This window comes from Pinus tabuliformis, chromosome 7 (assembly GCF_031772625.1).
Source record: "Pinus tabuliformis cultivar Carrire ecotype Pingquan chromosome 7, CPIR1, whole genome shotgun sequence".
Lineage (NCBI taxonomy): Eukaryota > Viridiplantae > Streptophyta > Pinopsida > Pinales > Pinaceae > Pinus > Pinus tabuliformis.
In genome coordinates this window covers 1,907,063,752-1,907,135,840 of record NC_142293.1, presented here as the reverse complement: position 1 = coordinate 1,907,135,840, position 72,089 = coordinate 1,907,063,752, and the positions used below count along the sequence as shown (strand labels likewise).

At 38.0% G+C, this 72,089-nt stretch overlaps 1 pseudogene; it reads right to left on the bottom strand.

Moving 5' to 3' along the window:
• Positions 1-36,385: 36,385 nt before the first annotated feature.
• On the bottom strand, positions 36,386-57,407 carry LOC149256108 (uncharacterized; annotated as a pseudogene).
• Between the last annotated feature and the right edge of the window lie 14,682 nt (positions 57,408-72,089).

Genomic DNA, 72,089 nt, shown 5'->3' with positions numbered 1-72,089 from the left:
TACTAGCTTCTTAAGAAAGAACCATTAAATAAATTACAGCCACAAAATAGTCAGTTACAATGTCCCATCCTGCTAAAGCCACCGAATTTTAGACATTGTAGAACCAGAAAAGGACCCAAGTTTTGTCACAATTCAATATAGAAACCAACGAAAGTGTTCCCATAATTAATAGGCATCATTTTCATAGGAAAGGAGGTAATATCATTCATTGCCTTGCATATTTGGGTTTGTTATCTTTTCCATCAAGAAACTATAAGCCATGTTAATCTAGAAGTTAAAATATAGAAGTTGTAAGAGTATGGAAGAGCATTATTTGTTGCTACACTTATCCTAAGCAATTGATTGCAGATTGAGGTATTAACAAAGAAGAGACTCACCTTCTTCAAATAGCAGTGCTTGGCAAGAGCCCAGTTAGTCATAATACAAGTTTCTACAGCTAGAAAGGTGTAGCCAGCAACTTTCTGTTGCGATATTGAATCCCAACAATTGGTAGATCTCAGCTAAAACAAGTTTATGGGCATGGAATTTCTCCCCACCCACATCAAAAATTACATCTGAGGTTTCTTGATTTTCTAAAAGTGCACCAAAGTGTAAACCTAACTCTGATTTTGGAATAGCTAGCGAGTGAAACCTATCATATTCACTGGCAGGCTCCACAACACCTAATTTGCAACTTAATATTAGGCAATCATCCTTGAGGTAATTGGATTTTTCAAGCGCAACCCATTTACGGAACAGTCTATAACCCTACATGCTTCCTCGATGCTTAAGAGTGTAAGGCCCTCTCTCCAACCTAGGCCCGAATGAGTGTGGAACATATTGTGCTCGCCCTTCCCACTTTGATCCACCAACGACAATTCGAAGAGAGCACGAACCTTCATGCCCTCACTGGCCAACGCGATGAAAGCCGAAACATAAAGAAAATTGTTTTGTGCACTCTTGCCATCAGGGTAGAAATAAATAGCCCACTCATAACCTCCCAACGTGAAAGTCTTGCTGGTAATATACCTGCCAATGCCCATGCCATGTTGAAATGTTAATTTCCCCTGCTGCGTACTTTTTGAAGAAAACCAGTACCAATTAAAACAACAGATCGAGACTAGATTTGTGCAGAAATATGCTTTTCGAGATCGAGGACATCAAACATTTAAGAACACAAAAATCATGGCAGAGTTGGTAAAAATAGTAAACACCAGCTTTTATTGCAGACATGGAGAATGTACCGTAACATCCAGAAATTTCAGGAATCAAACTTATTTGTCTGTCCGTCCATACCTTTTTTTAATTTCTAGTCTTGTCATAAAAATTTTAAGTAGTTTTCTATGTGTTGTTGAAATGCGTAGAAGCGCGAGCTCATATGAATGAAACTTTTATGCACAGCAGTGCAGAGATTGAAATGTAATTTTATGTTTGTTCAAGAAAATGAAAGGGAGCACGCAGCAGCATGAACATAATGTTTGTTGTTCTCCGTTGAGAAATTTAAGTGAAGCGCAGCTGAGCGCGAATGAGAAAAAGGGAAAAATGCAGCAGAGCGTGAATGTCCATTTTTTGTGAATGTATTGGAATGGGAAAAACTTGCAGCAGTGAATGTAAGAAGAATTTTTCCAGCAGGTTGAATGCAAAGAATACGCAGCAACGTAGAAGGGCGAATGTAAGTTTTTTTCTTGTAATGGAATATGCAGCAGCATAAATGTAAGAAATTTTCACACACAACAATGTAAAATTTCAAAATAGAGACATAGTAATATTTTTTTTGGAGTTGCCTCTAAAGAAGGGATTTTGTAATCCCTTTGTTAAGAGGAAGTTTTATTTTGTAACAACAGTCTTGTTAATTAATACAAGTTTTTTTCTGTGCGTTGATGAAACTCCGTATTCAGAAAATAGGTTCTCGGTGTCAAAATAGAGTGTTGCTGAAACACTGTCTTCAGCAAATTCTCCGTCACTGAAACACTGTTGCTGAAACTCTGTTGACGAAAATGTGTTGCTGAAACATTGCATTCAGCAAACAAATTTTTAGTTTATGCTGTGTTAAAATAAAGCATAATTATCAGAAATTCCCAACATGGTATTAGAGGTTTTCCAGGCTCTTTGAAGGTGTCAAATAAGCTGAAGGAAGGATTTCTTGCTGCACAAGCTTCTCGAGTAGAGTGAAGACTCAGTCAAAAAATAATCCAAGGTATACAGTCAGTTATTTTATATATACAGTCAAGTACTTTGAAGCATAGTTAATAATACACGAATGGCTGGAGCCAACACTAGCATGGGTATCTGTAATACTCAGCTCCCACAATTTAATGGGAAAAACTATGACTATTGTGCAATAAGTATGAGAGATTTGCTTGCTTCTCAAGACCTATGGGAATTTGTTGAGTATGGTTTTGAAGAACCAACAAATGAATATGAGTTTAATAATTTGACTCAGACAGAGAAAGAACTGTTAAAGATCAATAAGAAGAAGGATTCCAAATCCCTCTACTTTTTGTATCAAGCAGTGGATGAGAGTGTGTTTGAAAGGATAGCAGCAGCTGAGAGATCCAAAGAAGCATGGCAAACTCTCAAGATAGCCTATCAAGGCATGGAGAAAGTGAAGACAACAAAACCACAGTTCATTGAGGAGGAAGCTTGGGATGGAAGCATAGAGAAAAAAGTGAATGTTAAAAAATCTTTGTCTCATGATGAAGATGATGAGGAGATGGCTGAAATACATCCCGAAATAGCAGCACCAGCACAAGGGCAACAAGGGACACCCTTGAGGAGAAATGAAAGTGTTTTTTCAAGCACACCACAAGGAGGAAATTCAAGTGCTTCTTCAAGTACTTGTACACCAAATGAAAGAGGTAAGAAGTTCAGAAATTTAAATGAAGATATGAACTCTTTGTTTGCTTTATATTGTCATGTTGATGACCCTGTTCATTTCGAAGAAGCAATTAAGGATAGGAAATGGATAGAACCCATGAATGGGAGAAAGGAATTGAAGTTCCTTGAAGATCTATTTAAAGAGTATGGAGTTTGATATGTAACTCTTTTCGAGATGGCCGAGATGAGCTTCACAACCAACACCCTTGTCAATGTTACAGAGGAAGAGATTGAAGATTTGATGAAGACCCTGGTAGAACTCTATCATATGGATCTTCTTATAGGGGAGAGATATGGAATTAAATCTATCATAAGAGCAGAGAAGGAGCAGGTTGCTGATATTCTGACCAAACCATTGGGAAAGAAAAGTTTTGAGTTTTTGAGGAAATGTCTAGTTATGACTGATAACCCAGCACTTGAAATTAAAGGGGAGTGTTGAAATGTTAATTTCGCCTACTGCATATTGTTTCTAGAAAACCAGTACGCTTCCCCGCACCAATTAAAACAGTAGATTGAGACTAGATTTTTCCTTACACAGTGCAGATTTTGTTTGTCAACATCAAGGACATCAAACATTTAAGAACACAAAAATCATGGAAGAGTTGGTAAAAATAGTAAACACCAGGTTTTATTGCAGATATGGAGATTGTACCGCAACATCGATAAATTTCAGGAATTAAACTTATTTCTCTACCCCTCCATACCTTGCTCTAATTTCTAGTCTTGTCATAAAAATTTTAAGTAGTTTTCTGTCTGTTGTTGAAATGTAATGCTCATAGGAATGAAACTTTTATGCACAGCAGTGCAGAGATTGAAATGTAATGTTTCTATTTGTTGAAGAAAACGAAAGGGATCACGCAGTAGCATGAATAAAATGTTTGTTGTTGTTTGTTGAGAAATGTAAGTGAATTGCAGCTGAGCACAAATGAAAAAGAGGGCAAAATACAGCAGAGCGTGAATGTCCAGTTTTTGTGAATGTATTGGAATGGGAAAAACTCACAGCAGCGAATGTAAGAAGAATTTTTCCTGCAGGTTGAGTGCAAAGAATATGCAACAACGTAGAAGGGCGAATGTAAGTTTTTTTTTTTGTAATGGAATATGCAACAACATAAATGTAAGAAATTTTTACACAGAGCACTGTAAAATTTCAAAACAGAGACAGAGTAATATTTTTTTTGAGCTTCCTCTGAAGCCGGCATGTTGTAATCCCTCTGTTAAGAGGAAGTTTTATTTGGTAACAACAGTCTTGTTAATTAATACAAGTTTTTTTCCTGTGCGTTGCTGAAACTCCGTATTCAAAAAATAATTTCTCAACGTCAAAACAAAGTGTTGCTGAAACACTTTCTTCAAAAAATTCTGCGTTGCTGAAACAACATTGCTAAAACTCTGTTGACAAATCTACGTTGCTGAAACATTACATTCAGCAAACGATTTTTAGTTTCTTGTGTTATGTTATCACTCAGGTTGCCCCTTAGGTTGGAGTAAAGGGATACGGCAGAGGTAACCACAAACCAACTTTGGATTGCAGGTTCTAGCCCACCTGTAATCAGAGAGGGCTCTCTCTTTCTGATTTAGCTCTGTTGATGATGATTTTAGGCTAGCTATTGAGTTCTGTGGATTTGTTTGTGTTTTGGAGGGAAGATTGACGTTTTCAGGTAAAGAGGTAGGTATAGTGTGAAAGTTTCAAACCATTGGGCATGGAGTCAAGGAGTAAGAGTGCTGGTGCATTTTCTTGGTCACGGGAGGAATAAGGAGCAAGGTAGCTGCACACGGAACAATTTGCAAAGTCTAAAGGATGGAAATAATGCTAAGGAAGGAGAGGCAATTAAGAATCTCTCAGTCAACTTAACAGAGAAGGGCGAATGAGCTCTATCTAAGGGCAGTAAAGAATCCCTAGATAACTGTCAAACACATGTGAATTAGGGTAAATATGAGCCACGGGGAATTCATATTCATGTCCAATTCATTTTAGATGAAAACATAAAGAAACAGCAGAAATTGAGCCTAGAGTGCAGTTAAACAAGTTCTAAGCTAATCTTTATTTTTGCTATTTAGATGGTGGAAAATGAAAAACAGAGGTAAGAAGCACTTATTGATTCATGTTGCAGCACAACGATTCCATCATTTAGTCTCCAGAGACCATTAACAACACATCAAATAGTCATTCCTCCAATCTCTTCAGTAATCTTTCATTAAAGAAAAAGTCTCGGACATACAGTGCGAGTCTCTAATGTAAAGTTATCAATCGACCAACCCTTGAAACAATACAGAGCGTGGTATATAGAGGGAAAATTCTTCAAAATTGTTTATTACAGTTGTGATCTAAATAGGTCTAAAATTAAAAGAATACTTTAACCTAAACCTATCAGAAATAAATGCACGAAAATATCTATGGGCTCCGGTGAAGGCAGCCATATCAAAACTGAATTAATGCGTTGTCCTTGGTGGCTCGGTGCAGTGCTTCTGCAATAATTGTGCATGGACTTCTGCTCCATTGTAGTTCGGTGGATTTAAGTGCTTTAACTGTGATTTGAGAGCTAGGATGGGCTTCCACCTCCTGATTCGACTTTGTTGGAGGCCATTCAATGTTGAATTGCTTTGGGAACTGAAGATTTTCATTAAAAAATTTAACTGATACTCTTTTCCGCTTCATCCTTCCTCTGATACTCTTTGACGAACGAATCGGGCCAGTTCTCTCTTTCGTTGTGGGTCAAATCAAAACTTAATGGCCGCTGTTTGGCCCTTTGTTTCCTTTATAACTGTCTTTTGATCCTTTCTGTATGCCTCATGAAGAAAAACGGGTCATTCGGCGCCTTTTGGGCTTGTTGGGGGCTGCACAATGAGGGGACCTCCACTTCAGCCCTTTTCCTATAGCCATGCACGATTAGTGCTAGGCGCTAATCGCGCATGAGAAACTGCATCGGAATTTGAATCCGGGCTTCCTAAGCACAATTTTCACCTTTCGCCTCAAAATTGATGATGACGTGAGCATGACGTCAACGGGTGGGACCATGGTACAACGGATGATGTGGCAGGATGACATCAGCATGGTGACGTCAACATGTACGGTGGATGATGTGGCAAGGGTGACTCGGCAGGAGGCCAATATTGTGCAGATAACGTGGCGCGGTGATGAGGCAAACACGTAGAACTAGATAAATGACATGGGGTGCGTATGCAGAAGGAAGAAAGCGGTTTCATCGGATCGCTTTCTATACGATGGCGGTATCCGTCACAGCCCTTCCGATGCAATGGAAAGTGGACAAGTGTCTTTTGTACGGCGGAGAAACTGCCTCGCCATCGGAAGCTAACGGCCGAGCAGCGGGGCGCCTCCGAAATCGCCGAGAGCCGTCAGATAGGGAGGGCCCGATCCAACGGTGGACGAAACAGGTGAATCAGCGGGGGAATAATGGACATGCGTGCGAATATTCAGATCTTCATAAACGCCACGGGGAGGATTTATGCTTTCATTTTGTGGGTTTATACAAGCGGGGGAAAACAACATTTAATGTTTAATAACACTTTAAACATTATCTTTGTGCAAATGAATGCGAAGGGGTAAAATTATAGGGTTTTAAGGACAACGAGGTGGGTAAAGGTTCTTGGTCTAACCAGAGGTTTAGACCAATCCCAATTTCATGACACGGGTGGGTTCACAAAAGTCCCAGGTGGACTATTGTGTCCCAGAACTGAAAAATACATAGCTATAGTGCTATGAGGTGAGGTATGTGCATAGGGGAGTTATTAACATAGATTTAGTAGGGGAAGGGAAAAACATATAGGGATTTACATAATAGAGTTAGTGGTTAATATGAAGATGATGAGAAAGTGCTAAGGTAAGGAACCTTATGCTATTTTGGGGAAATAGAACTTTATAAAATAAGAATGGAAATCCTTGAGTGACGCAAATCTTCACCAAGGCCAATGTTATGGAACATGATGAGACTAAGAGGCTCAAGCAGATCTTGACCTCTTTGGGAGAATTAGTGAGTGATTTGGGGAATAAGAAGAGAGGGGAGTTAGTTATGTCGAGTTTGAGTTCCTCCAAATGAAAAACTGCATCCTGACTGTGATCTGAAAAGATATAATACTTAGAACCACAAAATTGATCATGGATCATCATTCTGCAACCTCAAAAACTACCTACCGAGCCTACTTTCCTAACATTTTTTCTTCTTTTGGTGGGTGCATTTAGACTTGCAGACCCAGCTTTACAATTTTTTGTTTTTTCTGTTCTCCTATCTAATTTTATACTTATTTCTGCCAAGGGCCCAGATTAAGCATTTGGGCTCCTTTTGATTCTCTACCTATCTACAGATCTGTTGAGATTAAGCTGTTTGGACAGAAACAATTTCTATTTTCTAAAACAGGAAATTGAAACCTAGGGAGGCCAAGATTAAGTTGTTTGAGCTTCCCTTTTATAGAACATTCTTTTAAAAATGGTTAAATCACCAAAATTTGGAACTCAGCAGTGGGATTTGGACTAGCACACTTCATGGCTTCTTCTTTGGTATCCTCTGGAAATATGGAACATTGCACTATGCAAAGTATGACATATTTGGCATGTAAAATGTCAGTCATGAAAAAAGAACGCCTGTCGCAATAGGAGGCTAACAGTGGCTCCACTTGGGGATGGCTTTTCCTTGTAAAAAGCCAAGAACAACAGGTCAGATTGCCTTGATCTTCTGTGGTTGTTGTGGATTGAAGGAGCTTTTTCATGCTGATTGTTAGATAATTGAAACTTTGTAATATGAACAACCTTCTCGTTAACAGAAATATTTTGGAATGCATAGCACTGCCTACTTTCTTTTGCGTGCTTGCTATTATGTAGAATGTTGCTTGAGCATTTCCTTTGAAACATCTTCAAAACAGGGATAAAAAATTGATTTGTTTGCTTTACCTTTGCTTTTACCAAGGGTGATGATATGAACTAAAATACTCCTATGTTTTGATATTTTCGACTGAAGATTGTAAACAGCTCCCCTTTACCATGAATTGTTGTTATGTGATTGTGCCACTCTTGTTGTTTTTTCGAAATTAGTACAGAGACAGAGCTTTTAAAACTGGAACACTTGTATTGGCTGTGTCTTCACAAGATTTATTTCTGCTCCTCTAAAATTCAGAAAAATAAAACAAAACGTTGATATATACAAATATGACTGTACAAAAGATACACACAAAGCTGCACTGTATCCCTTAAAAGGGATCATGTTAATGTTTCAGCATACGGCCATTGGCAGGGCCTTCCTCAGCAGAACTATCCTCTACAGACTTGAGAAAATAAGTGTTATTTCCCTGAACAGCAGAAATAACGAATGGTCCCTTCCATAAAAAATCAAACTTGGCATGTTTGCCCTTGTCTTCTCTTCGTGAGTCCCATCTTAGAACTTTGTCACCAATGTAGAAATCCTCAGCTTTAACTCTCTTATCAAACATCTTTTTGAGTTTTACTTGTAAAATTTGAGCTCCGTCATAAACTTTTTCTCTGGTTTGCTGAAGATGAATGGTCTAATTAATCCTTCTTTGAATGTCATTTGGTTCACCCTGAATTTCCTGTAACAGTCTAATAGTAGGAATGCCCAGGGATGATGGAAATCTAGCCTCCATGCCATATACCATCTCATAAGGGCTCATTCCAATGGATTTCTTGCTTGAAAGTCCGTCTGCCCATAGGGCATTTACCAGCTTTTTGTGTCAGTTCTTCTTGTTCTCTTCTAGCACTTTCTTTATGATGTTAATGAGGCTTTTGTTAGATGACTCGGCCAAGCCATTGCCTTGAGGGTAATAGGCTATAGAGTGGCCCAAGGTAATATGAAATTTGTAGCAAAAACTAACCATTTTTTGGATTTGAAGGCAACAACGTTGTTAGTGATAATTTTCTCAGGGCAACCGAATCTGGAAAGGATATTGCACTCAAGAAATTGAATGATGATGGTGCCATTGGCTTGCCTGCAGGGGATGACTTCAACCCATTTAGTGAAATAGTCGGTGGCTGTTAGGATCCATTTGTGTTGGCCAGAGGAAGAGGAATGGATTTATCCAATGAAGTCAAGACCCCATTGTTGAAAAGGCTTTTCGGTTGAGATGGGTGTCACGGGTAGGGGCAACAACTTTCTTTTGCCCTCAAAGATTTGGCATTTGTGACATGACATGGCAAACTTCTTTACATCTTCAAAAAGAGAGGGCCAATAGAAACCAACTCTTAAGATTTTGTCAGCAGTGGACTTCCAATATAGATGTCCTCCACAGTCACCTGCATGGAATTCTTTCATGACATTGTTAGTTTCACTCATGGTTAAACAATTAGGAAATATACCTTCATGATTTCTCCAAAATAATGCACCATCTATGACAAAAAACTTTAAAGATTTTATTTTCAAAAATCTTTTCTTGGTTCTCGACAATCGTGGGGGAGTAAACAAGTTTGACAGTACAAAACATATATCAACATACCATGGAGACTGCAAAAAGGTCTCAATGATCTGTTGAGTCGCCAGCTCCTGTTCATTGTCCAGTTGGTTAATGTCTAAGGCTTGAAAGTTTGTTTCGGACATCAGTTTGGCTAAACCTTGTCCCTTTATCAGCTTGGTTGGTTTTATTTCTATGTCATACTCAAGGATGTTTGCTATCCACTTGCCTATTTTGCCTTCTAATCCCTCTTGGGTTAGTATGTCTTTTTCAACAGCACTTGGGACATAGGCAATCACATGTGAATATAAAATGTACACCCTGAAATCCTTGATGGCCTTAACGAGCGCATAGGCCTGCTTTTCCATGATTGGGTACTTCAAAGGGGCGTCTCTTAAGGCTCGGATGAAAAATGCAATCGGCTTTTCAGCTCCCTGTTCATCCTTTTGCAAAAGGATAGCAGCTATAGTATGATCAGATGCAAAAGAAAAAATGATAAAATATTTGTCAAATAGTGGGCTGGTGAGGACAGGGGTTTGGGTTAAGGCCGTTTTGATACTCTCAAAATCTTGCTTGGTTTCAAGAGACCATTTTAAATTGGCATCCTTTTTTAACATATTGTTTAATAGTCGTATCAGTTCAGCTAGATTTGGGATAAATCTTCTTAAGAAGTTGATTTTTCCAAGGAATGCTTGCAGCTCTTTTATGTTTATGGGATAAGGGATTTGGAGGATGGCTTGGATTCTTTCAGGATCTATTCTAAGCCCATCTTTTGATATGATGTGGCCAAGTAGTTTTCCTTCTTCAAGGCCAAACAGGGACTTCTTGGGATTTAAGGAAATGCCATATTTCCTATATGTTATGAATATTTGCCTCAAGTGCTTGAGGTGTTCTTCATCAGATTGGAAAACGGGGTGAGATCATCGAGATAGACAACTAGGAAGTCATGTATTTCTTTGGAAAAAGCAATATCCATTGCTCTTTGAAAGGTAGCACCAACGTTTTTAAGTCCGAATGGCATCTTAACATACTTAAATGTTCCCCACGGTATGGTGAAGGCTGTCTTGTCTTGGTCATCTGGGTGAACAAGTATTTGATTGAAACCTGAAAAGCCATCTAGCAAAGAGATTCTAGATGACCCCACTACTCTTTGTAGGAATGTGATCCATCTTGGGCAAAGGATAGTGGTCTTTTAGGGAGACTTGGTTTAAATTTCTCAGATCTACACAGAGTCTAATCTCACTTGTCTTCTTTTTTGTGGGAACCAGATTGGACACCCATTCAGAAAATCGGATGGGTGTTATTATGCCTGCTTCAAACATCCTCTTTACTTCTTTCTCAATCATGGGAAGAAGCATAGGGTTAATTCTTCTAAGTTTCTGTTTGGAAGGTTTCTGGTTTGGTTTTAAGGGAATGGCGTGTTGAATTATTGAAGTGTCATAGGACTTCAAGTCCTCATAACTCCAAGAAAATACATCTTGGAACTCTCTAAAGAAATCAATGTACTTGGGCTTTTGATCGGGTGGTAAATTTTTCAACAATTTGATCATTTTGGTATTCTCTTCTGTCCCAATCTTGTGTTCTTCTATAGTAACGTTCAATGGTTGTAATTTTGGCTTTCTTGGAACATCATTAGCATCAAACATGTCTTCTAATGGGGTTAGGCCAGCAAGCAGAAAATTGTCCTTTAAGTCAATGATCTTTGCCTCTGTTTTGGCAATTTCTTCCAAATGCATTTGTTTTAGTCGTTCTATGTTTGTTTTGTCAAAAGCAGTGGGGTTTAGGATTTTTTTGGCTGTTGCAGCTGTTACAGCCTACTGGTTTTCATTTGCTTGCTGTTGGACATCGTTCATAGCATCCATGTCAATGTTGATATTCGAAAACTCCTGCTCAAGGGTGACGAAATTGTTGATCTAGGCATCATTTTCAAAAAATTGCGAGTCTTTAACAGTATTTGGGACAGCATGCCTATGTTTTATTTCAGCAGTAAAGTGATGGTTTGGTTCAAAAGGAAGCTTACATGTACTAGCAAAGGTCGCTAGGCTGTGTGCATGAATGTTATGCTCTCTTGAAATTTTGGCCTGCTTGAATTCTGTGAACACATTAAGTATATTAGTTGCAGCAGTCCTATAGGCCCTCATTCTATTGTCATTGGTTACAAAATTACCTTTCATCTGATGTATGATTAAGTTAGAGACCCCTAAAATAGACACTTTTGCAGCTCCTAGAGCTTTGAGTAGTTTAAGGCCTAAAAGCAGAGCCTCATATTCTGCCATGTTATTTGTGCATTTGAAATTCAGTCTGTAGGCATGACCTTCCACATGATTGTTATGTGTATTGTGAATCCATACACCTGCCCCTACTCCTAACTTGTTGACCGATCCATCAAACTCTAAATACCATGTGATTTCTTGCTGGTGTTTAGTACTGAGTGTTTCAGTTATTCTTGCAGCGGGCAGATTTGAAATTTCTGTTTGGGGAGGTTGTTCTAGGATGCTAGTTGCATTAATTGTTGTGACAGTCTCATGGGTATGTGCAACCGATTCTTCGTTGATTGGTGTTTGTTGTTCTAGAGCCAAAGGCTCATCATCAGTTTGAGAATTTGTATTGTCATTAAACAAAATAAAGGAATCCATATCAGAATGAATTGAGTAAATGGGAAAATTTTCAGGCTTACTCTCACTACTTACCACATATTTCATGAGTGTCTCTCTGTACAATCTCTTTGGTTGCCCTAAGACTAAAATGGTAGCATAGCAGAGGTCTAGTTGAAGGGATCCTTAGAGCTTTGCTCCCCATGATCTGGACATGAGCATACCGTATGTTGGTGGGATGTCAGCCACCGCCACATCCATGAGGATGGTCTTATTGGGATATTGGACTAAGGAGACACACAAGTCTTTAATGAGGCCTAAACACTTGACTTGACTTGAGTCAAATGAGTACAAATCTTTGTAGGGTCTTGTAATATCAAGGTTCATCTTTTCCATAACTACTTTGGGCATCAGATTGTGTGATGCTCATGAATCAAACATATCATTGTGCAAAACTTTATCATGTATATGCAAATTGACAAAAAAGGGCGGAATAGGTCCATATGTTTTTTTTCCATTAACTTCTGGGCCAAACAACAGTTCAGCGATATCATCCAGAATATTTACATCATCCTTATTCTCTGGTATTTGAAGTGATCTTTGAATTTGTTGCCTATATACATTGTGCTTGGCAAGTTCGGAGAGGGGGATGGATATCTTCAACTTAGCTATTTCTGCCTCTAAATTAAAAGGATTTTCCAATGGAGTCCTGGTGTTGATAATGGAAGTTTTTTCTATTCCATTTGGATTATCTGCTATTTTCTCTTGTTTATCAGTGTTATGGGAAGTGATTGCTCGTGGTTTTTTAACTTCAGGAGGGCTTTTTGGAATGCGGTTCGAGTTTTGCTCAGAGGAAGAAGGTGGCCAAAACTAATCTACAGAAGGTTGCGCTTCTGTAATGTCTTCTACAATCACTTGATGTGGGTTTGGGACAGTTGTATCAACTGGTTCTGCTATGACAGCCTTGCTCTTAATCTTGTTGGGTTGTTTGCCATACTTTTTTTTGCTAGGTTCAGAAATGTCAATGGTCCTAGTTCTCAGTTTGTATTGTTTGTGTACTTCATACACAGCAGTATCATAACCTTGTTTAAAATCAAAAGACTCACCAGACTTTGTCTGAAATTGACTTAGATTATGCTCATCTTGGTCTTCTTGGCTTGGGAAAGTCTGATGCTCACCCTTTAGATCCATCAGATTCATGTGAGTGTCTTCTGTTTGCTCGTTGGATGTAGATCCTTCAACATAGTTATCTTGAAAAGGGGGCCTTATGTCATGGTCTGGGCTTGACCTACCAACATTTGTGTTCTATGTTTTCCTAAAATTTGGGTTCCTTATGGTATTGGACTATTGTCCTTCCCATGATGATCTCCTCTCAATGCTTTCTACTCTTTCTCCCAGACTTTTTAGGCCACTGATAATAGCATCAAGCTTTTGATCAAAGGCTGAGGGTTCTTCCTTAAAGGTGGTTCTTATTTCCACTCTAGCTCTGTTTCTTTTGGAAATTAGGTTGGCCTCTACGCTAACAGCAACATTCTGCATATCTGCTAGGGTCTGAGGAGCTCTTTCTTTTAACTGGTATGTCATATCTGGGTCGAATCCATCAGGGAATTTATACAAGGCAAGGTCCGGTGGGGGTCTTAAGTTTTGTGGTATTGCATTATAGACATTGTTGAACCTTGCAGATTATTCCAAAACAGTCTCCTGAGGACCTCTTTTAATTGTATCATATTCAGCTAGTATGTGCAAGGGGTCTTTCTTTTTCTCCCATCTGTTGGTAAAGGATTGATAAAGCTCATCTGGAGTAGTTATGGAATTTGCAGCAAGTGATCTGAACCAAGTCCTTACATCACTTGTTAAACTTTGAACAAAAATTCTCACTCTCACACTGTCATCATCTATTTCGTAGTTTTCAAAATAGTCTTGCATCTTTTTGGTATGCTGAAGGGCTGTGAAAGGACCGGTACTGTCAAAATAGGTAATTTTAGATTGGTACTCCTGAGGTAAAGCCCCAGGATTAGCGGATAGTTGCAGGGGTGCATATCTATTAGCCATATTGGCAGGGATAAGTGGGACAATGGGGATAACAGGAACAACAGGGATAACAGGGATAAAAAAAGTAACTGGAACAACAGTTGTGGTATTTGTAGTATGCGCAGTGAACGGAGGTGTGGATGGAGTGCTTTGAGATGTAGATGATGAACAAGGGGAAGTAGGGGTTGAACAAAATAAAACCTTAACGGGAGTTGGAACACAACTTGGGACAGTTGTTTCAAGACTCAACTTAGCAAAATCTTCTTGTCTTTCTTGCTTCCTAAGAATCTTTGGGATTAAGTTTGGATTGTCCAAAGCAACTGGGGGATTTGGGTCTGGATTTGACCTTGTGTATCGTGGATTCTTCTTAGGAGCCAGCTTCCGAATTTGTTTTTTGGTATTTTTTTGGGAATGCTTTTAGAATGGCTCTGTATAGCTTAAAACTAGCATGAATATTGACTGAAGAAGCTTTTGTCTACTTCTTTCAGTGCAAAGCAAAAACAGTTTCAAAGGCTACCTCGCTAACATTCAAGCTTCATGTGTAGTTTTAAGGAATATAGAGCAATTAGAAAATTGATTTCTCAGTGGATCCTTCCAACCTGTTACGTGAATTTAAATGAGGATTCCCCAGTGGAGTCACCATTATGTTATCACTCAGGCTATCCCTCAGGTTGGAGTAAAGCGATACGGCCGAGGTAACCACAAACCAACTTTGGACTGCAGGTTCTAGCCCACCTGCAATCAGAGAGGGCTCTCTCTTTCTGATTTAGCTCTGTTGATGATGATTTAGGCTAGCTATTGAGTTCTGGAGTTTCATTTGTGTTTTGGAGGGAAGATTGATGTTTTCAGGTAAAGAGTCAGGTATCGTGTGAAAGTTTCAAACCATTGGGCATGGAGTCAAGGAGTAAGACTGCTGGTGTGTTTTCTTGGTCACAGGAGGAATAAGGAGCAAGGTAGCTGCACACGGAACAATTTTCAAAGTCTAAAGGATGGAAAGAATGCTAAGGAAGGAGAGGCAATTAAGAATCTCTCAGTCAACTTAACAGAGAAGGGCTGATGAGTTCTATCTAAGGGCAGTAAAGAATCCCTAGATATTTGTCAAACACATGTGAACTAGCGTAAATATGAACCACGGGGAATTCATATTCATGTCCAATTCATTTTAGATGAAAACATAAAGAAACAACAGAAATTGAGCCTAGAGTGCAGTTAAACAAGTTCTAAGCTAATCTTTCTTTTTGCTATTTAGATGGTGAAAAATGAAAAACAGAGGTACGAAGCACTTATTGATTCATGTTGCAGCACAAGAATTCCATCATTTAGTCTCCAGATACCATTAACAACGCATCAAATAGTCATTCCTCCAATCTCTTCCGCAATCTTTCATTAAAGAAAAAGTCTCAGACATACAGTGCGAGTCTCTAATGAAAAGTTATCAATCGACCAACCCTTGAAACAATACAAAGGGTGGTATATATAGGGAAAATTCTTCAAAATTGTTTGTTACAGCTGTGACCTAGACAAGTCTGAAAGTAAAAGATTACTTTACCCTAAACCTATCAGAAATAAATGCAAGAAAATATATATGGGCTGTGCTGAGGGAAGCCGTATCAAAATTGAATTAATGCATTGTCCTTGGTGGCTCGATGCAGTGCTTTTGCAATAACTGTGCATGGAATTATGCTCCATTGTAGTTTGGTGGCTTTAAGTGGTTTAACTGTGATTTGAGAGCTGGGATGGGTTTCCACCTCCTGATATGACTTTTTTGGAGGTCATTCAATGTTGACCTGCTTTGGGAACTGAAGATTTTCATTAAAAAATTTAACTGATACTCTTTGCCACTTCATCCTTCCTCTGATACTCTTTGACAAACGAATTGGGCCGGTTCTCTCTTTCGCTGTGGGTCAAATCAAAACTTAATGGCCGTTGTTCGACCCTTTTCTTCCTTTAGAACTATCTTTTCATCCTTTCTGTATGCCTCGCGAAGAAAAATGGGTCATTCAACGCCATTTGGGCTTGCTGGGGGTTGCACAATGAGGGGATTTCCACTTCGGCCCTTTTCCCGTAGCCATGCACGATTAGCGCTAGGCGCTAATCATCCATGAAAAACTGCCTCGGAATTTGAATCGAGTCTTCCTAAGCACGATTTTCACCTTTCGCCTCAAAATTGATGATGACGTCAACATGACGTCAGTGGGTGGGACCATGGTTGTTGTGGGGAAAAGTATCTGACTCGGAATGACCCTATCCCTACTCTAAGGGTGATAGTTCCTTAGCAACAACTGAAAGTAAAGCTTTGATATTTTTCCTTTATGAAAGTACAGAGAAGGAAGAAAGGATTGACCAACCGATGTCTTTCGCTTTTGTCGATCCTGTCCTCTCTCTTTGCCTCTTGTTCCCAGCTCCTTGCTCCCTTTGCCGGCCCAGCTACACAAAGATCTTGCAAAACAAGAGAGGGAAACTACAAGAAACATGTACTCATAACTGATGCATGGATTAGAATGGATCAAATATACAGATAAAAACAATACATCATTGCAATACAAGTATATAGGAGAACATCAAAGCTTTATTGATAGAAGAAAAAGGTTCTAAGTAGGTTACAACCATAAATGGCTCCAATCCAGCAGCACCTCCCCAGCAGCAAGAAATCTCCTCTTCTCCTCTATAAAAGCAATCACCCAATAGCTCTAACTGTAAACCAACAGCACTTCCTTGCTTTGCACAAAATTCCAGCCTCCTTAGACCTCATAGAAGAGCTCTATATATAGGATAGAAGAAGAAAGGATGAGTCAGCTTGAGACTGACATAAAGCTGCCTTGTGTCCTTTCCCTCTTCAGTTAATCTTCAGTTCTTAAGTCCACTTGGAGATCCTTGCTTACACATGGAGATCAAGTACCTCTTACTCATCACAGGGCGAATTCCTTGAACCAAGTGTCAGTTTGGAAGCTTCCTGGGCAGTTGACACCTTGCAGAATGACTGTGCCACTTGGCCAATCTCGCCCAGCGCAGGTAGCCTTCATTGGTTTTGACTTTCAACACAGGTACAAGGAGGAGCAGTTGACATTCAACGCAGTTGCTCAGTGGAGCAGCTGACATGATCCAAAAATAGCCTGTTTTGAGTGTTTTTCAGGTGGAGAACTGATGGGAAGTGCTGTGGTTTGCTAACCTTGTTCTTCTAGGGGTAAGAACAACATGTTTAGGGACTGAGGATCCCTGTAATTATTGACATTTCATGCTCCATGCTGCGAGGCACAAAAATGTCTATAACAGTTGCCCCCTAAAGTATGAGGCCGTTTATCGGGTGAAATGCTTTATCTAGAGGGTCCGAAGTTCATTCCAGTGCTGAGGAGGCGCCCTGTAATACAATACAATACAATACATTTATTTTTCATTCTGTTTTCATGATCTAGCTGAGGCGGGCATTCCCATGCTCAGCTTTATAAATACATTTTGGTACATAGAACAGGCGATCGTCTGATGGTAGACTGATAATTCTCTGCTGAAATTATCATCCTTTGAGTAGGATGATCATCTGCTGCAATGATGTACATGACAAATGCTTTTATATTTCCTGAATATGTATCGTAGCCCGGATGGATGAAACTAGATCCGGGGTCTTCAAACTCGTTCGATCTTCACTCTAAGTACAAGTTGATCCATGTGAGAATTTCGCTGAAGTCGAACATGGAAAGACATCGCTTGATTACCGGTCAATGATGAAAACCGTTAACAAGCGCGAGAGGAATCACCGATAATGATAATGACCCTCAAGGTACTGCAGTACAATTCACGTGGCGTGAATAAAGGACTTGGCGTCGAACGCCATGCAAAATCTTCTGGTCGAAGGTCATTGATGTATACCTGTCGCCGGAAGTGAGAAACTTGCCATTGAGGCATGCAAGCTTCAAAGTACTGATGGGGTTGTTCCTAGATCAACTTCTTGGATAGTGAGCTGAAGTCGACAAGAAGCGATCCGTCAAAGGAGGGCCTTAATGAATCCCACATCAATGACACGGAACGGAGCTAATGATTTTAGTGGAGGTGAAAACAAACTGTGACATATGATTCAGGGTGGCGATCATGAATGGATGAAGGATAATGTATGGCAGTGGATGGGACATGGTTGACACTTTCAGAATGACCTCTCTTGAACATATAACGACACTGATGCGATGGATCGGTAGCATTACCCCAAAATGTGGATGGTTTGGCGAAGACCATGGTGATGAGACCGGTGAATGAAACAACCCAACCCGATGTGGTACGGAAGAAAAGTGTCATGTTCAAGAGCGACTTGCTACCATTAAGCTTTGATGTTCTCCCAATTTTTCCCCAGTCATTTCTGACCAGTACCTCTTTATTTTTGTCAAGCTTGAGGAGGATAACATATGCTTGTTCTATAACCTGCCCTTCGGGCAAGCCCATCGCTATGATTTAACGAGCTTAGCGATAGGGAAACTCGTTCTCGTCTAAAGACAAGTTTGTCGCTATTTAATCATTTTAACGAGTCTAATGACAAGGAAAACTCGGTCCTTTTCATTTTTAGAGAGTCTGAAAAGGTACAGAAAGTTAACTCCATAATTCCTTTTTCGTCATCTAATCCCTTAAGTCCGAAAAAGTATAAAACAATACAGAAGGGATGAATTTTCGATTGCTTTAACGAGCCGAACAAAACAAGCGCTCGATCTTTTTGTGCAATAATCCCTCAGGTCCAAAAAGATAAAAATCTAGAGGAGGGATAGCTCTTCCGGTCGCTTTAACGAGCTGGAAGGCCAAAACTCGGCAAACTTTTCATATTTTACGAGTCAGTGAAAAGAGCTCAAAGAAGACTCGTCTTTTGAGGAACGAGTGATTAACAGGGCAGCAGCAGATTCCAGGTACAAGTTGGAATATTCCAATCACGGCAGTGTCACAAGGATGGCTAAGTGAAATCACTCTTCGCAGATGTTCCTCAAAATGGGTAAACACACAAATGGAAGTGAATGATCGGCCAAATGACGGTGGAGGTGACGGTGCACAAACACGACCAAGGCTTTTATGGCTGATGAATTTACGATCTCAGAAGGGTATTTACCGGTTCATTTTTTCTGAATGAGCTTGAACTCTAAAGGAAAGCCTGCTCATAAACTTATGTTTATTTTTTAACGAGCATGAACTATGCGCTAAAACTGCTCGGATCTTGCGTTTATTTTTTAACGAGCATGAACTATGTGCTAAAACTGCTCGATTTACCAGTCATAGAATAAGAACGCCTCCTGTGAGATAGCTATTTTTTAAGGAGCTTTATCTCACGAAGCTATGCTCCAATTTTGGCAAGTTTTTACCTTTTCCCCACAGACTTTCTTCATGCAAGGTCGGAATCGGCTAATCCTACGAGTTTAAAGGGTTAGACCTACAGGTTTAAAGGGAGGACCTAAAAATTTAAAAAATAAATAGTCGTCCCTCGCTCACATTCCAAAAGTTTGCATGCCCCCAGGTATAGGATAGAATTTCGAGGCTGCCCCTCCTCTCCCCTACCTCTGCTTTTCTTTGGGTGTTCACAGCTACATGTCATCTTGCCAATCTAATGTTAACGATACTAGTCTTCTCGTTATTTTAAGGGGTCTTACGCGGTACTCAGACTTCCCGTCGGCCCGACTTTTAACGAACAGCTATTTGTGACAAGAGAAGAACACTACTCAAAGACAAAACATTGGTATTATTGTGGGAGGCTTGCCTCTTTCTTATTATCCGAAGAGGGTTCTATTTGCTGCCGAAAATCAATCTCTTTCTTCGGCGATGTCTATCATCAGGTTACTAAAGATGGCGACCACCTGTTGCAGCAATAGAATCTTTTTCTTTGGAGGCTGCCCCTACTTATCCTTCAAAACATATGTTTTAATGGGTGAGGCTTGTCTTCAAAGCTGGTTACTACTTGCTACCGCAAATGGTCCCCTTCCTCGGTATCCTGATTATCTAGACAAGGGGAGCGAGAAGCTGATTATCTCACTCGCATAACTTTGACAAAAGAATATTACTCTAGAACAACCCCTCTTCCACCGCCGGACGGGGTACGGACTAGTCCATTCTTCTGCGGAAATTCTACCTTATACCCAGGGTTTCTTCTGCCCGAAGCAGACCAGGGTGCATGCCCCCTGGGTTCCAGTCTTTCTTTCCAAATCACTCGCACTCATCGGGAAGGAGGACTGGGGGTGGAGGCGAATCCTGAGTGAACAGACCATTTAGGAATGGTATTTGACTATTTGCGATGCGAGATCCCGGAAATGAAAGTTGGTCTACGATCTTGACCACCCTTCCTTCGTGTGGAAAACACATTACTCTAAAGAGTGAGGAGACTATCGCTCCCATGCAATAAATATAGTCACGTCCAAGGAGTAGGTTATAATCCAAGGGTCCCTGGACGACCATCACGTTCAAATTGACGGTCTTCCCTTTCAATGTAACAGGCACATTGGGGAGGATTCCTAATGGTCGACTGGTTCCTTTATCAAAACCTGAGAGATTTCTTAACTCAGGTAAAAGCGCCGGGGAACCCAGTGCTTTCCAAGCAACAGAGGAAAGGATACTCACAGACGCCCCCTCATCAATGATAGTACCAGCCATAATCATTCTATAGATCTGGACAATGATTCTGAATGGTATACTGGCTGGTAACCGGGGTCTGCCTAGTTGATTCCAATCAAAGGATACAACCAGGTTGCTTGGTGGTGGGACCGAATATATGGCTGGGTATGACCCTGATGATGTTCCTTCCTGCGATAAAGGAATGGGCGCATTGCCCTGACGCTCATCAGAGTCGGTGCTAATGAAAAGAACCTGGATGGTGTCATCCTTATTCTCTTCAGTGAGGGTGTCGCATGAAGATGACTCTCCGGCGACGGTGTCATTTGAAGATGGGTCTTCAATGACAGAGTCATTGGACGATGAAACCTCTGAAGGAAGAACCGAGTCAACTGCCGTTTCGACCCTTAGACTTTCGTCTGGTCTGGATTCAGTGGGTTCATTCTCAATGACCGACACTTCAGCTGACCACTTGGGTGGGTCAGCTGGATTTTCAACTATCAAGGGATTAGGCGTGAGTTTCTGGTATCCAGGAGGAAGTCGTAACGGTGAAACCAGACGATCTTCCAAAACTCTCTTTGCCTCATCTAAGAATGGACATTTGTGGATGGCATGCTTGCCTTCACACAATACACAGGGTGATCTTGATCTCCCTCTTCGTCCTTCACTCTCGCTAGTCGACGGACTGCAATCAACATGACTATCAGAGGTCGATGCTACCGGATTGTGCAACCTCGGGGACCAGTCCCTTAGTATCCGGGGAATACAAGGACAATCACGATGGAAGTGGGTCCCTTTGCAAATGACACATGGCAATTTAGGCCCGGTCGGTGCAGTGTGTGAGTTTTTGTCAGCTGTCTTCTGCTTGCCCCCAGTCGCCTTCGCCATAGGCTCCTTCTGCTTCTTTTCTTTCTTCTTCTTTTCCTTCTTCTCCTTGGGAGGTTGACTTTTGCCAGCTCTACCTTGCGAAGATGAAGGATCAGAGGAAGTATTGTAAGAAGTGGAAGGCTGGTGGGTAGTTCTAGACTGTTCTGACTGTTGATTCGACTGCTCAGGATTAGTGGCGATCTGGACTACATTAGTTGAAAAGAGCCATACAGGTAGGCCAATTGTCAATCCTGGAAGTGACAATGTCGCCATATGAGGCGCACCAACATCTCCCCAAGAGGAGAAGGGATTTGGACTTCCGCCAAGGTTGCCTCCTTGGTTGGTGGGCTCCATACTTTTCAACTGAAAGGTCAACATGGGAATAACAGGTGATTTTGTTCCGCTTAAAATAAATTTTATTAACGACGCTTTTAGACACAAACTTGCTTTTTCATGTTTTAAGAGTCGAGAAAAAGCTAAAGATGACTCTAGTCGCCTTCGATGTTTTAACGAGCCCGAAGTGACAAATTCTTGGTTGGACCTTTTCAGTTATAGAGTTTGAAAAGGGCCAAAAGAAACTGCTCTGGAGATCTAGGCAGAGGGTGTGCCAAACCTTTCGCGAAACCACAGAATACGTTTTACGGTACGGGTGGTCGATCTTCGTGAATGCTGTGTTCACTGCATCGCGATCAGTAGGGCGGTCGACACGGCTTCCTATGGATAAAGGATAAATGCCTATAGGGGTCTCCCAATATACGTGACGGTACGCGGGAGCACAAGTCCGTATTAGTGCTATCGTCCCTCAGGAGGAATCACCCACCTTCGTAGAGATCGACAGTCACTATGTTTAACGATGCCGGAACACGTCTCTACCTAGACCTCTAGATGTTTGCGTTATGTTACAAAGCGTTGTTATGTAAATTGGATTTATTTTAATGTTGATCTTGCTTAGCAGTTTGCCTTTAAGGATCACCACGAGATGTATATATACAACTTCCTAAATGCAATCTAAGATGAGAAGCAAAACTTTTCAATCTTTCAACTTTGAAAACCTTAATCTACTGAGGGAAAAGAAAGACATCAACTTTTCTCACAGATCACAGAACACACACTAAATGCACTCTTTCCTAAATCACATGTAAACTGTCAATAATGCACATGCACAATGCAGATATTTCTTTTCTTTTTCCTTAATGTTGATGTAAGACAAAAAGGAAACTGTTGTATAACTTTGAATCTAATTTCAAGCGAAAGTAAACAAGCTTGTCCAAAATCAAAAGACACCTTAAGATCGACTTGTTTAGACACTGGAAATGTATAGATTCAAACCACAAAAATGAAAAACAAACAAACTCAAACAGCCATGAACAGTAATAAAACTAGCTCTTAAGATCACAAAGACATTTTTACAGTTCAGGATCTAAGAGGCCACAGCTATACTGGTTTGTTTTTCACAATGGGAAACTGTAACTGAAACAAGAAATACTAAAAGAACAATCACAGTTTCATCACACAACTGAGGCGGAATAATGTCAAGGAAAGTTGGTTTACAGCAAGTACAAATGACAAGCAATCAGCAGCAAAATAACAGTGAAAACAGGGCCAAGACTCAGTAGGAAACCTCAGGAAGACATAGCCTAACTGGTTCAGCGCAGGCTCTGGTCTGTCAAACTGACTCTCAGCGCAGTTCCCGAAGGGAGTACCTGCGCTAAAATGCAGACTGCCTTTGGACAGCCTGCACTGAGACACGAGAGTTGCGTTTACAAGGATTTCCGGGTCAAAAAAAGCTCAAAAATTCACTGTTTTTGCTGAAATAAAAAGCTATAGGTCAAGTACAAGCTAAGGGATGATCAAGAGGATGAAAAGCTATCACAAAGAGCACAAGAGTCTTTTGTAGATCAGCTCTTCAAATCATGAATCTGCTCAGAAAATGAGCAAGAGTAGCAGCCCCTCTACTTCGCTTTTGATATAGTCAAAAGCTTTTCGATTCGGTACTCTTTGGTTCAGGAAATGAACAGCAAAGATACTACAAACACCAACAAGATACTAGGCTCCCCAGCGGAGTCGCCAGTTTGTTGTGGGGAAAAGTATCCGACTCGGAATGACCCTATCCCTACTCTAAGGGTGATAGTTCCTTAGCAACAACTGAAAGTAAAGCTTTGATATTTTTCCTTTATGAAAGTACAGAGAAGGAAGAAAGGATTGACCAACCGATGTCTTTCGCTTTTGTTGATCCTGTCCTCTCTCTTTGCCTCTTGTTCCCAGCTCCTTGCTCCCTTTGCCGGCCCAGCTACACAAAGATCCTGCAAAACAAGAGAGGGAAACTACAAGAAACATGTACTCATAACTGATGCATGGATTAGAATGGATCAAATATACAGATAAAAACAATACATCATTGCAATACAAGTATATAGGAGAACATCAAAGCTTTATTGATAGAAGAAAAAGGTTCTGAGAAGGTTACAACCATAAATGGCTCCAATCCAGCAGCACCTCCCCAACAGCAAGAAATCTCCTCTTCTCCTCTATAAAAGCAATCACCCAATAGCTCTAACTGTAAACCAACAACACTTCCTTGCTTTGCACAAAATTCCAGCCTCCTTAGACCTCATAGAAGAGCTCTATATATAGGATAGAAGAAGAAAGGATGAGTCAGCTTGAGACTGACATAAAGCTGCCTTGTGTCCTTTCCCTCTTCAGTTAATCTTCAGTTCTTAAGTCCACTTGGAGATCCTTGCTTACACATGGAGATCAAGTACCTCTTACTCATCACAGGGCGAATTCCTTGAACCAAGTGTCAGTTTGGAAGCTTCCTGGGCAGTTGACACCTTGCCGAATGACTGTGCCACTTGGCCAATCTCGCCCAGCGCAGGTAGCCTTCATTGGTTTTGACTTTCAGCGCAGGTACAAGGAGGAGCAGTTGACATTCAGCGCAGTTGCTCAGTGGAGCAGCTGACATGATCCAAAAATAGCCTGTTTTGAGTGTTTTTCAGGTGGAGAACTGATGGGAAGTGCTGTGGTTTGCTGACCTTGTTCTTCTAGGGGTAAGAACAACATGTTTAGGGACTGAGGATCCCTGTAATTATTGACATTTCATGCTCCATGCTGCGAGGCACAAAAATGTCTATAACAATGGTACGATGGATGACACGGCAAGATGACATCAGCAGGGTGATGTCAACATGTATGGTGGATGACGTGGCAGGGGTGACTGGGCAGGAGGCCAATATTGTGCAGATAACGTGGCGTGGTGATGAGGCAGACACGTAGAACTGGATAAGTGACATGGGGCGCGTATGCAGAAGGCAGAAAGTGGTTTCATCGGACCGCTTTCTGTACGAGGGCGGTATCCGTCAGAGCCCTTCTGATGCAATAGAAAGTGGACAAGTGTCTTTTGTACGGCGGAGAAACCGTCTCGACATCGAAAGCTAATGGTCGAGCAGCGGGACGCCTTCGAAATCACCGAGAGACGTCGGATGGGGAGGGCCCGATCCGACGGTGCATGGAACAGGTGAATCAATGGGGGGATAATGGACGGGCGCTATTCGGATCTTAATAAACGCTTTGCAAAGGGTTTATACTTTAGTTTTTTGGGTTAATACAAGCGGGGGAAAACACCATTTAATGCTTAATAACACTTTAAACATTATCTTTGTGCAAATGAATGCGGAGGGGTAAAATTATAGGGTTTTAAGGACAGCGAGGTGGGTAAAGGTTCTTGGTCTAACCAGAGGTTTAGACCATTCCCAGTTTCATGACACGGGTGGGTTCACAATAGTCCCAGGTGGACTATTGTCTCCCAGAACTGAAAAATACATAGCTATAGTGCTATGAGGTGAGGTATGTACATAGGGGAGTTATTAACATAGATTTAGTAGGGTAAGGGAAAAACAGATAGGGATTTACATAATAGAGTTAGTGGTTAATATGAAGATGATGAGAAAGCACTAAGGTAAGGAGCCTTAGGCTATTTTGGGGAAATAGAACTTTGTAAAAAAAGAATGGAAATCCTTGAGTGAGGCAAATATTCACCAAGGCCAATGTTATGGAACATGATGAGACTAAGAATCTCAGGCAGATCTTGACCTCTTTGGGAAAATTAGTTAGTGATTTGGGGAATAAGAAGAGAGGGGAGTTTGTTATGTCTAGTTTGAGTTCCTCCAGATGAAAATCTGCATCATGACTGTGATCTGAAAAGATATAACACTTAGAACCACAAAATTGATCATGGATCATCATTCTGCAACCTCGAAAACTGCCTACCTAGCCTACCTTCCTAACATTTTTTTTCTTCTTTTGGTGGGTGCCTTTAGACTTGCAGACCCATCTTTACAATTTTTTGTTTTTTTGTTCTCCTATCTAAGTCTATACTTATTTCTGCCAAGGGCCCATATTAAGCAGTTGGACTCCTTTTAATTCTCTACCTATCTACAGATCTGTCGAGATTGAGCTGTTTGGACAGATGTCATTTTCTATTTTCTAAAACAGGAAATTGAAACCAAGGGAGGCCAAGATTAAGCTGTTTTTCCTTCCGTTTTATAGAACATCCTTTTAAAAATGGTTAAATCACCTAAATTGGGATCTCAACAGTGGCATTTGGACTAGCACAGTTCATGGCTTCTTCTTTGGTCTCCCCTGGAAATATGGAACATTGCAGTATGAAAAGTACGACATATTTGGCATGTAAAATGTCAATAATGAAAAATAAACACCTGTCACAATAGGAGTCTAACATGTTAAAAATAGAGTGTTAAAATAGAGCATTATTTTTTGTTTGTCTGTTCTGGAATTATCATAAATTCCCAACATTCCATTGGCTAGAAATTTCATGCCCATAAATATGTAATAGAATTATTTGTTGTTACACTTATCTTAAGAAATTCATTGCAGATTGATGTATTAACAAAGAAGAGACTCACCTTCTTCAAACGGCGGTGCTTGGCAAGAGGCCAGTTAGTCATAATAAAAGTTGTTATAGCCAGAAAGGTGTAGTGAACAATTGTCTCTGTTGCAATATTGAATCTGAACCATTGATAGATCTCAGTGGTGTAGTTAGCACATGTGAATATATTAAAAAGGAATCCACTTGGCATTCTATATCCTCCTTTACCTTCAGGGCTCATGAGATTTCTAAACAAAATATGGCAATAAAATTTTTCTAACTCACATATAATCCGGCCCAAACACAATCTTATGCCATTTTCCACCTTTACTAATTTCACCTCGGCTATTTGCATTTGTGACTCAAATGGATAGGTGTTACCATATTATATATGAGAACCATCCACAACCCTTTATTTTCCTAGTAACATATCTAGGGGAAAACCAAATTTTCTAAGGTTGGCACCTTGTGTAAACCCTAAATTTTTTAGGTTGCAAATGAGGGTCAATAACACGGCTTGAAGCAGTTACAACAAATTTACAACAATATATTTGTTAAGATTTTTCCATGTCACTTATGGGAATGAGCTTTGGGTGGAAAAGATAATTTCATAGTTTAAAAATTGGTCAAACGAGTCAAGTTGATTGGCCACTGAGCCAACTTGGCCTTCAACTAGGCTAGGTCGGCTGGTTTGGGCCACTTTAGTAACAATATGGCCTGAACAATCTGAGTTGAATACTGAATCGTTTAATTTGACATGATCTGAGTTGAAAACCAAGTCATAGAATTCAAGTTGATTTGAGTTTGAGTTCAAACTTTTAGCCTGAGTTGATAAGTGATCAAGTTAAAGTGTGAAGCCTAGTTTTAAAACTATGGATAACAATAATTTTCTCAACCACTTGAGCGAGACCTAGTTGATTTTTAGTTTGGGACATGAGGGTCGGTTTTGATAAACTTATGTGAGCATGAGTAATGAGACTATGTAATCTTTTTGAGTGCACACACACATACGATCACTACCTCAAGGTGCCCCCATGGCTCCATGAAAAGGCTAAAATGGATAGATTTGAACCTAGCTAACTAGAGAAAAGTTGCTTGCTTTTCACTAGTGGATCTGAACTCTTTCTGCTACTGTCCACAACCTTATTGGTGTTAAAAAATTCAGCAATAATTTATCACATCAATCTGGCACTATCTCCACTGCTCAAAGCTGATCTGAAGCAGAAGCCATTAACTTTTGTAGTAACAATGTCTTTATTCACTAGTTTTTATTTCAAAATTTCTTTAGAACTAGTGATATAAGTAGCCAACAACTTGCAGGCTAGTTTGGTGCATATAAGTAGAGCTAGGATGAAGCATTATGGATGTAAAAGTACCAGTGCATAATAAATCTAATAGAAGTAAAATTTCAAATACACAAGTTGAATTTATCTCAAAATGTTATGATTATAGAAAAAAACATTGTAAATTTGGTATTTTGTAGTCACAATATCCATATAAATGATTTAAATATTAAAAACATACAAAATGAAAATTTTAGAATGAGATGAAGAAAAGTCAATTAAAGAAAGAGGAGAAGAAAATTCAGATAGATAAATTTGGTATGTTTACTTTGGTTCCATCAGTTTGAATTGCAAACTTAAAACTTTGTAAGTTTCCTAGTAATTGTTGCCTAAAAGGAGAGGAAGTTCTGAGTTCCTGTGTTGGAGTGCTTATGTTATGTTTGCTTCATTCAACAATTCTATAGAATTCAAATATTTATAATAATTTTACTATATATAAATAATGGGGTCTATGTGCGATATGGTTGATATATGAATCTAATATTGTGCATTAAATTAAATAATATATTATAAAACCTACTACATAATATGTATTGCGAGAGTTAAAGTTATTTTTTCTTTTAAAATCAATAAATAAAAATAGAAATCATATTTAAAATGTATAGATATTCCAAGAGACCAAATTTGGGCCTATAGCTTGACCAAAACAGTGTTACAACACTCAATGATGTATCCTTGTAGAATTTGAATCAACATTATCATCCACTCTATAGGATTTGTTCAATATATATAAATAGATACTTTACAATAATAAAAAAATGTATATGCTATGTCACTTAAATACCAAGTGTATTAAATCCATTGCAAAAGAAGTGTGGCAAAGCAATGGACATAATCATTTGATTCATTATCAGCTTATTTGGCCACAAACATGCACTCACTTTTAATTTATATTTTATTTCTTATCCTGATATGTAAACATACATGTAGTGGACATGTTGCTCAACAACATGTCCTTGGATCAAGGGCAATAATCTTAACTTGATTCCTTGTCTTCTATAGAAGGGAATGTACATAAAATTTCTTTATCATTGAAATGGCCAATGCTTTGGTTATTCATAGAAGCACAATAAAAATGAATTTTAACAAAATTTGGTAGAATTATGTCAATACTGGTGAGAAGCACTAGATTTTAGCCACAAAATTTCTAGTTTACATTCGAAATGGAATGTCATACCCAAGAAAGAGAAAATCTGGAATATTGCAAGTTCTAACATACATTACACCTTATGTCCTTTTTGGGGGCAAATTACAACAAATTTACCAACTAAGTGCTAAATATCAATTAGTTTCTTTACATACTAGGAATTTCATTGTTTTTTTCTCAATACGAAAAAAAGCAGTATTTATATCTACACGAAGTATATATACATAGAGAATCAAGGATATGCTTAAACAAAAAGATAAAATAAACTTACATGGAGAGATAAAAGTAGAAATATGCAGCAAAATAGACAATATCCATCCATAGACACAGGATGACCTTTCAGGTCCATATAGATAACGCAACGCCACCAAATTGAGAAATTCAAGAAGGTAATAGACAGACATACCTTTTGTGAAGAGGTAGAGCCATGAGAAAAATAAATATAATATGGAAAAATCTTCAATGTGATATGTGCTTGTTCCCATTTGAATCTCCATTTTCCATACACCACGCTAGATTGAGATTCCTTTCCTTGAAAAGTCATCAGCAAGAGTATTATAGGTTCTGTCCACATTGTTCATAGAATAATCCTTTTTTCTGTTCCATAATACATTTATTCTATTCATCCACCGTGTTAACATGGAGTTCTTTATAGAAAATTTCCCTCTCACATGCTCAATCATGATTTTAGAATCACGATCTGAAGATTCTGAATATTAAGGAAGTTGCTTAAATGTAGGAGTCCACCTAGTGCCATACCTTCAGCCTTGTTGTTTCTACCTTTACCTCTGTTCTAATAAATGGAAAAATGTTGGTCTTCGTTCATTGATATGAGAATACTGTAAGCACATATACCATGTTGTGCTAACCCATCAAAAAAAGCTCTCGGAAAACTCATCGCCTTTGAACCTTTGAATTCTTATTTTTATCTTCAATCATCTTAGTTGGAAGAGAGCTATGAAGAGAAATTATCTTCTCAAACAAAGTCTTTTTATCTTCCTTCCTATCTTGGAATAATAACTTATTCCTCCACTTCCAAACTGAGGAATGGATCTAATTGTAGTTTTTTTAGTGCTCCACCAAACTAGTGCATCTTGGGTGGATGAGTGAATCACCAAACTGAAACCAAAGTAGGTTGCAAGATATTTCCATAACTGATGAGTGAAACCACTATTTAGGAACATGTCACGGTTATTTTCTCCCTCCTCTTTGCACATTAGGCATATACACGGTCCTATCGAGTTTCTTTTTTGAAGATTCTCACAAGTAAGGTTTTTATTGTGAAAAGCTAGTGAGGAGAAATAAATCATTTTATAGGGAGCCCCAATTTTCCCCAAAGACGTTGGGAAAATATTCCAAAAAGGGGAAGGGTTTCCTTTAGCTAAAATTGAGTAGATTTCCTTTACTTGAACTTCTTCCCTCTCCCTTTTTCCCCTCTAGGTAAGGGCATCATTCGCTTCAATTTTACATATACCTAAGTTTCTCGTAGTCATCATTATATTGTTCCATTTCTGTGATAAATCTCCTCTTAGACCCGACTCCTAGGATACCTTCAAAATAGGAGCGCCTCCCTACCACCTTGCTATGATTTGACTCCATGTCAAAATTCCATTCCAATGAAGAGCCATTAAGATGTTTGGTGGTATAATGAAATTCTCCTGAGTACCCATTATATGATAATACCCAATGTAAACCTTCCTACCATTCTGAATATTTCAAGAGAGGTTTTGTAGGAAGAAAGACTCAATTTTCCTTAAACTCAGCCATATAGCAAATCCTTGAGGGGATCCAATAGTCCCTTTCCTCTTCTAGTATAGTAAGTCTTTGTTTCCCATGTACTTATTCCTTATGGATGTGCTCCATAAACTGTACCCGTTTATACCTCTTCATAGGGACTTACATAGTAGAGCCTTCCAAAATTTTCTTATGCCCATGATTCCTCAACCTCCCAATTCTTTTGGAATAGTAATGTTCGTGAGTTTAGGCAAATGCTATTTTCTTTTTTCTTAACTACCTCCCTATATAAAATTTGCCATCAATCTTTTTAGCATAGAAATGATGCGTATGGGGACATAAAAAAGATGGGCCCCATAAACTATCATCTGAGCCAGAACATACTCTGCCAGTACCACTCTACCTACCATAGAGAGACACTTGTAATCCAACCCTATTATTCTTTTAAATAAGAGATCAGTGATCCACATCCAATTATATTTTGTGTAGCCCGGTGGTTTAAGATGAAAACCCAGAAATTTCATTTCTTCCTTTATGGGTTTTACTTCTATATTGAATAATTAGAATCAATGTTTTTCCTTTCAAATGTATAGTTTTTAAAAAGAAAATTGCTAGAAAATTTTTTTATGTATACAAATGTGAGTAGTGTGTACCCATCCTTCACATCTCAATATGCAATCTACTCTAATTTAAAATCAAGGTGTGTGACTCTATTTGCCAAAATTTCCAGGATTCATTCTTAGTTCAACTGTCACATTTTGGGATGCCTCCTTGGGAAAGGTGCACTATAGAAGGAAATGATCAAAGGTTTTGGAGTCAGCCCACAAAGAACACATAAATATTGGGAGAATGAAATGATATCTTATTGAAATATCATATGTTGTAATGGTTAGCTGGCATGAACAACCACTTGAAACAAGTTGTACATCAGTACCACCAAATATTGTTATCACTGTTAAGGTTCTCGTAGTTGTGATTGGAGCAACTGTGTTAGAATCTCTGGTGAAATAAACATTTTTTTTCAAACTAACTTCTAAGGATTTCTAGTGATAGGAATTCACATAAAGGGACTTGGATCATATTCAACAAGATTATCTTCTTACTTTTCTCAGGTGTGCTAATATCAAGGAGTCATCTCCAGTACCTCTTTTGATAATAAGTCTACTTTCCTAATCCTTTCTTTGTAAACATGCATTAAAAAAACTAGCGACTACATTTTTAATATTCAAGATCTCTTGAAAGATGAGGCTTAGAGGCAAGTTTTCTAATTTCCTTTTCCCCTTCATCCATTCTATGACTAACAGAGAATCACTAATTCTTTGAATTTTTGAACACCCTTATTTAATGGCATCCCTAAAACTAGTTTTAAAGCTAACAATCCATCTTTGTTATTAAAGCTTCTACCTAGGCTTGTTGTAAATTTATACCATAGGGTGTGAGATATATTTGTAATGGGTCGTAAATGTCTATAGACATCAACCTATGAGAATGATGAAAACATTTACTAAATAACACATATGGCATTGCTAAGATTAAAAAATTCATAATAATAAACCAAATTATGCCTTTATTTTAAATTATTATTACTACTATTCTTATTATTATTAGCTATACAACAAATTAATATGTGTTAAAGGTATATACATCATCCACATTACCTTCAAAACTCTTATCTCGTGATCTCTATCATCTACCTATTAATTATTGATAATTAAATTAAAATTCTAGAAGCTTTATTCCAAAATAGAGATTCTTATTTGAACAATGAACAAGAGCATCCCTACAGGTGCTTTACAACCTAGTATGGGGAGATGTTATCACATAAAACTAAAATAATATATATATATATATATATATATATATATATATATATATATATATATACATATATATATACATATATATATATATATACATATATATATATACATATATATATATATACATATATATATACATATATATATATATATATACATATATATATACATATATATACATATATATACATACATATATATATATATATATACATATATACATATATATATATATATATATATATATATATATATATATATATAGATTAAGAAATATATTTATATTGTTGACGTAGATGTTTTTTTGTAAATTTTGCTAAAATTCACCATGACAAATATACATATTTGGAGCCTCTATGGACTCTTATTTTAATTTTTTTACCATGGTGAATTACTAAGTGTTGGAGTAATCTCAAAGAGGTCCAAGATTAGCGGATGTCGTTATAACACTAAGATTATAACAAGTGTGAGTAATTTAAAAATACAAAAAATTCATGACTTAACAAGAGCATGGGGGAGCTACTCCTTGAGCCTTATCATAATGAGCCAAAGATATCACCAGATGGGATTTCCAAAAGGGTCGAGGAGATAACATCCCATTCTCTATACTAGGGGCACACTTAAACAAGAAGGATATAAACATTACAAGGAGATACTCATTTCGACCTTAACATGACACAAAGGGAATTTGAACTTGGGTACAGAGGATCACAACATTTATCTCATATATGCCTATGATTTTTTTGTGTGAGGATGTACTTCTAGTAGCTCTAAGAAATGTATGAGAGTCCCTAGAGTCCCTTGAGAAAAAAAACATGTTGATATACATGCTTTTGTCCTCCATGAGTTCTCAAAGAGAAATAAGATTTAACCCATTATATTGATCATTTTGAGCTTAACCTATCACTTCACCTATCACATACATGAATTGAGATGAGGATAATATCTATATATATAAAAAATTTAAAGAAATCAAACCCATTTTAAACGGGGTTTTATAAAAAATTTAGAGGTGATTTAGAAAACTAAAATTAAATTTCTTAACATAGAATTAAATTATATATATATATATAATCCATATTAATTAAAAAAAAACTAGATTCATAAGGTTTTGAACTAATAATTTATGCCCAAATATTTGACACTTCATTGGCTAATCGTTATGAGTTCTTAAAATAGTTAAACTCATTAGCAAATAAATCATTGAATGTTTTAAAAAAAAACTTAAAAAACAATACAAATAAAAATAGGATAGAACTACCACATAATGATATTCTTTAATGTTTCTCATTGATTTAGTAGTGGTTCCTACTCAATTATTCTAGCAGGAAGATAACTTTCTCACTAGGTTAATGCATGGCCTTCTAAATTCAACCAAGTGGAAGAGATTCTTTTCTCTTCAATAATTGCATGCAGACTTAAATAAACATCAAGTTATTGTAACCATTGATTGAATTTAAAGGTGAAAACCTCAACTACTCATATCCACTCGGATAGAACTGCCACATAATAATATTCTTTAATGTTTCCCATTGATTTACTCGTAGTTCCTACTCATTTATTCTTGTCGTAACAGAACTTTCCCACTAGGTTAATGCATGGCATTCTAACATATCTGGTCCTAATTTTGAGTAGATCCTAAAGGGTGCAAACCCTCACTTCTCTTTGAAAATTATTCAAATGAAACATATACAACATTAGAAACATAAAGCATGTTCATGATATTAACTTTGGATGGTATGATTTGTTTAAAAAATAATTATTATTTATAATTTATTGTTTACATGGATAGTAGTGTATTTTATTTTAGTTTTAATAGTTAGTAGCTTGATGGTAGAGATTTAAGGTCTATCATATCCTGAATATTCATAATAGTATTCATAGATCATAAATTAAGATTTATCTCCAAATTAATTATATTATATTAAATATTTTATTTCCAATTAACCACCCATAATATTATTATAACATTAATTAAATAATATTAATTTTAATTTTATAATTAACCACCTCCTTAATTTTCGCTTTCTTTAAAAAAAAATTAAGTATAGTTTATTTATGTGACTATGGTGTAGTTGACTAAACCTTCCTAATTTTAATTCTATTATATTATTTTGCAATAGACGTGACAAGCGTTACTTAACCAGAAAATTTATATAGTGACAAGTTACTGAGAACATAACATCAGTTACTGAGTTTTTCCCCGTCTCTATATACCTATGCCTGCACCAAAAAGTTGCGCTTACTTTCCCTCTGCTCCATCCCGGAATTTGAAGGAATTGAGCTAAATCTTCTTCAATTACCTCTAAGCGCGAAATGGCAATGCAACAAGAAAACATGGGCAGAACTCCCATGGTTCCCAATGCAAAGATTGTTGGGTTTGCCTTTGTGAACCAGTATTATAATGTTCTTCTTGCTTCCCCTGAGTCGCTATACAATTTTATGAGGATCCAAGTATACCCACTCGCCCATCCCTGAACGATCAAGTTATTTCACTTACTACTGTCATTCAGCAGCAGATAACGTCTCCAGACAACAGTAGGTTTAAAGTGGAGATCAAAACACTCGATTCGCAAGATTCGTATAACAACGGATCAGTGGTTCTGGTAAGTGGGTCAATTACATTTATAAACAATGCAACAGGCACCTTCACTCACACCTTTTTCCTCGCTCCTCGGGGAAACGGGTACTTTTTAGTGAATGATATTTTCAGGTCCGTCGATGAAGAACCCCATCAACCAGAGCAGAATTTGGTCCCAACAAATGGCTACCCTAAAGAACAATATGCTGCCCAACCTGATCGCGTCTCAGAACCAGTTTTCAAGTCTGAAATAGAATCTCAGGAGGTTCAGATTTGTGTGGTTGAGCAACCCACAACAATGGCGGCGGAGGTACACATTGCGAGCAGGGATCAAAATTGAACACATCACAGCCCTTCAAAGGGTCTCTCGCACGTCACAGAAGTAGGGAGAAAATTTTTGTCATTTAAAAAAGAAACTTTTTAAGAAGTGCTGTCAAATTGTCAACTTTTTTTTTAAATTTCATTTTTTCTCAAATTAGAATTTTAGGAATGTTGAATTTGTATATTTCTTTTCATGTTAAAACTTAAATCCCATTTCAGAAACTCCCATTTCAAAAACAACAGTTTCCTTTTGAGTTTTTTTTTCTAATTGTGTATATGATCCAAGTTCTTATTAATTATTATGACACAATTACCTTTTGATACCATTACATTTGCTCCCATTTCAAAAACAACAGTTTATTTTTGAGTTGTTTTTTCTAATTGTGCATATGATGGAAGTTCTTATTAATTATTTTATCACAATTACCCTTTGATACCATTACATTTGGTAGTTTCATTTGAGAGCGAGTAGATGTCAATCGGCCATGTATTAGTTCTGTAATTTCACTGTTGTGCCTGAACACTGCCCAAAGAAAGGTTTGACGACGATTTAAGCCGGAGAGGAGCATGGATTCATCATTCAGCAAACGCATGTCAAGCAAGGTTTAAGCACGATTTATGCTTGGAGAGGAGCGCATTCAACAGGTATTCAACACGCTTCCTAACATACTGGATTTGATTTGTTTGCGGATTCTCAATTCCTGGTATGTTTTCATATTAAAAAAGAAGATACCAAAAACATATACACCTTTGTAAACTCTTTTGTTGAATCCTAAACCTGTTTAGAATTTTACTGAATTTTTTCATTCATGCAATAAACTTAAATTTGATTGAGCTACTTCTATATTGGCTTGAACGTTCTCGTCACAAAAATTTCCTACAAAATTAATCCTTATCTCGAGCAGGAATATAGATCTTCTGTAATGGTAAATGCATCTCATATATTAGTTGTGGCTCATATGAGACCTGCATTATACACAACATCCATAGGGTTGTTGTTGTTCAGACGGATAATGGTAAATGCATCTCATATATTAGTTGTGGCTCATATGAGACCTGCCTTATACACAAAATCCATAGGGTTGTTGTTGTTCCACCATTCTCTTGTGAAAACATAAAAAGAAATTTGAAAATAATTTACTGTTGTGAATTGAATTGCTCTTTTTTTTATGCTTTTCATTATAGAAGTGCGAATTGAATATGTGCCCTTCTAAATTAAATTAAGAGCTGCGCTTCAAATTTGATCACTGATTGCGACGACAGAAGTCGCAACAAGATCGGCTGGGCAGTTCCATAAAGTCACAAAAAATGCAGCAAAACAGATAGGGCAGTTCCATAAGGTCGCAAAAAATGCAGCACCACAGACAGGGCAGTTCAATAAAGTTTCAAAAAATGCAGCAACGCAGACAGGGCAGTTCCATAAAGTCGCAAAAAATGCAGCAACGCAGACAGGGCAGTTCCATAAAGTCGCAAAAAATGCAGCAACACAGACAGATGCCTTAGCATCTAATCTTAACCCTATGAAAGATCGAAGCACTCTAGAAGAAAGTGGGTCCTCTATTTTTATCAGCAACTTGCCTGCTGATATTACGCCTACACAAGTTGAAGTAGAGTTCAAGAAATTTGTGCGGTTCAAGTGAGGAGTAGGAGAGGAGGTAGATCCACTTACGCATTTGTTGAATTCGAAGAAGCAGCTTCAGTCCAGGATGCAATTAATGCATCCTCTTTGCCAATGGATGCGCGCAAAGTATTTGTGAGTGGGAAACGTCCAATTGCGGGTAGAGAGGGTTACTGAAATGAAGAAGACGTGGTGGCGATTCCTATGGTGCTCAAGTAAAGTTCGAATTTTGATACCGTTTTAAGAATTATATCATTATGAACATGTGTTTGTTCTATCATTTTGATTATTCCTATGGTGCTCAAGTATAGCATGTGGGAGATGAAGTTCGAATTTTGATACCGTTTTAAGCATTCTATGTGTTTGTTCTGTCATTTTGATTATCATAAATGTAGTTTTCTATTCATCTATGTGTACGTGATACTATATTGATTTATGCAAATATTACGATATTGATTTGTTGACATAATTATAGTTTGAACGAGATGGATGTTGTCATGAGGCATCATTTAGAGGATCTCACATGTTCTTTATTGATACATTTCTATTATTTTGTATGTGAAAAGTTAACCGTGTGGAAGCATAGAGGGATAAATTTTATTATTTTTAAAGAAAAATTATTTGTCCCTATATCTGATATATTTTTTAAAATAAAATGGTGGCAGAAATTTAAAATCTGATATATTTTTATTATTTTGTACACGAAAAAAAATTGTTATTATGTTATGGGAAGAATAGATAGATTTTTATAGTTTTTTAAATAAAGTTTATTTTTCATTAAAGAATAAGGGAGCTTTTTATGCATTGTATTTTTATTTTTAAAATAATAAAATATTGAATTTAAAAAATAAATAAATTATAGTTTATTTGTTGACATAATTATAGTTTAGCTAGATGCATGTTGTCATAAAGAATTAATAAAGTATGATAATAGGAATTCACATGTTATTAGTGCTTGAAGAAGGCATGCTTGGGAATGGAAATGGTAGGGTTAGCATTAGTTTTAGTTGCCTACAGTCATTGACCAAATTTTTTAGAATCACAATGTAAATTCCATAGTGCAATCTATTTTTCCATCTTATTTGGCCTATTCTTTGAGCAAACTTAAGTTCAATTTCCATTTACTTAGAAATTTTGCATGTCAATTGATTAATAATAACATTACTAGCTAAAAATTTTATGTTAAAATTACATGAACATATATTTTGTAAACAACAATGAGGTTTACCCATGGCTCACCACTGTACATTGTTAGTACCTAGAATTGTCACCAATGGACATTGTTCCAACCAATACTTGTCATCTTGTTGTCACTATTGTCGACCACCGGTTCTCCTTGAGTATTTACCCATAGCCTTTTTGTTAAGTTTAGGTATGTTCTATGCCTAGTGAAATTTATTTCAATTTTCATATTTAGCCATTCCAACACAAGAGGACACAAGATGTGGTACTAGGTATGGACAAATCCCCATATAGTACATTTACAACTGAATTCAACACTTTGACTTATTTAGATCACAGAATATATCATCTCTAAGAATATGATACATGAGATTAGTTGATTCTCCATGGTGACTCATTCACCTACCATCATGTTGAATTTGTTCATCATGCTGCGCCTCACCATGCTGCACCATCGTGCACCCATCATTACAATGCTACATGTCATCATGGTTAATCAATTATGATGTTACCCATCACTCTACTGCATCATGTTCCATTGCTGCACCATGTGTTTGTTGCACATAGCTAGCTTGTTATCCCTTGCTTTCTTGTTGTACTGAGCATGGTTATTGTCTCGCATGCTTGTTGTCCCGAGAATGGTAGCTTTAATTGCTCCACTAAGTATCATGTTGTTGTCCCAATGTGTTATACTAGCAGCACTATGAACTTGCTATATCATATTGTTGTACCTCACCATTTTGCTGCATCTCATTAATCATGCTGTAGCATTCATCAACATGCTGGAGCAATATATTTGTTGCTTGCAACATCATGCTTCTTCAATGTATCATCATTGTTTTCTCCATCCAAGTGAATGTAGTATTATCAACACAATCCTAACATGTGTTGCCTTGCTAGAGAGACTTCAATGTATACCCTTCAACACTCTTCTCCATGTCATACAAGCTGCTTTCACACCTTCCTTCCTCCATAGCTATGACTGGGGCATGCTTGAATAGTATTCCTTTATATCACCTTGAGGATTGCAGTTAGGGAAACATAGAGCTGAGTATAGGGCAGGGTAGGGCTCTCCATAGAGCTATGTATAGGGTAGCGTATGGCCCTCCATAGAGTTGTCTATGGGGCAGCGTAGTTCTCTCCAATAGAGCTGTGTATAAGGCAACATAGGGCATTCCAATAGAGCTGTGTATAGGGCAGCTTAGGGCTCTTCATAGAGCTGTGTATAGGGTAGGCTAGGGCTCTTCATAGAGATGTGTATAAGACAACATAGGGCTCTCGAATAGAGTTGTGTATAGGACAGCATAGGGCTATCCATAAAGCTGTGTATAGGGCAACATAGGGCTCTCCATAGAGCTGTGTAAGGGATAACAAGTGGAATCACAACACTTTCTTAGGAAAAAGTGGAGAATTTTTTAAATTTTTTTGCATAAAATTTCTGGGGTGGTGAGTTTTTAGATGAGATCTGTATATGTTGGGGCAAAATATGCAAAATTTAATTGCAGATTTGGATTATTTGTAAAAAATACCTCATTTCAAAAAAAAAGTGTTGCAAATATTTTTTGAGGGCAGCGAGTTTGCGGCGCAGATCTAAATGTTTTGGCGCAAAATCTGCAAAATCTAATTGCCAATCTGAATTCTTTGTGAAAAAATACCTGATTTCAAAAAAAAACACACGAATCGGAGTCCGGATGAAGGAGATATCGTTGATTTAAAATGAGCTGTTTTTTCAGAATTTTTGGTGACGGCGGGAAAGTTGCAGTGTGGATCTCAAATTCAGGATTCCTCACACATGGTCAGATGCGGAATGGTTTTTCCATTTCCAAAAATAGGTCATAATATGGATTCTGAACAATATTGACTAAAATGTGACAGTTTCAAATTTTCGCCAATCAAGTGAATTTTTCTCAAACCCTCTTCATGGAGATGCTATACTTTACAGGGAAAGATAATGGTCCTACTATTGAAGAAGTCATAAAACAAGGAAAAATCATAATGGGAAAGATTGGAAGAATTTAGTGTGGTTTGGTTTCAAAGTTGACGCTACCAAATGGTGGTTCTCAATTGACAACAACCATTTGACCAAACTTTCAGATGTAGAATTTGAAAGAGTCCTTTTAGACAAATGGTATGGGGCTAAAAAAAAGGAGAATGAGACACGTAAGGGGTTATTTTCTATGGGTGTCTCCTTATTGCAGGTTCATGGATTGATTCTGAAGGAGAAGATCGTTGTGTCTATAAATCCTAATTGCAAGCATAATTTTATCAATGTTAATTTGGCAAAAAAATTGCAAGTTCCAGCCAAACGCATTGAAAACACAGAGGTTGATGATGAGGATGTTCAAGTTTATAATGATTTGAAGCTTTCTATGGATAAGTATGTGTTGCATGGTGATTCTATACTTCAGATATGGATAACATGGATGTTGTTTTCGGATATCCTTGGATGGAATCTGTGGGTACTATCGATATTAATGTGTAGAAGAAATTCGTGAAGCTCTCGTATAAAAAGAAGAAAATTACATTGCAGGATATTTCCATTAAGACCCAAGCAGAGACTATGGAGGCAGAAGCACAAAGCTCTAAGGACACTTACACATCAGATGATGAGTAGTTGATGGTCGACGTTCAAACACAAATAGAGGTTGAAGCATAAAAGGTTACAGGTGCTGACACATGAGATGAGGGCTTAGTGGTTGAAGTAATATTGGAAGATAAGATCCCATGGCAGGAACCACAACTGGCACCAAATAATAGTCAAGCTCTAGTAAGGGGTGAATTAAAGAAAAAGACACCGTGGGTTAAAACTTCAACATATCATCACCCATATCACCCCGAAAGAAAACAACAAACAAGATGGAAACCAACCAGCCACAAGAACAACAACCCCCAAATGACAAGTAGAGAGGAGCAAAGATCCACCTACTACACATCAACACAGAAGAGCTGCCAAGGTCAACTTCCATCTCAAGTGAGTGAGGCACGAGTGAGATCGAGGGTTCACATTTCTCTTGGATGACTAGATTCACGTGCATGCAACGAGTGGACTATTCTTTTGAGTAGATCTTCTTATTTGTGTTCTTCCCATGTTTCGAGGACAAAACATGTTAAGGTGGGTGGAATGTTATATACCTAGGGGGGACAATATGGGGTACAAAGGGAAGTACCCAAGGGAATAATGTAATAATGGGATGGGCCATAGTAATAAATAAGGTGGTTAACCCGTATCATGTAAGGGACCACAAGTAGTTAGTAATAATATAATGGGCCCATGGTATTAGATAGATGGTATTGAGGGAACCATGGTAATGGCCCATGGTATTGTATGTATGAGGCCTATATAGAGGCTAGAGACTCCACATTGAGGGGCGTCAAAGATTATTGTATGAACACGCATATGGCTTGTGGAGTGTTCTCCTTCCTTAAGGAGTGAATGTATGGTGTTGCCCTACCTTAAGGGTTTGATCAATAAAGAAACATTTCTATCCATATTGAGATCTTATTATTTCTTGGGTTTATTTCCATTATCATATATTTTTGGGTTAGATTTATAACACAAACCCCTCTGGTTGTTCCAAACCTATGGACCTGCTACATGAGGGGAATGGTCCCATTGTAATATTTTCCATTTGGTACATCTTAGACATGTACCTTCATGCTTCTTTTAATTTCAAACATCCCTGTCATCATCTGACTTACAAGCCTCCGGTGCTATGTGTCAACTGACATGGTCCCCAATGGACTTCCTGCCAACCCTGAACTCAAGGATAAAATCATATTTGAAAATTCTATTTCCAAACACGTACCTTTCCATTGATGAATTCCACTCTGAAACCTTTTGACGTCCATTGCCAAAATGGACATGAGGTTCTTCTTGCAATCAAGTACATAAAATAGATTCTTGTAAATCAATCAAGTTACCCACATTCAATTCAGGGGTAGCATTCCCTACACCCTTTCCGAGACAGGTGGCATCAACTCGAAGTATAATCCCATGGTTGTTTCCATCTCTACCAAATTCGAGAGAGAAACCTTCTATCTGATGAGGTTCCTGAAAGCACTACAATCAATAAGCCAGATTCCCAAAGAATCTAAAGGAGATGACTAACAAAAGATAACTCTTCTTTATCTTATGAGAAACAACATTTGATTCCTCATAGCTAGAGTTCCTTTCTTTCTATGAAGTTTCAGTCGTTCCTTCACGACCTATATTTCATGTCATTACTCGAATCATTGAAGATGTGTGTGGAATGATTATTATCATCACCAAGTGATGTGTCCCTCCCATTTATGCACTCGTTTACATAATGGCTAAACTCATTGCAACCAAGGAATCTGCCTTTCCTTCCACCCCTAGATCCGGAGTTCCTAATGAAGTGATCTTTAGGTAGGCCATCAAAGCTTCCACTGTGCTATTCTCATAATATTCTCTACTTCGATTTCACCCTTGGTGAATTCGAAGAGGGATAAGGAATCCACTCATCCTTTTGTCCTTTTCCAACTGTGTTTGGTGATTTCTATTTCACTCTTGCTGAAGCTTTGTCTTCACCTCAGCTCCGATACCATGTAAAGTTTAGGTATGTTCTATGCTTAGAGAAACTTATTTCAATTTTCATAGTTATCTCAATATTTTTTTCCACATTAGCAATTAGATCAACATTAATGTAAACTGTAGATAGAACATAAACATAAATTTCAGAAGACAAGCCAAGATAAGAGGACACAAGATGTGGTGCTAGAGAGGGACAAACCACAATGTGGGGAAACCCTTGATCATTCTTCTTATATGTTCTTCAATAGTTCAATAGAGAGAGAGAGAGAGAAATACTACATTTACAACTGAATTCAACACTTTGACTTATCTAGATGAGAGCATAGATCACCTCTAAGAAGATGATACATGATATCAGTTGAAGACATGTTGCTTCAACTGATTCTCAAAGGTGACTCATTAACCTATCATCCTGTTGCATCTCGTCATCATGTGACGCCCCACTATGTTGCACCATGCTGCACCCATCATCACAATGTTGCATCTGATAATTATTCATCAATCATGACTGTACCCATCACTGTACTGCATCATGTGCCATTGCTACACCATGTTGCCATATTGACCTATGTGTTTGTTTCACCTAACTAGCTTGTTTTCCCTTGCTTCCTTGTTGTCCCAAGAATTCTTGTTGTTTAGCATGCTTGGCTTCCCTAGCATGCTAGATGTACTTGCTGCACTAAGTATCATGTTGTTGTCCCAATGTGTTATACTACCATAACTATGAACTTGCTATATCATACTGATGTACCTCACCATTGTGCTTCCCCTCATTATGCAATGATACACTTCATCATTGTACCCATCATGATGCAACATTCATCAACATGTTGCTACAATATATTTGCTACTTGCAACATCATGCTGCTTCAATGTATCATCATTGTTTTCTCCATCCAAGTGACTATACTATTATCAATGTAGCCCTAACATATGATGCCTTGCTGAGCAAACTTCAACGTATACCCTTCAACACTCTTCTCCATGTCATATAGGCCACTTTCATACCTTCCTTCGTCCCTCGCTATGATTGGGGCATGCTTGAATAGTCTTCCTTTATGTCACCTAGAGGACTGCAGTTAGGGCATCATAGAGCTTCTCCATAGGGCTGCGTATAGGGTAGCATAAGGCTCTCCATAGAGTTGTGTATAGGGCAATGTAGGGCTCTCCATAGAGCTCTGTATAGGGCAGCGTAGGGTTCTCCATAGAGGTGTGTATAGGGCAGTGTAGGGATCTCCAATATAGTTGTGTATAGGGCAGCATAGGGCTCTTCATAGAGTTATGCAGAGGGCAGCATAGTGTTCTCCAATAGAGTTGTGTATAGGGCAGTGTAGGGCTGTCAATAGAGCTCTGTATAGGGTAGCGTAGGGCTCTCCAATAGAGTTGTGTATAGGGCAGCATAGAGCTCTCCATAGAATTGTGTATAGGGCAACATAGCACTCTCCATAGAGTTGTGTACAAGGCATCATAGCGCTTCTCTTTTAGACCATCAATTACTTCTCTCCTTGCTTCATTATGCAGGCTTCCTCCACTGCGTTAAAATCTCCTCCAGGATAATGTTAGGATCTAGGGAATCCTCTAGGGTAGCATATCCTCTTTAGATCTCTCCTCCCGCCAAAAAATAAAGACAAGTGGAGAGGATGATATAACCAAGAGAATGTGTGTCCAAATGACTTTCAAGGCACCTCTATTTATACTAAAACATTGAGCACAATTGGGGTTTATTTGGTTGTTGGCCGACCTTGACGAATTGTCCCATAACACAAATAAATTCAAATCTCCATGAATAATTATCAGAATCGGATGATCTTTAAATCAATCCTACACCACTTGATGAGAGGTATCTAAGGAAATATAATTTTCCATTAATAAGATGACCCACATGGAGTTTGGTCCTATTTGCCAATTCTAACACGTTGTATTGTTGTTGTGGTATTGATGTTATTTCATTTCACTTCAAGCAGTTGGTTCTGGTCAAGGAAAACTCTTAACACTTTCGGCCAAGGAGAGCTCTTAACCAGCACAGTGAATCACCTCTGAGAATGCAGGTATGAAATCCAATTTTCTATTGTTGCACCTCACAAAACTAACTAATCTTGTTGTTGAACCAACACACCTAAATATGTGTCATTGTTGGGTCATTCCTTTCTACAGTAGATTTGTGATTATTATGATTCCTCCATATTCACGATGAAAAATAAAGGATATGAATGTGATATGTGGTGGATTGATTAACACCAACTTCAGTGCTAGTTTCTCCATATCCTTTTCCAATCCCAATATAAACACAAATTTGATAGCCATAGTGAATTTAAGCTACTTATGTTGCTATTTCTAGATAAAATAATGCTAGGTCTACTATTGGTGTCACTGGTACTAGAGAAAGCTTGGATGGATATCATTCATTGGAGAGAGACAACTCGTGTGAGGAGCATAAGTCGGATAGAAAACCTGTGAGGGAAGGAGTAGTGGTGGAAGCCTATCAGAGTCATTAGATCCAATGTCGAATAGAAACACGGTGAGACTTACATGTTGCATCTACAACTTGCCTTCGTTTTGCAAGTATGTCATCCTTCCTCCCTCTCTCTTATGGTTGAGTTGCGTGTAGGCACCTTGTGCCTCGCCCTTGTTGTTAAACCCTTCAAAATTTTCTTATTTATAGTTATGCTATGTAAACTATGCTAACATATAAGCAATTTTTCGCTATAAAATATGTTAAAATCTAGTAAATTTATCACTCTTAAATAAGGAAAAAAGGAATTCCTTTAATGATTAACATTTTTGACAAAGATAAAAGTGTGTTAAAATAATATAAATTAAATAGGAACACAGATTGAATCGTGTTGTGACATGATTAGTTTTGATAATTTAAATTTGATGATATAATAGGTTTTAGTAGTTTAGAAATAATAAATGGGTCTGAAAGAGTAAATGCGCCCTCAAAATTGAAATTTAAGTTTCATTAGTTGGTTGATATAGTTAATCATGCATTCAAACATGATTAAATGATGTAATAAAGTAAATTCAAACATGGTTTAAAAACAACTCTGAACAAATTTTGAAAAATTGAAAGAGGTTTTTGTTGATAACATCGTCGTGTACGAAAAACTCTCTCAGTTTTCTAATAGCTATTATGGTTTAGGAGATGCAAATGCATCATTGAAGGCATGTTTTCAAGAAATTTCCTATTTTAGTCAACATTTTACAGAGCATATTTTGGCTAAAAATGTAGGTTCTAACCCTGTACAAAAATTACCTGCATACAAATTCTTAAACAAAGAAAATAAACAATGCGAGAGCATAACCCATAAAACACATATGCACAGATATTTTTCCCTGGATCCCAAAACCGGGACTACCAGCTTGATTTTTCATTATGTTCCTTTCAATGTTATAATACATATTTATACATGCCGAAGCATCCAATACCATGGACCGAAAAAACATCGCGTCCAAAAAACATGTGCGAAAATCATGCACAAAACCATAGGTGGGTCCGCCCAACCTAACATATGGTCCAAAACCAAAATTTTCTGGGGCGCTGCCCTGGACCCCATAAAGTGGGGTTACGGGAGTCCTTCAAACCCCCTATTAACTACGTGGAAAGAATATAACTCAACCCAACAATCTCCCACTTGTTGTTTTCTTTCCACACGGGGCCACAGGAGAGCTTAGTCATTTTTCAGCCCTGAGATTCCCATTGCTTCTCTACACCAAGAGAACTTCTCAGAGCTCACAGGTTTTGTCAATGCATCTGCAGTATTCTTCAAGTCCACCTTTACCAGCAACACCTTTCTGTCTTCTATCATATCCCTCACAAAGTGATACTGAACATCAATGTGCTTTGTCTTTGAATGATAAGCAGGTTTCTTTGCCAAGAAAATTACACTTTGGCTGTCACAGTCTATTCTTATAGCTCCCTGTACTAACCCCATAGTTGAACACAATCTCTGCAACCAAACTGCTTCCTTGCTTGCATGAGTGGCTGCCATGTATTCTACCTCTGTAGTTGATAGTGCCACTACAGATTGTTTCTTACTCATCCAACTGACTGCACCTCCAAATAGGTTAAACACATACCCACTTGTAGATCTTCTCTGATCCAGATCTCTAGTCCAGTCTGCATCAACAAAGCCATGAATATCCAACACTCTGTCCAATCCTGGTCTTCCTTGGTAGCACAAACCATAATCACTAGTGCCACGCAAATACCTGAAAACCCGCTTCACTGATGTCCAGTGCTCCTTCCCAGGTTTTGACATAAACCTGCTCAATACTCCCACTGCATGTGCAATGTCTGGTCTAGTACAGACCATTGCATACCTCGGGCTACCCACTGCACTTGCATATGGAACACGAGACATGTCCTCTTCCTCTTCTTGTGTCTTGGGACACTGTTCAGTAGATAACCTCACACCTACAGGATTAGGAACCTTCACCTGTTTACTATCCTGCATATTAAACCTCTGTAGTATTGTCTCGACATACTTCCTATGGTTTAACGAGAGCTTCCTCTTTGACCGATCTCTTTTAATTTCCATGCCCAAAATATAGTTTGCAGCACCAAGATCTTTCATGTCGAATTTGGAGGACAATTGGGTCTTCAAATCCTCGATAATTTCTTTGTCATTTCCAACCAGAAACATATCATCCACATACAAGACCAGATAAATAACATGGTCACCAATTAATTTAGAATACACACAATGATCTGCTTTCCTTCTGGTGAAGCCAAGTCCCCGTATAAATGTATCAAATTTCTGATACCACATCCTTGGTGACTGTTTTAACCCATACAGAGACTTCTTTAACTTGCATACCAGTTCTTTCTTACCCTTCACCGCAAAGCCTTCAGGTTGCTTCATGTAGATTTCCTCTTCCAAATCCCCGTGAAGAAATGTTGTCTTCACATCCATCTGTTCTACCTCAAAATCAAAAGCAGCAGCAATAGATAAAGGTAATCTAATAGAAGTTACCTTGGAAACAGGAGAAAAAATATCACCAAAATCAATTCCTGGCACCTGGGAATAACCTTTTGCTACCAACCGAGCTTTGTATTTCTCCACCTTTCCTTCTTCATTTGTCTTCTTCTTGAACACCCATTTGTTGCCAATGGGTTTCCTTCCAGCCGGCAACTCCACCAGATCCCAAGACTCATTTTTGTGCAAAGATGCCATTTCATCGACCATGGCCTCTTTCCAGAGTTTTCCATCCTCTGAATCCACTGCTTCCTTCACAGTTTTGGGATCATCATTGGTAACAGACAAGCAAAATTTGAACTGAAATAAGATGGACTATACCTTTCTGGTTGCCTTCTTTCTCGAACTAATCTTCTCACAAGCGGAGTTTGTGGCTCTTCATCTTCTGATTCCTCCTCTGCTGCAGAGTCTGATTCTTCCTCCTTTGGCTGAAACTCTATCTTCTCAGGTTCCTTTGGTTGGACTTCATGTTGAATAACATCTTTTACCTCTCTGAACAACACATCTCGGCTGTACACAACCTTCCGTGTGATTGGGTTCCAAAGCTTATAACCCTTTAAACCATCCTTATACCCAATAAAGATGCACTTTTTAGATTTACTATCCAACTTGGTTCGTTTCTCCTTTGGAACATGTACATATGCATCACATCCAAATACCCTTAGATGTGAAAGAGAGGGTTTCTTACCAGTCCATACTTCTTGTGGAGTCTTATGCTCCAACGCTGATGAAGGTGATCTCTTGATCAGGTAACATGCAGTATCCACCGCCTCTGCCCAGAATTCCTGTCCTAACCCGGAACCACTGAGCATGCTTCTTGCCCTTTCCATCAGCGTCTTGATCATTCTTTCTGCGACTCCATTTTGCTGAGGTGTATATGGAGTAGTCTTCTGCCATGCTATACCACACTTCTGAAAAAATTCTTCAAATTCCTTGCTGCAAAATTCTCCACCATTATCTTTCCTCAACACCTTTATCTTCTTCTCTGTGTGATTTTCCACCAGAGCCTTAAATTCTTTAAACCTGTCAAAGACTTCAGATTTCTTCTTAAGGAAATATATCCATGTATTCGTTGAGAAGTCATCTATGAATGATACATAGTACACCGACTTACCCAGTGATGGAACCTTCACAGGTCCAAACACATCACTGTGCACAAGCTCTAATATTTGTTTCGTCCTCTTACCACCAGAGGGGAAACTCACCCGATTCTGCTTTCCATACACACAATTTTCACAGAAATCAAAATCCAAATATCTATCATTCATACCTTCTACCATACCTTTACCATGAAGTATTCAAAGGCCCTTCTCTCCAATATGTCCAAGCCTTTGATGCCACAAAATGGTCTTCTCTCCAGAGACCACTAGATTTTCTACTCCATTTTCAGGAACCATAGAACTATTGCACCCATCAACAACAGTGCTACCTTGTAGCTTGTACATAGTTCCAATCCGAACTCCCCGCATCAATATCAGTGCTCCTCAAACCATCTTTCAGGTATCTTTCTCGAACACCATCTTTACACCTGCATCATCCAACTTGCTTACAGAAATCAGATTTCTGGCCAATGCAGGAATATGTAGAACACCCAGAAGTGTTGTAACCCTTCCACCTTTCAACTTCAACTTTACTTTTCCCCGACGAATGATCCTAGCCTTCCTATCATCTCCTGAGAAGACATCACCACCATCGTATTTCTCGTACTCACATAACCACTCTCTATGGGGAGTGAAGTGAAAGGATGCACCTGAGTCAATCAACCATGCCTCATGATCTACACGTGTACTTGAAGAAGCCAAGTACACATCCCCACCTTCATCTGAGGTGGTTTTGGCCTCTGCAGAAGGAGCATCATCAGATCCCTTTCCTTTATCAGGAGCTTTAGATTTACAATCCCTTCGGAAGTTCCCTTCCTTTCCGCATTTCCAGCACACCACCTTTGTAGGTTTTCCTGGAGATTTAGATCTCCCTCTAGATTTAGATCTCCCACTCGATGACTTATTTTTGTTTCTGTTCTGGGACCGTCCTCGTATAGACAAGGGATCACCATTCTGGTTGTCCATATTTTTCCGTCTCATCTCCTCTGTTAGCAAGGCTGAGAGTATTTCATCAAACTGCAAAGCAGTTGCATTGCTACCTATCGCAATAACCAGACTATCCCACGAATATGGTAGAGAACACAACAGACTGATGCACTTATCTTCATCTAAAATATTAATATCAACAGATAATAACTGACTTACCACAATATTAAATGTATTCAGATGATCTGTCACCGAGTCTCCATCTTTCATCCTCAGGTTATACAACTTTTTCCGCAGGAACAGTTTATTCACCAGAGACTTAGATTGGTACAAAGTCCCTAACTTGACCCACAAAGCCTTTTTCATAGCTTCCCCTGATACATTCAGCAATACTGAATCTGAGACACACAATCGTATTGTGCTCTTTGCCTTCCAATCTAACTTCTTCCATTCTTCATCGGTCACTCCCGATAGTTTAGTACCGAGATCTACAGCGATCCACTAATCTTTATCCACCAACAGATCCTCCATCTTGAGTTTCCACAACTCAAAATTCTGACCATTGAACTTCTCAATCTCTATCTTTCCACTGCTCGCCATCTTCTTTCACCACCAGAATCGATATCACAGATCTCCCACTGAACAGGGTCTATCACAGGCCCGAGCGAAACCCCTCAGCAACAAAGGCGTCCCCTTGAAGCCAAACAGCTCTGATACCAAATGTAGGTTTTAACCCTGTACAGAAATTACCTGCATACGAATTCTTAAACAAAGAAAATAAACAATTAGAGAGCATAACCCATAAAACACATATGAACAGATATTTTTCCCTGGATCCCAAAACCGGGACTACCAGCTTGATTTTTCATTATGTTCCTTTCATTGTTACAATCCATATTTATACATGTCGAAGCATCTAATACCATGGACCGAAAGCCATCGCGTCCAATACCATGGACCGAAAAACCATCACGTCCAAAAAACATGTGCAAAAATCATGCACAAAACCATAGGTGGGTCCGCCCAACCTAACATATGGTCCAAAACCAAAATTTTCTGAGGCGCTGCCCTAGACCCCATAAAGTGGGGTTATAGGTGTCCTTCAAACCCCCTATTAACTACGTGGAAAGAATATAACACAACCCAACAAAAAAAGATGAATATTTGGAAACTGGAAGAGCTTTTGGTCCATAAGATCCCAAATTACAAAATCCTATCTCACTTTTCACACAGATGTTAGGGGTTGGGAGATACACTCTCATCATGTTTAGCCAATGTTTCTAATTGTGAAATGTCTTGTTTAAGCCACCTTTTCACAGAAACTATTTTGGATAATCAAAGTTGAATATTTGGAAACAAAATGAGGTTTTTGTTCCTAAGAAAATAGACTAGGAAAACCTCTCTCAATTTTCACACAGCTAGCTCGGATTGAGATATTTTAAGGGATGATTGGACCCTATTTTTCAGAACTTCAAGAGGAAAAATCTCAACACAGTTAGTGACTTGGATGCCACCTCATCAAATATGAGTTGCAATCAAATTCGAATTTCTCTCCTTTATCAACAAAAATACTCAAGGATAGTACAAGAACTCTTCAAATAGTTGTAGTTAACTTTATTTGTGTTCTATTTTGGTAATACAATTTTCAAATATTTGTAATAGCTCTTGGTATTTTTATGAAGATGTTGCGACGAAATTGTATAAATACTTCATCATTTGGAGTAATATGTGTGGCCTTTTGATGACAAGGCTCTTTGCTTTGTACCAACTTCCATTATAGGATTTCTACCGGCACCAGTTTGACAAAATTTTGTGATTTCTAGTATTTCTCTCTAGTGTTTCATATCTTATTTCTACACTTGTTCAAAGCAATTATAGGAAGGCCTAGGTATGTGTGGATTGAATATCAATTTATTTTTAAAACCCCTGCAAAAACATAACCTTTAGAAAGAGATTAGTTTATTGGATTGTTTGTCCAAGATAATTCCTCTTTGACTGGTCTTTGCTTTATGCCTTCTGATAGCCATTAAAAGAGATTAGCTTATTGGACTATTTGTTCAAAATATCACCTCCTAGAAGTGGTTTCAGTTTGGCCTTCTTGAATACTCTACAATGTGTTTTGTTGGGCTGTAGAAATCTTATACACACATCCAAATTTCCCTAGTTATTAAGAAGTTTGTTGGACTGCTTAATTATTAGGAATCTCCTTACATTCTTGTATAATAATCCTTGAAAAGCCAAGTCATTTTGTCAGGCCATAAGCTGACACGTTATGAAGGGACCCTATAAGAGAGGGATTTAATAATGGATATAAATTGCCATTGATTGCCAACCACCCCCATTTAAAACCATAAATTTGGCCATTATGCTTTAAAGGTTGTTTTTCATTGACAGGTGAACAACGTTAAACAAAGCCTCGTAACCACTTAGGGAGCCCCCTCTGGTTCGAGGGCCAACTTGAACCTAAAGCCTAGTTGAGTTGGTTTCCTGACATAGTTTTACATTCAAGGACTGCTTATGGGAAATAGGTACAACATTTAGCATCGTTGCTCGTGAGCGAAGTAACAAAGATATCTTTCTCTGGGGAATGATAAAGATTAGATCTATTCCTTGTTGGTGAACAAGGAGTAGGGATTTATTATTGGTTGCATTTATTTCACTTGGAGACTCCACTTTGTCATATGGTGATTCCACTCGGTAGTTGATCCTACTGTTTTGAAATTTCAATTGTCTTTATTGCTATGCAAGGTTCATTGATACTTGCAATCAAAAATATATGTCTCTCCCTCTCAGTCATGGTGAGAAATCTAAAATGTCTACAGAGGAAGAAACTTTTAAAGTGCACATGTGAGTATAATATTCCCATGGGATTTCATGTTCATATTGTATATATTCTTTAGATTTTTAGCAGTCGGCAATGTGGTTTTTCTGTAAATATACTACGCACTTGGTTACATTGGAGAACAAATTATACCTAAGAGTATAAAGTTTTTCAGTTCAATTAGATAGAAGTGTGGGGATTGAATAGATATTATGAGTTTTACTATGCAGTAGATCAGCGTGTTCATTGTTTATGAGTGGTGTGCCTCTAGAACTTTTGAGTTTTCAGATTTCAGTATGAAAGAGAATCTGAATTAGTGTAGGCATATGGTTGCATTTTACAGTGGTAGGTTTCAGTGTGAACTAGAAGAGTATAAATGACAACGTTGATCCATGGGGATTGGTTATATATCTACATAAGATGGAAAATCAGTGGTTTGTGATTTTATGGTATGACTCCATGCCCAACACTAAAGGAAACTCGTCTACTAATTCTCTGCATCCAACAAGGGGAAGTAGTGCCATTGGAGCTGATGTTGTAACATGATTAGTTTTGATAATTTAAATTTTCTGATATAATAAGTTTTAGTAGTTTATAAATAATAAATTGGCATTAAAGATTAAATATGCCCTCAAAATTTAAATTTAAGTTTCATTAGCTGGTTGATTTAGTTGATCGTGCATTTAAACATGATTAAATGACGTAATAAAGTAACTTAAAACATTGTTTAAACACCACTGGGAATGAATTTTCCAAACCTAAAAGAGGTTTTTGTTGAAAAAATCCTCATGTGAGAAAACCTCTCTCATTTCTCTAATATCTATTATGGTATGGGAGGTGCAAATGCATCTTTGAAGGCATGTTTTCTATACATTTCTTGTTCTACTCACCTTTTTGAAGAGGATATATTGACTAAACAAAGATGTATATTTGGAAATTGGAAGAGGTTTTGGTTCATAAGATCACAAAATACAAAATCCTATCCCATGTTTCACACAAGTGTTAGGGTTTGGGAGATACCCACTCATCATGTTTAGCCTATTTTTTCGACAATGCAATGTCTAGTTTAAGCCACCTTTTTGTAGAAACTATTGTAGATAATTCGATATAAATATTGGGAAACTGCAGGAGATTTTTTTCCTAAGGTAATATAATACAAAAACCTCTCATAGTTTTCACACAGCTATCTCGGATTGAGATATTCGAAGGAATGACTGGACCCTAGTTTTCATAAATTCACGAGGAAAATGCCAAGGATAGTTAGTGACTTGGAGAACACCTCGTCAAATATGAGTTGCAATAAAATTTGAATTTCTCTTCTTTATCAACAAAATTCCTTAAGGATAGTACAAGAACTATTGAAATAGTTTTAGTTACCTCTATTTGTGTTCTATTTTTGTAATACAGGTTTCAAATATTTGTAATAGCTCTTGATATTTTCATCAAGATATTTTGTGAGGAAATTGTATAAATACTTAATCAGTTGAAGTGATATGTGTGCGCTTTTGATGCCAAGGCTCTTCGCTTTGTAATAACTTCCATTATAGGATTTCTAATGGAAGCCTTCCGACTCTAGTTCGAAAAAATTTTGTGATTTATAGTATGTCTTTCTAGTCTTTCATATCTTGTTTCTACACATGTTCAAAGCATATATAGGAAGGTCTCGATAAGTGTGGATTGAGTATTAATCTATTCTTAGATCCCCTCCAAAATTATAACCTTTAGAAAAATATTAGCTTATTGGATTGTTTGTCCAAGATAACTCCTCTTTGACTGGTTTCTGCTTTATGCCTTCTAATAGCCATTAAAAGAGATTAGCTTATTGGAATATCTGTTCAAAATAGCTCCCATTAGAATTGGTCTCTATTTGGCCTTCTTGAATACTCTGCAATGTGTTTTGTTGGGCTGTAGAAATCTTCTACACGCATCCAAATATCGTTAGTTGTTAAGAAGTTTGTCTGACTACTTAGTTATTAGGAATATACTTACATTCTTCTATCATAATCCTTGAAAATCTAAGTCATTTTTTCAGGCTGGAAGCTGACACGTTCTGAAGGGACCCTATGAGAGGGGCCTTTAATCATGGATAGAGATTGACATTGATTGCCAATCACCCTCAATTAAAACTGTAAATCTGGCCATTGTGCTTCAAACGTTGTTGTTCAGTGAGAGGTGAACAACATTAAACAAAGCCTCATAATCACTGAGTGAGCCTCCTTTGGTTGAAGGGACATGTTGAACATAAAGGCTGGTTGAGTTGGTTTCCTCACATATTTTTTGCAGCCAAGGACTGCCTACGAGAAATAGGTACAACAAGTCTCCCAAGAAATAATGAACATGAGCATTGTGAGATTGATGGTTTCAATTTTTGTTTTATTATTGTGGTGAATATGATTAGAAAATAAAAAGTTACAAATTAAAATTTTTAATTGAATCCCAATATGGAAAGAAATCCACGTAAGGGGATAATTCTACATTGAAGGAAAACAAAAATAACTTACAATGAACAAAGACAATGATGCTATTTTTTTCTTCCAACCCAAACTTCCCATTTTTAGCAACCTGTGGCCAATATGCTTTTGGAGGTTCTTACATCTAGAATATTTGTTAACTATTACCTAATTCCTCTAGGCTTGCACCCAAAAAGCTAATTTGGAAACTAAAATCAATGAATACAAATGTAAGCATCTGTCTTATCAATAAAAACCAGGAAACCCACAGAGTTCCAGAATAATTTAAAAAAGCAGCTAGTGTGTGACCTGTAGTAGGTAAGAACATTGACGAGTTTACGATCTCCACAAGCTATGACAATATCCCAATTCATGATGATCCCATAATACACAGATCTAGAGACACCATAAATTTGAATTAACAAATGAAGTTTTGGATTGTTAATTCTTGATGATGATGATGATGATGATGCAACTATTGTTTCCAATTAGATACAACAAATATTTATAACCATAATAATACTCCTAATAACGATCCCTTAGTTGTGTATCTTCTATCATCAATCTTCTTGTCTGAAACTACAATTACGATTACAAATCAGAACATTCGCATTGCCATCAATTTTCTTGGCTCTGAGACATGAGGAGGAGGAATTTGTCTTGGGGTTGGGCTTGCAAGATGAGGAAGAGGAGGAACCTCATTGAGGTGCTTAGTGCTAAATTATATTACTGAAAGGCTTCTTTTCTTGAATAAATTCCCTCATTTTCTTGCTACTACATTATGGATATAGAATATCATTCTCCATAATCATTTCTTGCATAATTTCCCAAATTCTGTCACAGTTGATCACACCTCCACAGATTAATCTTGCTAACCCTAGCCTTAACCTTACCCCTTCTGGGGAAAATTTACAAGAGGGGGTAATGCAAGAGGTAAAGAATAGCTGCCCCATCCATATTGATGGGCCAAATTTTTTCCTTTTCTCTTATTCTTCTTCTTGTACTTCCTCTTTATTATCCCTAAGAATGCAAGCATGAGGAGGTGGAAGAGGTGGAGCCGAGGCAGAGAAGGAGGGGAAGAGGTGGGGTAGAGGAAGGAGAAGGTATATACCATCACTACTTCATATTACTAGTGCATACTGATATGAATACTACTAGCGAAATAGATAACTACCCTATATAATCATATTCTCATGCCACAACTTCATCTAGCTTCATCCACATATTTTATGGGATGTTACAGAAAATAGAGTCAGGAAAGTCAACTCATGGCATGTTGTCGAAAATAGAGTCGTGATGGAAGTGGATCCATGAGGGGCCCATATGGCCACATGGACACATGTGGTAATTTAAATATTTGGTTCAAAATTATTTTAGAAATCTCTTTGTTGGGTCTTGGCATAATATAATTTTGTAATGTCTACATCGATTGCAATTGTATTATCGTGAGAGAAAAGGAATCATCTAAGTCCCGTAAACATAAGTATGCCTAGAAGATTACAGTAGGAATTGTAGTTTGGTCCCTAGAAGGAATAGTGTTCCTTGTAAAAGCCTCGGGGTGATTACAATAAATCAAGGTGTGAGCAACAATGATTTTGAAACTACTCTGTGATTAACTGACAGCACTCGACAAAGTTTCTCCTAGGTACTTAAAATATAGAAGCGAGTGTGAATACTTCTCCTACTTACCTTATTGCATTAACAAGGACGAATGTATACACATAACTCTTTCTTTTAACCTTCCAATGAGGCTCTTTTATATTAACCCTATTAAATAGGACATACTCTTCAAACCTTCCCCCTTCAGGCCGCTACATACTAGAGATGCTACACTCAGAGGGAGGGGAGGTTCTTTCAGAATTGTATTGGGAAGACTCAATGGAAACATGTAATAGGGTGCCCAACATATCCATCAAGGCTGATGGCAGGTATGTGACCATTGTCTATGTGGTCAATCCAAGAGCTCTAAGGGAAGTTGGTGAATCCTGAGAAAGAATAGTTGATCTCTTGCCTGGAGGGGAGGGCATCATGAGAAGTGATAGAGGGACTAGACATCAAAGAAATAGAGGATATTTTAAGTGGTCCAATAGACTCATTTTACCATCCCCCAGGCCTCATCTAGAGGATTTTTGACTATGTGTAAACCTATAAAAATTATATTTCAATTCCTACCTTTTCTTTGTTAGCAAACATGCCCATGAATAATGATTAGTAGTTTCTTTCTTATTTTTTTAGTTCGGATGAAATTTGAAACTGTATCTAACATAACTCTATCCATCCTTTTTTCTTTCGTGAATCCATTGTATTTACAAGTTTATGATATTTGTAGTTGTTCCTGTCATTGTTGTGCATAGGCTTTTGTATTTCTAAGCTTGGATTATCGATATTCTTTCCTTTTAATATCACAATGTGTTCCTGGGCTTGGTTTTGGAAGGACCTATTCAACACAGACAAAATCGACATAAGATTCAAGGGAAGAGATCTTTTATGGGTTTTGTTTTATGCGAACATGTCAAAAAAACCATATGTGTCTTATTATTCAGGCGTAATTACGTGATTATGATATTTTTTACATGTTTTTTCATATCACATATTCCATGAATCTTCCCCTTTATGGATGGCGTCATTGTTATCTAGAAATACCAAGTTCTAGGTGTGAACTCTCTGTGGGGTAATTTAAGGGTTGATATTCAATATCAGTCCTATAACTAATCCGTAAGATACAGAAATGATGCTTGGAAGGTAAGTCGATTTATATTGAAATTTTTTTCTAATTTTCTCTCCTCATTCCTAGTATTCACTTGCTTCGATCGATTTCTCTAATTGAAGCTCCATTTTTTACCATTTTTATTTGGTATTTGTGCACAGGTATATGGGCTTGCAAATTATAAAAGAAAGGTCAAATTGTTCTCAATAACGTTAGTTAGAGCTATTTAATGGAGACATTTGAAATAAAAAATAACTATTCACTATTAAAACAACTTCTATGCTTAATCATGAAAAAACTGATTTAGTTCAATTTAGTATTGTAGATTTCTCTCCAAAGCAAACAATATCAGAAGCAAAAAATTGGCTTTTAAAGAATCTAAACTAATCCCTTTGATACTAGTTGACCATATCCTTTTTCAAAACATTTCCAACCAACAATCCCCAGATACATGATATATATAAATCTATTTTTCTCACGTCAAATGAACTATGTGCTAAATCATCATGTCAATTAAAGTTGACTCTTCAATACTAAAATTTTTTTACGTGCTAAATTATCAACTCAAAGGTTTTCTTAATATCAAATCAAGAGAATTGTCTAATTTTATCACAATTGAATTATAATTGTTGTTTGATTTACTCTTGGTGTCATACGAATATGAACATGGCCCCACTTATCATAAATATATTAAAATGAAACTATATTTGTCAATATGAAGATCTTAAAATCAAAATTTGTTTGTGAATATGAATATTGTAACAATTTGGGGTTTTTTCGTAGTGAGAGAATCCTTGTCATAGAATATTGAGGTGAGGCAAAGGGATCGGTCTACAACTTCAGCTAGGGTTGAAGTTGGCACTAGGGTTTTGACTTTGGGAAGCATGGCGGGATGCACAGGGGGGAGTGTTGCTACCTCCTATAGTCAGGTAGTTACATATGGAAGTAAGGACATGGGAAAGCAACATATTAAAAAATGCCTGGAGAAGGTATAAGAGGCAAGAAGCAAAGGAACATGGGGAAGAAGCAGACTTCAAGAACATGAAGAGGATTAGCTGGAAATAAATAAGGAGAAGGAGAATGGAGGCAACAGTGGAGAAAATAACTCCATAAGGACAACTTGGGTATGCAAACCCAAGTCGAACATTATTCCCCGAGTCATATTAAGCAATCCAGTGCTTCAAGCACATAGGGATCATATGATGGAACATGCAATCATATGCAAATTTATGGGGTTATGGCCAACGGAGGGGGCATTACACATTTGGATAAGGATCCATTGCAAGCCAAAGGGGGGAATACATATACGTCTAGGTTCTAAGGGCTTCTTTACAGTGGTGTTCATGAGCCTAGAGGATAAATATAGAATTTTCGAGGGAGGACCATATTTGTACGCTGCAACAGGACTCTATATGCGGCCATGGATGATGAAATTTGTCTCGGAACGTGAAACATTCACATCGGTACTTGTATGGATTAGACTATACTCCCTTCCCTTGGATCATTGGCTACTAGAATCTCTAAAAAAAATAGGTAACAAGCTGGGGCACTTCTTAAAGATCTCAGAGGCGACTCTGAAAGGAAGATATACCTCCTTTGCCCAAATATGTGTGGAAATAGACTGATATGCAGCCCTTCTCGAAGCAATAATTTTAGAATTATATTAGGAAGAATGGGTGGAGACTGTGGACTATGAGTAGTACATCCCATTTAGGTGTTGCAAATGCCATGAACATGGGCATTTATTCAGAGACTGCCCAACAAACAATATGGAAGGAAATGCGAAAACTACTGAGGATAAAAATCACAAGGGTTTTACCAAGGTTGGGAGCAAAGGGAAAGGTGGTAAACGCCCACAAAATAAGATGAATGAGGATAGAAATTCAAGACACAATCATTTCAAGATCCTATTGGAAGAACAGGGGAACAAGGAATCAATCCAGGATATGGAGAACATAAACAATGAGAAGGGAAAGGAAGCTGACATGGAGGATATCATAGTAAACAACCAACAAAAGGACAATATACGAAGCTTTATGGAGAAAATTAGGGACCATGAGATGACTCCAAGTGAAGCAGGAATACAGGACGATGAACTACAGGAGATTCTAGATAGGGAAAATCTAGATCTAGAAAACTTTCTGGAACAACGGACAACCATAGTTGTAGATTCCCAGCCCAAAGAGGATTATGACAGGGTGAAACATATCTTTCTATGCAGATCACAATCGAAGGGAGCTAGAGTCAAAAGAAATCACGAAATCCAAGATCATAGTGGGGTCAAAATGATGGAGAATGTACAAGCACAATCTCCAAAGAACTCAGGTAGTAAAAGAGGAAGAAAAAGACAAAATGAGTTGTTGAACGAATGTGGGGAACTACTGATGAACTGAGGTAAGATGAAAGATCTTACCAATTATTACTTTATTAACCTTTCTTAATGAAGCTCACAACATGGAATATTAGAGGCATAGGAAATAGAAGGAAACAAAGGAATCTTAGTAATAGAATTAAAGAAGAAAAAAAAGATATGGTTTTTATTCAAGAGACAAAATATTCGATGGATAAGTTTAGACAAATTCATAATAAGTGGCTATTCAAGTATGAGTATCTAGATGTTAAAGCAAGAAACTCGGTGGGGGGGGGGATTCTCACACTCTGGGATCCATAGAAATTTGGAATCCTAGATGCTGAAGCATCCAGGAACTATCTTTCTTTGGTTTGTCAACATGTAGGTGATAAGGAAATATACATGATCATAAATGTTTATGGACCTCAGAAGCGAGCAAACAAACTCAAGCTTCTCATCTCCCTTGAGGATCTAAGGGCAAGACACCCGAGCATGCCCTAGATCATTGCTTGAGATTTCAATATGATAAGATCTCTCAGAGAAAAAATGTGGCATTAGACAGTTAGGAAGAGACTCCATGGCCTTCTAGAGCTTCGTAATGAACATGGGTCTTGTGGACACTGAAACAATAAATGGAACCTTCACCTAGAACAACAAGAGGGGAGGGGTTTCTCAAGTTGCCTCCAAAATGGATAGATTTATTATTTTAGAGGACCTCGTCTTAGAGGCCCTACCATGACAGTTTCTATCATGTCCTTTGGAGGATTGGATCACTGGCCTGTACAGCTAGAATCCACCTTTATGGGAACACCAAGAAACAAACCTTTTAGGTTCGAAAATGCTTCGCTCTCTAACCCTCCATTCACGAGTAATAGTGACAAATGGTGGATAGAGGATTTCAACATTCAAGGCACTAGAATGCTCATGCTCCAACAGAAACTCAAACATACAAATCAAAACATAAAGATTGGAACAAAAATGAATTTGGTGATATCTTCAAAGCCAAAGGAAAAGCTGGTCAGAAGCTCCAGGAGGTGAATTAAATCAGTATCACATATGGCTTTACTAAGGAGTGGCAACAACTATATGGCTCTTCACAAGGAGAATGGGAAGAGTGATTCTTGCAAGAGGAAATATTCTGGTGACAAAAATCAAGGATACTGTGGATTAGAGAGGGAGAAAGGAATACAAAATTATTTCACAAATCCACCATGACTCACAAGGCACATAACAAAATCACAAAACTCAAAGATTCTCAAGGGGTAGAGGTTGTCTCTAACAACGATATGGAATCGATCCTTGTACAACACTTCCTCAGTATAGTAGAGGAACCTCTAGAGGACAGGTCCAGGTTCATTGCCCAATTCACTCAGTATATCCCTCAACTGGTCACCAGAGAGGACAACCACAATCTTAATAGGCTAGTATCAGAAGAGGAGGTTAGTGGAGTGATTAATGAAATGAAAAATGGAAAATCTCCAGGCTCGGATGGAATTCAATGTATACTTCTTCAAAGCCTGTTGTGAAGTAGTCAAACAGGATATCCTTGAGGTGGTGGAAGACTCAAGAAAATCCAAAAAGGTTTTGAAGACTGTTAATGTTTCCTTCATTGCTTTGATCCCAAAATAGGAAAATGCCATGATTTGGATGGCTTCAGACCCATAGCCTTATGTAATGTGGTGTAAAAAATGATTTCAAAAGTGATAGCTAATAGACTCAAACCCCTTCTACGATCTCTCATCTTGGAGGAGCAAACGAGCTATGTGGATGGAAGACAAATCCTCAACAACATCATCCATGCTCATGAGGTGGTATACTCTCTCAAAAGCAACAAACAAGTTGGCATGATCATTCAGTTGGACCTAGTGAAAGCCTATGACAAGCTAAGTTGGTATTATATAAGAGCAATTCTAAAAGCCTATGGCTTCAACCAAAATTGGATAAGATGGGTTATGGCACTTGTCACCACGACCAGGTTTTCCATACTGCTGAATGAAGCTCCTTCAAGAACCTTTGTACCCTCCAGAGGTCTCAGACAGGGAGATCAACTCTCTCCTTTCCTCTTTGTTCTCATGATGGAAGTGCTAGGAAGAGTGATTAAAATGGAAAATGCTAAAGGTCAGATCCTGGGTATCAAGCTCACCTTGGATGGAGTAGAAAACACTCATGAACAATTTGTGGATGATACTATGTTACAGGGAATACCCATAGTCACGGAAGCCAATGAAATCAAACACATCTTAAATGGATTTTCTATGGCAACATGGATAGAGGTAAGCCTCAAAAAATCAAAAGTTTTTTTCTTTAACACTAACATTTCTGTTGAGAGAAATATTACTAGAATTCTTGGGTTTCAAAGGGAACATCTACCTTCCAATTATCTAGGCATACCCCTTAATGATAAACCTCTAAGCAAGAAAGTGTGGGAGCCAATAACAAAAAAAATTCAGGACAATGTCAAAAAATGGACATGCAGTTTACTTAATTTGGCAGGGCGCCTCGTGCTCACACAGGGGGTTTTGCAGGCAATTCCCATTTTCATGTTATCAGCTCTTAATGCTCCTAAATGTATTAAGCAACATATCAGGAGCGTACAAAGGGATTTTATGTCGGGCAAAAGAGAAGAGAAGAAGAAGTGGGCTTTAGTTGCATGGGATAAAATATGTAGGCCCAAAAGCCATGGTGGCTTGGGGCTGCATGACCCTAAAACCCTCAGTAGAGTTGCAGGAGCCAAAATTTGGTGGAGATGGATTAAGGAGTCGACAGCTCCTTAGGCTAAGCTTTAGAAACAAAAATATGCCAAGTATTGGCATCATAAGGATCACATCAGAATGTTAGGGCAAATCAAGGGTTGCCATATTTGGAACCCTACTTGAGAAAATAAAAGTATTGTTCAACAACATAGCTTCTAGGGAATTCGAGCAGGGAACCTAGCACGATTTTGGGAGGACAACTGGAAGGAGGAATCCAACCTTTGTAAGGATGACTTAGCAGCTCTCAATAGTGACACAGAAAACAAATATCTTCTTATGGTTAAAGACTCTGGGACCAAGAAAGGAATAATGGAAAATGGAGAATTTGGAAGGATCTAGGCTACAGTGATGAGAGTCCTCTGAAGGCCCAAGCAAAAGCTCTCACCCAGGCTCTATATCATAGAAGAATTCTTGTATCCTCCTTACCTGACCAATTAAGATGGGGAAAGAACACCGAAGGTAACTTTAACCTCAAAGAAGCTAAACAGGAAATAAAAAGATTTAACTATCTGAATCCTAATCAAGTTTGGAAGAAACTATGGCAGAGCCCCCACTCGATGAAAATAAAATTATTCATCTCGCTAGTGCATGAAAGGAAAATCATAAGTTGGGAGAATCTCCGAAAAAGAGGCTTTATTGGCCCTTCGAAATGTTACCTCTATTGTTCACAAGAGGAGACGATGACTCACCTTCTCAACCTCTTTCCTTTCACATCCAACATGTGCGACTGGGTAGCATCAACCTTTAAACAATCAGATAGGGATAGTCTCAACATATCCAATACTTTCAAGAATTGGAGGAACAACTTCTTAGGGAATGAAATTATTAATAAAGCCTTGATTCTAGTTCCAGGCTTTGTTATCTGGAATGTTTTGAAAGAGCGCAACAGTCAGATCTTCAAAAACAAAGCAGGTAAGCCACAACACATTATTGACCTAATGTTAAGGCCGCTCAAAGACACAGTAAAAATCCTATTGAGGACACTTCCTAAGGATCATCCCATGCCCCAAGATCCGATTATTTTACTACTTTTGGGTCTCTAGTCTATCAGCCCACAGGGCTTAATTAAGGGAGTAAGCCAAACAAATGCAGATAGTGACATTTGGCAGCCTCCTCCTCATGGTTTCCTAAAGGTTAATATAGAAAGAGCTTCTAAGGGCAATCCATTATTAGCTAGCTTTGGGGGTGCTATAAGAGATGAACAGGGTCAAATAAAGAAGATCTTCCATCGCCACTTAGGTAAGGCCATGAATAACATGGCAGAGCTCATGGCTCTGGAGCAAATGCTTGGAAATCCTGTTGAACTCAAATTTGCATAATGTTATTATTAAAGTAGACTCTGAATAGATTATTGGAGAAGCCAAGAAAATATGCAATGGGACTTCTCCAAATAAAGTTTCAAAGCATTGGAGGCTTCTGCAGGTCTTTCACCATATCCACTCCCATTTGCAAACCTTAAAAACTATTAGCTTTGTCCATGTGAAAAGGAAAGCTAACATGCTAGCAGATCATTTGGTGAATGAAGGAGTCACTAATATGGATAGTGATTCTTCGTATCCCTGGGATATTTTACCACCAAGAAAACTATTGGAGGATTATCTATATCAGGCAGACAAATATTTGGATCTATGGTTTCACAAGAAGCATCGAAGTGTTTTAGGAGATAGGTGAGAGGATAGGGATTCATAAACTGTCTGCCCTTTTTGGATTTTGGCCGCAATCTAAAGTTCAATATTCCACTGGATGCGTGGCGAGAGGATCGACTCTCGAAGTACCACAAGTTTTTTTGTCCATTGACCAAAAGTTCATGTGGTAATTTTGATGGTGTTGTTAGAAAATTATATATTACAAAGCAATAGTACACATAAAATATTGCAGAAATATAAATACATAAAATGCATAAAACAAGAGAGACACAAATATACATGGTTCACCTAGTTTGGGCTACATCGACGGAGAAACAACAAATCCTTATTTTATTATATTATCCAACAAACTCAAGAGATACAACCTACAACAGATCCATTGTATCTCCCTCTTTTCTGTCAATCTCCTCTCTCTTCCTCACTTAGAATATAGATATACATAGACACAATACAATTCCCTCATATATAGTGAGGGGTTGCCTTCTAGGGCAAAAGACCCTAAATTAGACATAATATCGTCAGATCATCCACCCAATGAACGACCCATATTGACTATAAATTACTAGACTTTTACAAGGAAATTTTACATCTATTTTTAGCTTCAGGGGTGCTTCCCCCAAACCCCCTCTAGGGCATCACTGGCCCTTGGACCCCCCAGCTAGGGTGGATCAACCACCCTACACCCCCCCGCGTGGAGGGGTATACAGTCTTCCTAGGGTATACATCCGACTCAGACCTTTGAATATACAAGATAATGAGGCTCCACCCCAACACATGTTTGGGAGTTGGCAGAGAAGCTCGGAGGAAGGCACAACAACCATCCAATGTTCTGGTTTAGAGGCTATCGCTTGGTGAAAAAACATGCAAGCTATTCCGTGAGGCATTGGATTCTAAAACCACAAGTGGTTTATTGGGTAGGTTCCAAGTGGTTTCTATTTTTTCTGAGAGAGGCCCTGATTCCACTCTTCATGTGACACATAGCTACGAGAGGTGAGAGAATACCACCTACATCGGGTGGTTATCCCTCGCGCTACTTGTCCACTCGATATCTGTGTATACCATTGGATCCTCGTCGGGTGATCAACGATGTTAGTTTATTTGTGAATGTTGGTTTGGCATTTTGGACCTGAACGAGTTTAGAGAGCTAGCCTAAAACTTTCATCAGGTCTGCATGACAGGTTTTGTGTGGGTTTGTAGTGGGCCCACTTCAGAGTCTATACGTTGATCATGACAGGTCGGATTGTAAGATTTGTGGGTCTTCTTGGTTTCTATTGTCTTGTGGACCCTTGGCAGATCACTTATGGCAATTTGTGGGCCCCAGTTCTGTGGACCTGTCTTCCAAGGCATTAGTGGATTCTTTTGGTCCTCGATCATACGACCAGAGGGTCTACTACTTCCTTTTGTACAATTTTTCTGAAGGCTTCTCCTTGGTTTGCTTGTTCGAGATTCTCATGGTTTTGAGTGCATGGTTCGGAACTTTGCTTGCCCAGCTGCCTCTTGAACTCTCATAGAGCTCGTATGGCTTCTTGTAAATTATGTACTATTGCCAAGATTAATAGAAGGTCCTACTCTTACTTGATAAAAGAAAAGAATATTGTAACAATTTGGATGATTAAAATAAACAACGTGACATTACTAGATATTAAATAACTTTCTTTGACTGCAAGTCTTTCACTGTAGTTGGATCACACTTATATATATTGAATTTTTATAGTTGCTAGAGTTTGAAATGGAAAGCTCAATTTTTCTAGTTACGAGAGTTTGAAATGATAATTCACTAGTAGTATAAGAATTAGCCTTGGTATTGGGAGTGAGTGAGGACAATTTACATTGCTTTAATATATGTTACAACTTGCATTATTCTATATGTTCTCTTTCTTGTGTATGCCATTCCAATTCACATGTCTCAAATCTAGTGCTTCTCGCCATTATTGACATCATTCTACCAAATTTTGTTAAACATCATTTTTATTGTGCTAACAATCCATCTTTCTTACTAGAGCTTTTGCCTAGGCTTGCTTAAATTTATACCATAGGGTGTTAGATAGATATATTATTCACCTTAACATATTGTAACATATAAAAATATTATTATATATAGCTTAACCCACATGTGAGAAGATACAATTTACAAAGGCACTAAGTGTACAATGGTATAAAAGGTTATAACTCCAGGATAAAAACCAATAATGACCATCCCCACTATATTTGAGGATAGCAAGCAATGATAACTATCCCCTCTACATTTGAGGATATTAAGCAATAATGACTACCCCTGTTGCATTTGAGTATAACAAATAGTAATGACTATCCCTAGTGCTGCTTTGATAACTTAGCTATATAGATTTTCCATTTGTATAAAAAATATATTTTGATATACCATAACATTGAACCCAACTTTTAAAATATCAATATAATGTAACACATAAAAATACTATTATATATAACTTGCCCATATATGAGAAGATACACCCTATAAACATACTAAGTACAAAATGGTATAAAATCCTATAACTTGAGTGGCTTTTAGTGCCATACTTTCCCTAGAGTTCTTCTCCCATAGGAATTTTCAAAAGTTTTAAGAATTCTAATTTTTAAATTTTTCTTTTATCATGGTGAATTGGTAATTTTTTGGAGTAATATAAGAAAGATTAAAGCTAGATATCGTCACCATAACACCAACATTATATCCAATAACCCATTAACTTGATATACCACCAATTTATTACTTAGCTAGAACCTAAACTCTCTGGGTCTATTCCTTGAGCCTTATCACAATGTGCCAAATTCCTTTCTAATTCCACATGAAAAAAAAACTAAACAAAGCTAATTCCAATTGCCTTATGTCTTTGATTAAAACTACAAATGAAATTTGATTTGTGAAGGTAGGATGAAGAACATAATCCAAAAGTTTTAAGATTTTTGTTGATTCCAATTCACCTTATGTCTTGGTTAGAATTAAGGTTCCATCTCTATTTTTATAGATAGACCAGGAGCTTGTCTTTTGGATAATTTTTTTGGGAGGCTGTGCATGTCTATTTTTGATTTGCTGAAAAAGCTTCGATTCGTAGGTGACAATGGTGTCATAAAAAGTTACACAAACGATTAGCTGCGAGCATCCTCAAGTGTGGTAAAGGAAATGTTTGGCTGAATCCTAATGAAGTTAGTGAGATTTCCATGCCTAAATCAAGTAAGTAACCCTAGAAATCTCTTAATTTTGACTCCCTCACCTAAAACAGTTTTATTAATGTGTTGGGTATCATAAAATCCTTAGAAATGGGCTTTGGCTTTGGCCTTTTGGCTATTTTACAAGAGTTTGTATCTTCTAACCCCTCAAAATTTGGCTATGGCTTTGGGGTTTTGGTTTTTACTATTTTGAGAAAGAGAAAAGAGAATGACTTTGCTACCTAGAGAAAACTTTGGGCCTTATACCCACTATACGCTTCAGATGGGATTTAGGGTTTAAGGTTTGGATCTTGAAATGGGCATTGTTCAGTTTTTGCACAATTTCAATGAGTGGTTCCAATAGGTCGCTTCTTTTTCCTATCTTTCTCTTGCAGCATTGCCCTGCAAGGGAAGGTTACAACTGGATGAATGGAGAATACAGCGGCCATAAAACTTTATAAATCAATGTATTTAACTAAGAACACAATAATATGATTATCCAAGCGACATACACTGAAAAATGAAAGGATTTTAGAGTTACAACTATGCTTATGCTATTCAAAGTTGAGTTTTTTTTCTTTTTTAATCGCACCAAGAGAAGCGAGGTGCATTTCATAGCTTGGCTTGGTTGGGGGTAGGGTGATATATCATCTCTTGGTGCTTGTCGTTGTGTTTGTGAAGGTGCATTAAACGTGCACATTAGTATGGGCCCATTTAAAATCGGGTCTAATATGCATCTCACGGTTGCATACATCTGAGAAATCATTATTATATATTGTCAGGCATTTATGTAACTCGAGATATCCATCCAGGTTCTTTGCAACCTCATGGATCTACAAATGACAATAGAAAATAATTTTTCCTATTCTAATAAAATGATACATCTGTAATAGAAAAACACAGACAAATAGAATCATAATTCTAAGCTACCTCTCTCTCTACAAAGATAAAGTTGATAAGACATGAAATAATAAATAATATGCAAAAGGGTCCATGTGTAACAGAAAAATAGGGATCGCAAGTTAGGGAAATTCAATTGTTCATCATCATTCACGGAAGAAATGAGTTGCAACAGTCATGTCCCAAAAAGGTAATTACACTAATGCAAAGAACAGTTATATGTGAGAAAATAGCAAAGAAAGTACCAGAATGATACGTGTAGAACAGATCTATGTAACATCAAAAATCAACAAAAATAGTAATTAAAAATTCTCTATTTAAAATACTGCGAACATACCGAGGTGAGAATTTCACTCTTACTAGCTTCTTAAGCAAGCACCATTAAATAAATTACAGCCACAAAATAGTCAGTTACAATGTCCCATCTTGCTAAAGCCACCAAATTTTAGACATTGTAGAACCAGAAAAGGGCCCAAGTTTTGTTGACAATTCAATATAGAAACCAAAGAAAGTGTTCCCAGAATTAATAGGCATCCTTTTCATAGGAAAGGAGGTAATATCACTCATTGCCTTGCATATTTGGGTCTGATATCTTTTCCATCAAAAAACTGTAAGCCACATTAATCTAGAAGTTAGAATATAGAAGTTGTAAGAGTACGGAAGAGCATTATTTGTTGCTACACTTATCCTAAGCAATTGATTGTACATTGAAGTATTAACAAAGAAGAGACTCACCTTCTTCAAACAGCGGTGCTTGGCAAGAGCCCATTTAGTCATAATAAAAGTTTCTACAGCTAGAAAGGTGTAGCCAGCAACTGTCTGTTACGATATTGAATCCCAAAAATTGGTAGATCTCAGCTAAAACAAGTTTATGGGCATGAAATTTCTCCCCACCCACATCAAAAATTACATCTGAGGTTTCTTGATTTTCTAAAAGTGCACCAAAGTGTAAACCTAACTCTGATTCTGGAATAACTAGCGAGTGAAATCTATCGTATTCACTGGCAGGCTCCACAACACCTACTTTGCAACTTAATATCAGGCAATCATTATTGAGGTAATTGGATTTTTCAAGCGCACCCATTTACGGAACAGTCTGTAACCCCGCGTGCTTCCTCGATGCTTAAGAGTGTGTTGTGCCCTACAACAACCCCCCATTTCATAACATTTTTATTACAAACAATTAACATATGAAATGGGTCCCTTTTAAAATTTTAATTGGCATTAATGAATTTGTTCGAAAAAGGTATGATAATCAAATGAATTTGTGAATAAAAGACTTTTTGAATAAATAGCAAGCAATTTTTGGTTAAGTCCGAAAAAGCAATCGCAAGATCGCTTGTTACCTTGGTCCTTTCCGATGCGATATCGCTATAGGCCATCGACGATAGTCAATGCACACACAGAAAAAGCACATGTCTTTTCCCCGATGCGACGTAATATCAGTGATCAACTATCGGCGCTGCCTCTTATGAAAAGCGCTTTAAGCCACGACCCGATGCGATATCGCTATCGGTAGTCGGCAGAATCCCATACATTTTCATAAGACGTTCAGATCTTTTCCCCGATGCGATGTGATATCGCTATCGGTAGTCGGTAAATCATTTGATATACATCTAGGGATTATGTTCGCACGCTAATACGATGCAATGTCGCAATCGGAATTCACCAAGATCTCTCCCAAACGATAATATCACTCACACCCCCGATGCGATGCGATGACGCTTAATGATGACCAGAATTCCTAAAAGGTGATTATTTCAAAGCTTCAAAGTTATATTTGAATCCGATTTGACAAAAGCACAGATTTCAAAATGCCGTTAAATGCAGGGATAAGGTAATGCATGCGTATTTAAAGCTTTGCCCCTTCGATTTAACGAACATTCACGATTAGACCTTTGAAAAAATATGTTGCACGCTTTAAGGGGTCATTCGGTTTAATAACTAAGTAATGGTCATTTATGGAGCTGCAGGCTGTAAAATCACCATCATTGCATCTGCGGTGCCTTCTCAAATCATTAGATCCGTAGCCACTTTTAGAATTAATCTCGCCACGCTTCAAGTAATATATCTATCCCGTTATGGATTGTCATTGTTATTTCCTTGTTACGATTTCTCTTGCACTTGTGTAGAATCCAACCGTCGAGAGAAGCCTGAACATGATGGGAAAGAAATTCAAGAAGGCTGCAGGTCCTATTGCAACACCTGTCGCAGGTCAAGCTGCTATAGTTTCCAAGAAAGGCCTAATCTCAGATACTACATGCACTGGTCTTCCTAGCACTACATGGCAGGGTACATATAATCTGTTAGAAGCTGAGCAACCAGAAAAAACAGTAACTGAGGCTAGTGTGGATGAACTAAGGAAGTCCGAGGCAACTCTCAAAGACTTGGCCGACTCCTTTTTGCACAGAATAGCAGCCAGAGAACAAGTCCTACCTTACACTGATGTGGTCCGCTGGGCAATTGAGGAAATTACCCTCACTGATAGAACCTTTCATACAAAGGATGGAAGGATTTTCGGATCCTTCAAGCCTGATGACCTGAGGCGGATGTATCATTTGCCTGAACCTGAGCTAGTATATAACAGAACCTTTGTGGAGAAGTTCGCGAAGGAGAATGAATCACCATCCGAACCTCTCCGAGATTGGAGGCAGAATCCAGCCAAACACAAGCATGAAAGTTCGGGTATGTACTCCAATGCTTCTTTGGCTTCTCCCTATTGCTATGCTGGGATTATGATGTGTAGATTGTGGGGATTACATGACTCTGCTAATATCCATATTGACATGGTTCCCTTAATGGAAGCGGCCGTCAATAGTACAATTATGGATTGGGCCACTATTCTGTCTGATAAATTGGTCATAGCTGTTTGTGAGTTTAGAGCCAAAACCAGAGTCACCGAAAGGAAAATCCCACCTTTTTATTACTCTGCTTACATTATGGATACCCTGTGTTTTAATTCTGAGTTTCCTGTCCTTGGTTGGAGATGGACCACCCATGACCCAACACCCATTCACTTGTACCATCGGAACTTATGGAAACCCTCTTACAAAGACCATTTGTATCAAATTTGCAATGGTTTCATGGTGCCCGTCCACTACTCTATTTTCGACAGACCCATCCCAAGAATTTCCTATGAAGCTTCTTTTGACCTACCAGCCGTAGCACATTGGTTCGGGGAAGAGAATTTTACCTATATTAGAGTTTTTGGAAGCAAGGCTAGGCCACACATTCTCCCTCTATACATCCTAGATAAATTGTTAGCCCGGGAAATCTCCTACCAGATTATGTCTGAGGGTGTCACACAAACTCTCAAAGATGAGAAAAAGAGAGGATGGCCCTCTTTTCCTTTAAGAATTGGAGTTTATACGCTGCAAAATTACAAGCATGCAGAAAAAGAAGCAGCAAAACTCCAAATGATATCCCTGGCTTCTATTCCAAACAGACTCTATGATCCAAAAAAGACTGCTTTCATTGCCTTGGAACAGGCCAAACTGTCAAAGGTTTTCCATCAAGAAGATCAGTTTGATGACCTGTTCGTGAGTGCCGATTCAATAAGCCAAATCAAACAACTTGCTGCAATGAGATACGAAGATGTGGAGTTAACTGAATTTAATAAACTTAGAAAGCAAAGGTTGCAAACTTTGCCTCTAGATTTATTATCCACAACCCCAACATCCTCCTCAAGCGAGCCTGGTCAGCAACAAATACATCCACCTCCTGTTACAATTAAAGAGTATGATAAACAACAGGAGGAAAGGAAAAACAAGCTGCAGGCAGAGAAGCAT